Here is a 72089-nt window from a genome sequence, read left to right on the forward strand (position 1 = left end):
CTCTCCAGGTCCAGGAAGGTGAGCTTCCAAGCAGGCCAGGATCCTAAAAAGTCAGTCCATGCAGACAAAACAAGACCCAGTGCCATTGTCAATGGCTTCTCAGTCTTCATTTGGACCTTGGGGGCTCAGTCAGCCCCCATGTCAGCCACATTCAGAGAATCTGGTTTGATCAAATGCTCATTCAGTCCCAGTCCAGCTGGCCTTGGTGAGCTCTCATTCGATCAGTCCCCTTGTATCGGTGGGTGAATGCACCCTTCGCGGTCCTGACTTCCAGTGCTCCAATGTGGGTCTCTGTCTCTATCTCCATCCATCGTTGGATGAAGGCCCCCTCTGATTATGCTTTCCTTGCTCACGATCTCCCTCCCTCTGCTTCTCATTTGGACCTAGGGAGTTAAGTCCAGTGTTCCAATATGTGTCTCTGTCTCTATCTCCATCCATCACCATATGAAGGTTCTGTGGTGACATGCAAAATATTTGTCAGTATGGTTATGGGCCAAGGCCAGTTCAGGCACCCTCTCCTCTGCTGCCCAGAGTACAATCTGGGGACCTCTCCTTGGGCCTGGGAACCCCTCCAGAATCAAGTCTCTTGCAAACCCTAAAATGTCTCCCTTAATTGAGATATAAACTTCCCTGCTCCCAGAACCATCCTTCCTCCCTCCCCCTCCCATTTCCCCAAGCCATCCCCAATCCTCCCCCTCTCCCCTCTCCCTAACCATCTTCCCCTACTTCCACCCCTTCACCCCCCATGCACCCGAGTTTTCCTGGCAATCTTGCCTAGTTCTAATATCCAGGAGGATAACTATATGATTTTCTTTGGGTTCACCTTCTTATTTAGCTTCTCTAGGATCACGAATTATAGGCTCAAAGACCTTTAACTATGGCTAGGAGTTCTACCCAGAGAGGTGAGTGGGTGCTCGCCTGGGCGGCCGGCCTGTCCGGGAAGAGAGCACAGCCGCTCCCCCTCAGCTTCTGCAGCAGGGTCTTTGGTGTTCCACGGGACCCCTCCCTGTCCCCACCGCTATCGCCCTTTTGTCTCCTGGGTCCTGGGAAGACCAGCTAGCCCTGTTGCACTGCTGAGTAGTTCTACCCAGAGAGTGCTGAGGAGCTCTATCCAGAGAGTGCTGAGGAGTCCTACCCAGAGAGTGTTGAGGAGTTCTATCCAGAAAGTGCTGAGGAGCTTCATCCAGAGAGGAAGAGATGGGCAGGTGCCAATGAAAGAATTCCTCCAAAAACCTGAAAGGCAATATGACATCTCCAGAATCCAGGGAGCATGAAACTAGAAGAATTGAACACCGTACTCCAGAAGAAATAGAAAAAATCGACTCTAAGCGGATCTTTATGAAAATAATAGAGAAACTTAAACAGGAGGTGAAAATCTGCCATAAAGAAATGGAAGATAAGTATAACAAAAAGATTGAGGAAATGCGTAAAGAAATGGAAGAGAAATATACCAAAAAGTTTGAAGAAATGAGTAAATTCGTAAACGACATTCTGGGAAACCAAGAAAAAACAATCAAACATGTAATGGAAACAGTTCAAGATTTAACAAGCCCTTTTTACAACACCCATCTACTGTCTCCAAAACATCCAATAGATGTTTTATCATCTAATTATCCACCAACAGATGAAATTTTAGCCAAATTTATACCAGAAAACTGTTACCAGGGATATTTCAATTACAGAGCTGAAAATATGGAGAAACTACAGGTTAAAAAAAATCATTAACTGTAGTAGTCTTTTTGCTCTTTTAAAATTTCTATAAAATACACATACCAATTTGTGAAAGTAAAGAATATAATGACATGTTGGTGTCAACTCACCCAGATGAAAGCTGATGTCAGCTGTTTTTCTAACTAAAGTCCATGTCTCCAAACCTTATTATGTTATCTGGATATCCTAGTAAAGTATCTTTTAATTCAACACAAAGGAATGTAATATATGGTGATTTTATATTAAGAATGGTTAGCAGGAATGATTCCTCTTCCAATCACATTATTCATGTTTTTAAGACAATGGAATCTCTTGCCTTTACTTGATTCTTCAATTCACGTGACTATTTCCCAGAAAAGGAAAAGGTATGTTGACTTCCTTACTTAACTTTCCCACAAGAGAACAGTGGAACAGTCTCATTCACTCCCAGGCTGTCTTTCCTCCAGCTGTTTCCAGGACTACACAGACCCTTGGCTGATATGAAACTGGAAGAAGACACCACCAGATGTCACAGGATTTCTCTAGAGAGATGGACTTGGTTAGACCCTGCAGCAATTGCAAGGTGTGGGTAGAGCCACTCCCAGCAAGCCCTGCAGAGCTTCACCACAGTCACAGGAGCCAGTGGTCTCCTGGATAAACTCGCCCGGCACATCAGACTGCCTTTTAACAGTCAGGTGTGCTGGCTAATGTACAGCTTCAGAGACAGAGCAAGCACACTCAGGATATCTTGGTTAGTAATGGTGCTGGAGTAGAGAAGAGAATCCTGTTTATTATTTAAACCTCCTGTATCTATCAGTTCTGAGTAATAATGGCAATGGCATATTCATACCGTGCACCGTCCACATCACTGTGTAAATCCAGTAACACATACAAGATGGCAGGAGACTCACAGTGGATGAATGGGAACTTTCCCTTGGTTCTTACAGCCTTTGACTTCAACACGACTGCATCTCTTACCCCCACTGTCTATCCAATTTTTACTGTGTTGTGAGCATGCAGATCACTTGAGGGTAAAATGAGAATTGTGTTTCAAAGTCATTCACACACACAGCTACCACTTCAATTTCTCTTCTTTCTCAACCAATGCACTGAGCTGCTTGTGTTAGCAATGACATATTTTTAGTCAACGGTTGTGCTTAATTTTTCTTCTTACTTTACCCACTTCATTTTAGGAAAATGGAAAATCCACAATATGAAATCGAGGATTAGGTCTTTGGGTGGATTTCTGATCAAAACAGAAAGGTGGGGCCCACTGACTCCTCTCTCCAGGAGCCACTGTCTGGCTGCCCCAGATCCTTGTTGGTACCGATTCAGTTGTCTGGTTGGGAAACTGGTATTTTTGCCTAAAAGAAGCAAAATATAACCAAGGGAGGAGGGCAGCGAGCAGAGGAGAAGGAGCAGTTGATTCCCAAAAGAATCTCTTCACCTCAACAGGAGAAAATCTAACTTCTTCTTAGCCATCATTTCATAAATTAGTAATTTTTAAAATCATCATTCAAAGAATTTGATATTACAAGGAAGTTTAAGTTTTAAAAAGGCAAATAAATCAGTTAAGCCTTATAAACAATTGTCTGTTTTAGTTACACATCTTCAAAATATAGGCATTTCTCTGTATAGTTCATTAGACAGTACAAGGCACACTTGACACATCAGAATCCAGAGGGATGGAAACAACACAAGGTATCTTCTTCACTCAGCCCATGATAGTAATCAGGCCTGGATTCTGGAGTCAGTTGCACACCCTCTGCTCAGCTCCTGAAGATCTGGAAATCCACAGATGTGTTCTTCCTATGATGCGGCCCTGTGCTCTTTACTTACATGATGTGGTTACCCTTTCTTGACATGGAATCTTCTCATATGTTTTCTGCAAAGCTCCCCAGAAAAAGACCTGTCTTTCCAGTTCTTTGTAATGTGCCTTTGAAGCACCATACTCTCATTATTATGAAAAAAATACAGTAACTTCTTCTTTGAGTTCAAGCTCTGCCTCACTCTGAGGAGGATAGGAAACCACCACCCTGTGCCTTTCACAGATAACAGGTCTGGCCTCATTCATGACAGGAGCCAGGGAGTAGCAGTCCCACTGAAGTGCTGGAGCAGTGGGCACTGAGGAGTCCAGGGAGCTTGCCTTGCTATGAAAACATCTTGGGTTGAGGCTACTGAGACCACTGGGCCTGAGACCACTGGGCCATCTCCATCTGTGGGGTAGGAGCCTGCCCAGCCATGATTGCATACTCACAGCAACTCAGGACCCAGTGCTCCCTGCAGGACACCTGACCTGCACCCAGCTCCAAGTCCAGTTTAGGTGAGGCTGGCAGGGGTGCTCACATTTGGTGGAGGCACCAGAGATGAGCATCAGCAGGCCCTTCTCTTTTTCCTTAATGTTCTTGTCTGGTTTCACAGCTCAACTGTTCCCACATGCTGCTGCAGCCCTGTCAGGAGATGTATGGAGTCCATGGAGGATGGCCACAGTTCAACCACCTGTTGTGGTGGTTCTCTGGGCTTCTTGATCCATACACCATGAAGCACCCTGGGTTACCTTTCAGGAACTCTTTGCCTTTGGAGTCCTGAGTGTTCATCATCAGCTGTAGAAAATCCACTTGTGTCTTGAAGCAGAAAGAGAAAAGTCAATGGCAGACATTTAGAGGGTGGGCACAAATGATGTGTTCACAGCCTGACACATAATCAAACCATGAGTATTCTGACAGTAACACCACATTTTACCTTCTGATTTGACTCAAGGTGATTTGCTTCATCTGTATTACAACTTCATAGAAAAAGGCCATTAGCCAGTTTGGAAAAATAGGGATACTTAGCATCTCATATAGTGGAGTTAGGAATGAAATCATAACTTACAGAATAAAAAGAGAAAAAGTAATGAAAATCTTCACTGAATTTCTACTCTCCTATCAGATATCAAGTACAACTTCTACTAATCCCAGGATCCACTTGTATTTTTATTCAAATCAAAAGAAGGTACCAAAGCGATGTTAACAAATAGCTGTCTTTCTAATACATCAAAATGTAAACCACTCAAGAAATGGGCTAGAGCAATGGTCAAGTGGTGGAGAGCATTTGCTCCTTAAAGGAGACCCAAGTTCAGTGCCCAGTACTTGGCATTGAATGTTTCATAACTCCAACTCCCACCCTTAGGGATCCACCTCCCTCTGCTGGACTCTAGAGGCCCAGCACTCACATGGATACACACACATATGCATACATGATTAGAAGTAAAACAAAATTAAAAATACTTAAAATAAAAAGAAACATTTGTTATTCTTTGATTACTTCATAGATATATGCAATGAAATAACATTATCATCCCACTCCGGCTATTGGGTATGAATAATATTATAGTTGTTTTGTGCTGTCCAGTTTAATTGAAAAGCTGGCTCTGGGATTGGGTTATGGTCCATCCTTTTTCAGACCCAGGCTTGTTTTTAATGTTTCTATGTGTGGGTCAAATATTGGCAGGCAGAAAAGACAACAGCACAGCAGCTGAGAAATGATTGGCTTATAAATTACTGGGTATGGTTAAAAATCTGCAGTATTTCTGACAAAAAGTTAACTTAAAACTTAAACACGAAATTAATAACCAGAAGGTTACACAAGTAAATCTTTAAAAAACCCATAATTCATCATTATCTACAGATCTGGGCAATTATTCAAATGTGTTAACCTTTTTTAACCCCTTTAGTTCTGCTTATGACTAACCATACATGTAAAATCAAATATGTCAGCCCAAAACATGGTTTTTAGGCTTAAAAGCTCACACTGAGGAAGTCTCAAGACTATACTGGAATCCCAAAGACCCAGTGTAGTCACTGGCCAAGTAAAGTTAGGGGCACAACTAATAAGTAACAGTAACTGGGATGTTTCTATCTTATGATGCTATAAAAAGTTTACCTGAAACAGTCTGACGAAGAACTTGGTGTTATGGGTTAAGTAAAACTGCTGCAGGTCCCCGAATGGCTGCAGCTAGCAGATGCACTCGAGTCTATGCTGCATGTCCCAAAGTGACAGCAGGCAGTGGATTGTGGGTCCAAAGAGCCACCAGTACCATGGAGGGATGGGGCAGTTCCCCAAGTGGCTGTAGTGGGCCACGAGGGGTGGCAAGTCCCAGGAAGGGAGCCATGTGGTAGGTGAGAGAGCCTGATGGGGCAGCCAGTCCCACGAGGAAAGACAGAGAGATGGGCATACCATGAGACCACTCCGCAGGTCTCTGAAAATGACTGGTCCTGGGAAGGGAGCCATGTGGTAGGTGAGAGACAGATGGACAAGCACACCATGCATAATGAGGTTGGATATTTATTTAATGGCGATGGAGGAGAAAGGGGAGAAAAGGAGAAGAACAAAGAGAGAGGCTAAGAGAAAGAGAGGGGAGAAGGGGAGAAGTGGGGAGAAGTGGGAAGAAGGGAGAGACAGAACTTGCTTCTTCAAGAGGGAGAAAGGACCCTGGCTGGAAGCTGAAGATCAGCTTGCCTTGGAGGATGGGGAGAGTGGACATGGCTTGTCTCTTAAAGGGACAGAGCAGACCATTACACTTGGAACAGTTTCTCAACCTATGGGCCTTGGATCACCTGCATGTCAGACATTACATAACAATGCACCTAACAAAAGAAAGAAGTCTATTGGTTTAGAAAATGTCTCTCCTTACTTAAAGCCCATTCAAGTTAACAAAAACTGGTTTAAAGATATGTGTCTAACTTCCTTGTTTTTTTAACATTGTTAAGCTGTAACTATTTTGGTAAACTGAGTCATACAAGAAACTTATATCCTATAATTATACACTCTAGAAGGACCAGGAAAAAACATTCCCAGTCCCTTTGTAGACTAAGTTTATAAATTTAAAGTCTTATCTTGATACTGAAAGAGCTTTAATTCAGAAATTGTTATTTTAATTATAAACAGTTAAAGATGATTAAGCCTTGAGATGACCAAAACTATACTTATAAATCATGCTAAGTACTAATGTAATCAAGTATAGGAAAAATTTATCTAACCTCTCAAATGTTTTCAAGGTATAGCTTATAACAAATAACTAAGAATAAATGAAGGTGTTTTGACTCAGGTCCTCAAATTGTCAGAGATTTTCTGAATGTGGAATTCAGATATTTACATTTATATAACAGACAGACCCTCAGATCCTAGCAGTGACCCACAAGATCTCCAAAAAGACAATGGACACACAACTGGACAATTCTACTTGGATGATCGTAAACTAACCACTGGGAAAGACTGCTCCAATATCTGCCTTCAACCAGGGCTTGGACCAAACCACAGACAGGCATGGAATTGGAGAGCTGATGGCCCACTTTACCTAGACAATTTGAGACCCACTAGAAAACCTTTCATCCTCTGGGTCTGGCAGACAAGACTGTTGTCCTGGTCCTGCTAGGTCCTGGGGTTGCACAAATAATGGGGATCAGACTACTGAAGTCTATTAACCACAAGCAAGCTTCATTCAAACACTGTGGGTAGAAAACTTATAACTAGTTCGGGCCACAGGCAAAACTTAGGCTTGTGACCCAGGAAAGGGGCCATAAGCATCCTTCTATAGCAAAAGATTATGTGTGGGGTGCATGGGAGTGCATTCCTGGGATCAGGAGTTACTGCTCCTGATGTTGAGCTCCTACAGTAGGGATTCATGTCTCTTGGGGAGTGCATCTTCCTATAAGGACTTACAACCTACAATACAGAGTATTAGTTCAAGATGTTTACAGAGACATGAGCTTGTTTTAATTGTCTTTTACATATATGGGGAGAGTGTATGGCAAAGGGGTTCAGGTGGCTTATTTAAGCCCCCTTACCCTTAGAAATATGCATATAGACTATTGACATAAAAAATTTCATCTTCCTGGGCTTCTCAGTACCTCTGCCCTCAATGTCATGGAGACCACAGGAGCCTGGTATAACTGTCTGGAAAAAGGACCATGGACTAGTCTCTGTCATTTTGGTGAGTCCTTCTCAGATCTCTTACATTGACAGCTAAGCTAACTGTAGCTTTGTCAGCTGGGCAGCAACAGCAAATCAGCTCCTTCCCTTGTGCTACAGCCACCATGCTAGTTCATTAGTCAGTCATTAGTTAAAGATTTTAGGTATCTTGTTAAGAAAAGGAAAACAGATTTGCCTTGCTTCATATTACCAATGTCTCTGGTAAATGATTAAAAAATAGTTCAATGTCCATGCAAGGCCTACAGATGTAAAAACTTAAGTTCTAAGCGTCTCAGAAAAATAAACATAAAATATATAAATACAAGCTATAAAGTTATATTTTTATGCTAATATTTCAAAGAAACAGAATTTTAGCATTGACCAGCAGAGTTCTGATAATCTAGTAGAGCATTGACTACTTGTTTTTCAGTCATAAGCTCAAGATTTTAAATTTCCTTTGGATGTCTTTAAATGTAGAATTAAAGGTGGTTTTCATTAGGCTAATCTTTTGAGGTTTATCCTGGGGTTAAGTCCCATTAAACTTCTCAGGATTCAGCTAAGGTTTTTTCAAATTGGGCAATAACCTGGCTAATTGAATCGAAGGTAAATGAAATAAATCAACTCAGTACATTGCCTCTGCATGTTCTTTATTATTTTCAAAGCAGAAAAAAAAGAAGGGCAAATATCCTCCAAGTTTTACTTTTTATGGATGTGGTTAAGAAAAATTCCATATGCAAAAACAATGATATTGAAAGACCTGGATAAATCCCGATCCCCCTAACAGGAAAATAGAGCCAAAAATCTAGCAGGAAGAGAAGAATCAGAAATCTAAGGTTAACCAGTTCCAGGGTTCCAGGAACTAGCTGAAGATAAAGGTGGATTGTAATCTTGAGAGTAATCTTGAGGGACAAAAAGATTCTCCCTAGTAATTGTCACCCCCTAGTAATTATCACCGGAATAGGAACTAGCTGATTACGACCTTTGAGAATGATCTTGAGAGGCATTGAATTGCCCCTTTGTAATCATCACTGGAATTTTCGGACATCCTCCCTGCCCCCCCTTTCGGATTACTGGGCTATGTGGTTTCTTCCTGTAAAAACTACTTCTCCTGGTCACTGGAGGTCGAACTTTTCCCCTGCGTGGGTTATGAGTCTTGGCCCCAGTGCACTGGTCCCTGTCTTGTCGTCTTGTCATTAAACCTCGTGTAATTGCAGCAATGACGGTCTCTCGTGAGTTACTGGGGGGGGTTCACATCTTCCCGAAGCTAGAGTGAGAGTCTCCCCAAATCGGGGGTCTTTCAATATCAATATGCAATTCAGAATCACACACACACACACACACACACACACACACACACACACACACACACACACAATGGTAGAGCATGCCAAAGGAGTGCTCCTGAAAAAGGTGACACTATCCAGGATGAGCCAGTGTCCAAGGGGAAATACTTGGTGTTCAAAACCATTAGATAAAGTTACTAAAGGTCGCAAAGAAAGATGCATTTGTCTGGAAAGGGTATCTCCCTATCTTTTTGAAATCCCTACTTGGTCTTTTACCAGAGGTAACTGTGGAGAGACTGACTTTATGTAAATTTGACTATTGGAACAAAGAGTGAATGTTATCTCTCTATGGCCTCATGGAAGGTCATTCTGTTGCCTGTGCAGGAGGAAGTTACACTGCTGAGGTGTTTTGGGAATGAATCCCATCTTGAAGGAAGAAATGCCATGATTTCACAAGATTTTTTTCAGAAATGACAGTGACTTATCCAAAAGACAAGTGTTCCTGCAGCTCTGCAAACAAGTTCCTCATAAGTTGTACACTTGTGGGTCTATGTTTCTCTCAGCTGTACACTACTGTAAAATAAATGTGGCTCCAGCACTAACCCAAAGCCACACTCTTGCTATGTCTCCTGATAAACCAACTACCTTTTGCTATGTCCCTTGACAAACTTAAGGGTGTTTTGCATCAGGGTAACCCAAAGTCATACTTTTGTTATGTACCCAAATCTGTCCCAGGTGTTTACAGGCACCTGTTAACTGCTTTTTCTACAATGCGGATTTCAATGCAATGAAAAGGCTACTAGAACTTTTTGTCTCCTTTGATAAGCTAAAAATTTATGAGAGATTAGGGGAGTCCAGAAGGTCTCAAGGCTTGAATCCAGCTGTCACAGCTCAGAGCCTACAGATAAGTAAAAGTCCTGAAACATATAAGGTTCTCTTTTAACCTCCTAATTTTTTAACTTGTTCTTGGTCTGTTTTTGTCTTAGTAGATTTAAAAGACACCACCCAGGGAGCTCCTGCAGACTACTGAGCTCTGGACTTGCTGAAAGCTGACATGAACCAGTCCAGCTGATGTGATTGCTCTCTGTTCCTTCACCTGGAACAGCTAATCAGATGCATCTGATAAATGCCCCATTGCCCAGTCTTTGACTAGCCTTTCAGTATTCCTGGACCCTGACAACCATTACACTGATTTTAGTTTGCAGCAGTTACAGAAAACACTACATTGTCACTGCCCCCTCAATCACCTGAGAATACTAGATCATAGACAAGGTTCCTTTGGGGGACACCTGTTTCTTGCATGTCAATCATTCTGGAATACTCCAGCTGAAGGAGGATAGGGAGAAACAAAGGTGATCACTAAGTTAACCCTAGAGACTGATGAAGACTGGATCACACTCCTTCCCTTTGCCCTCCTCCAGGTCAGCAATGCCCCTTACATGGAGGGTCTATGCCGTGCCAGCATGGCAACTGTAGTTCTTCTAGGAGAGGGACATCGGGATTAACATAGAACACAACTTCAGGTTCTGCAGACAAGCCTTTATTCCACTTTCTCACACAGTATACATAGCTCATAGCAGGGGAGGCCAAGCCAGCAAAAGCAGGAATCTCATCACCATAACTCACATGGCTTAGGGGTAAACATCCTTAGAAACATTGCTGAAAACAACAGATTGTTCTGTTTTTGTTCCTGTTTTTGGAACAACCAACCACAAGAGTGCAAAACAGATCAAGTGGGGGTGCGAAGGCCTGTCCTCAATGGACCAAACAATTTCCCCCTTTGTATTTTAAAAGCACGTGAGACTCTGTCTTAGTACTCCCCCCCCCATAGAGACTCTTATCTGTCTACAGGATGCCTTAACTGAAGCCTCCTTAACAGGTGATGTCAACGTCTACAACAAGCCTGACCCCCAAGTCTACAGAAGGCCCACAGCGAGTGCACCTCCCTGGGGAAGGAAGGCAAGTTCTCAACCAGCTTCACAGAGCTCCAGAGTAACTTCCTGAAGAATTGTCCACCCAAGCTGAAGAATCTCAACTGCCTGGTCAAGCACTGGTACCAACTGGTATGGCATCTAGTCAAGCCACTGTGGGTCCTGTTTATACATGAGTGGAAACTTTGCCAGAGAAAAGCAGGGGTATTCTCGTTTGCTTTATATTGATAAATATTTTATCACATGACCAAACGTCTCTTGGTAAGGAAAGGTCTTATTAGGTTGCACAGCTCTGTCACAGTCCATCACTGAGGAAGTCAGGGCAGTAACTGAAGTAGAGACCATGGAGGAATTCTGCTCACTGGCTTGCTCTCCATGACTCACGCAGCTTGCATTTATGTACACTCCAGGGTCATCTCCCCAGACATGGCACCAGTCACAGTGGGTCGTCCCTCTCTCGTTAGTCATTAATCAATAAAATGCCCCACAGGGAAGTTTGACAGAAGCATTTTCTCATTTGTGAGTTCATCTTCTCAAGATGACTCTACCTTATGTCAGGTTCACAAAAAGAAAAAAAAAGAAACACAAGAGGTGAGGAAATAGAAAATGAGAAAGAAAAGAGGGGAAAGAGAAGCAGAAGGGGAGGATTTGAGAGAAGAGAAGGTAGCAGAAGACAGCAAGGAAAGGTGGATGCTGTAGGAGGGAGAAGGGAGGGGGAGGGGAGCTGGAGGAAGGAGGACTTTCCAAGCTTGTTCCAGTAAGTGTCTTCTAGTTCACTTTCCAGTTAGCCTACTCTCTTTTCAGCCATGTCTGGTTCACTGCTTCCTGGTTGCTACATCATTTATGTCTAGATTTTTGCTTCTTTCTGAGGCTAAGCCTGTCACATTCTCTGGTTTCTATTTTGTCTGCCATTTTAAGCTATGAGCTCCTTAAGTGGGCAATATCTTGTTTTTTTCTGGATCTTTTTAAATGTTTGTGTGGTGTTTCTGTCTATATATCTGTTCTAGGGAGCACATGCGTCTGTGTTTATATGTGTGTGCACATACATGTGGAGGCCAGGGAGTGAATCACTCTCCATTTTATAAATCTGCTCAGGGCCTCACACTTGAGCCCACAGAGTGCTAAATCAACTGTTCTAAACAGTCATAGAGTCCTGGGAACCCCATCTCCTCTGCCTAAAGCTGAGATTATGAGTCACTCCTCTCATCAGCCTGTGTGTGCTGGGATCTGAACTTCCTGACTTGACTGGGGGGCACTTTACTGACTGGGCCCTCTCCCTGTCTCCTCCCCTGTTATTTCAGAGCCTGTGAAAAAGCCATAAATAGTGAGCATCATTACTATCCTGCTCTGACCCTCCCTTCCTGTCTGTCAATGATTCCTCCTATGTCTGACAGTAAATGCTAAGTGTGGACCACACAGTCTCCCTCTCATCTTCTCACTCCTTGGCTATAGCACGGGAGCATCCATAGACTAAATCTACATGAACAGGTCCCCCCACAACAGCTGACAATCCTGTTTTTGTCATTGCCATTTTTTTTCACAGTGTAAGGAGAAGCTGGGTGAGCCGCTGCCCCCACAGTATGCCCTGGAGCTGCTGACAGTCTACGCCTGGGAACGTGGGAATGGAGTCACTGAGTTCAATACAGTCCAGTGCTTTGGCACAGTTTTGGAACTGATCACAAAATACAAGCAGCTCGAAATCCATTGGACAGTTTATTATGACTTTCAAGATCAGGAGATCTCAACCTACCTGCTGAGTCAGCTCACAAGAACCAGGTAGCCTGTCCCCTCATGACTCAACTTCCCCACCAGGGAGGACCATGCTGTAGCAGTGTGGTAATGGAAAGGTGGGAGCTCCGTATCAATGGAGCATTTCCTGTCCTGTCACTGTGTTGGAAACTGTACTCTTGTCACATGATTAACATGAATACCTGCAGCCCTGGGAGGCAGAGGTAGGCTTTCCTGTCTGCAGATGAGGAGACCAAGAATTTGACCTTGTCTACACCCAAGCAGCAGAGGGACACTGCTTGCTTTATAGTCATTCTTGGTCTCAGAGATTGTCACATCACCCCTGCAGAGTTCCTGTCACTCAGCCTCCTAAGAAATGATAGCCTCTGCTCTGAGTATCTGCTTTGTGTTCAGGCTCTGTCCTGCATTCTTTATCATACAGTAGCTCACAGGATCCACACATGCTTGTCTTGTGTTCTTTATCATACAGTAGCTCACTGGATCTACACCCATGCTTGTCTTGTGTTCTTTATCATACAGTAGCTCAGAAGATCCCCACTAGGGCTCTATAAGTTGTGCTTAATAGAATCCTTCTCTCTCTGATGATATGAAGAGGCTCGGTCAATAACACACTTGTCATGTAGGCAAGGATAAGGAGCCTAATATCATCGCCAGAACCACATAAATGAGTCAGACAAGGAAATGTGCACTTGCCATTCCCATGTGTGTACAATGAGGTCCCTGCACTGGCCAGCAAGGGAGCATAGTCTCCTTGGTGAGTTCCAATGCAATGCAACCCAAACGTCAAGGAGACAGCACTTGAGGAGTGTAGCATTCTCTGTTGATTGCACACACACACACACACACACACACACACACAAACATGCATACATACACAAACATATATGTGCATGCAAATACACATGTACACAGAAACACGTACACACACATACATGCACACACACACAAGAGGCCAGTAGGATGAGAGAGCTGAAGCCTCTGACTCAGGGAATACTGTCAGCTAAGGAGATGTGGCGCTGGGGTTCCCATGAACTCTGAAGTAAGTGCTCAGGTCCATGAAGCAGGTCATCTTTCCTGTCTCATTGTTATGTGACCCATGGGACTTAGCAGGCCTGTGTCACAGTCACAAGGTGCCACAGAGGGACCTACACTTGATCCTTTCCTCTCCTGGGGCAGGGCTTTTCTGATGCTAGGGAACAGATGATGTCATGCATGGCCTCAGGACTGAGCTTAGAATGGGTGCAGGGATGTGGGAAGCAAACCTCAGAAGGTCAGGAAGGAAAGGAGAATGGACCCAGGAGGGAGACACCTGTGACTGCTGTGACTTTTAGGACTGTCACACAGCAGAAAGGTGGCTTGGCTCTCTCCCATTTTGGCAGATCTGTTACCGAATGAGGAAAACTCAGGTAGGGCTATGTACACTTTCAACAGGCTAAGTTCCCACATCCCCAAAAGTCCTAACTGCCATCTTCACAACTTGGGGATATGCTGTTCCTTCTTCTGAGGGGCTCCAAGTGGCCAGTCATGGTGCCCATCCCCAGGCTCATTTGCATACTCTTCCAAGTACCAATGTGGGCTCATGAGATGATCGTGTGTTTTCTGTTGTAGACCGAAGTTTCTGTGCCACAATAACAGGTTAGCTATTTTTCTGTGTTGTTTTGGTTTGTCTTGATGTGGCCTTATGCTTGTGTAGTCCTAGGTGGCCTGGTCATTGCCATCCTCCTGCCTTAGTGCTGAGATAATTGTAGACCTGAAGTTCTCTGCCTTCCCTCCATCCTCAGGCAGACAAGAACTGGAATTGTGTCCTCCTGTGAGCACAGCAGCTTCTGACCATAAGGGTCCCAAGTCAGGGGATGTGCTCCTTTGCTGCAGGCCTTGACCAGAGAGGGCAGGATGCTGCCCAAGGCCCCAAAGGGGGAGTGTCCAAGCTGGGATCAGACTCCAGGCTTCTGACCCCTGCCCGCCCACCCTTCCATCAAGTCCCATCACAGACAGCCTTCCTCATGGCCTGCTTCATTTGCCTTATCCTCTACCAGTGTCCTCTGTGGGACAAGAGATTCAGAAGGGAAGGGAGAACTCAAGCTTGACTTCTGTCTGTATATGTAATGGGAATATCTGTCCAATGACTGATCAATGACAATAAACCACAGCAGATGCCATGAGACTGTGTGAGATGTACCAAAGTGGTGTAGGTATGTGTGTGTGTGTGTGTGTGTGTGTGTCTGTATAGATGTGTGGATGTGTGTGCATGTATGTATGCATGCATGTATATATGTGTATCTGTGTGTGTGTTTATAGTTAACTAGATGCATTTATTGAGCACTTGCTACATGCTACCCATGACTCCAGGCACTGAGCACTCATCCCTAGACAGAGCAGAATCAACCCACTACAGCTATGATGTCACACGAGGTGGGTTCTCCAGGTCACTTATACATCATCCCAAGACAGGAATCCTTGGTTCCTTCTGTCCATGTCCCCAAGACAAGACTCAAGACCTGCCCCATCTGACTGCTACATCTGACTCTGTAGCTGCACATGGCTACGGGGACCTGGGAGTGTGAACAGTGCACATGAAGATGCATGGTGGCTGCAACATGCAGGCTGGGATTTGAAGAGGTGCATGACAAAAATGAACTGAATTTGTGAGACTGGTGGTCACAAAAACAAACACATGATTATCTGTAGTGATGATGAACTTTTGATGCACTGAGTTAAATCACAGTGGGCATCTGCTTCCTTTTTCTTCCTGAGACAAGATCTCATTATGTGGCTTAGTCAGACCTGGAACTCATAAGCATCCTCCTGCCCGAGTCTCCCGAACTCTGGAATCACACACACACACACACACACACACACACACACACACACACACACACCACCCTCCACACAGAGACCTAATGAGGTCTCTCACAGAGACTAGTTCAGTGTTGTGAACTAGTGGCTCATTTGTCAGACACCAAAACACATATGTGACCTCAACTCTTGTACAGTGCTTACTTAAGAGTTCAGGGCATTGTACATGACATATGCTTCCAAAGTCTGCTCCTGTCCCCCGTGCCCAGTTTCTTAATAACTGGGTGAGTGTGTGTGTGTGTGTGTGAGAGAGAGAGAGAGAGAGACAGAGACAGAGACAGAGACAGACAGAGAGAGACCTTCCAGCCATCATTCATTCATTCAGTTCTTACTCTAATAGCCCTGAGAACCAGGAGCCACAGGGTCCTGGAGTGTGAGAAGATGCATACCCCCTACACCTAAGAACAAATCACACTCTACAGGGTCATCAAGGGCTCAGATAGAGCATACTGCATACCTTCAAAGACTACAGAATATGGCATTTAAAATGTTTTAAGAATTTAGGACTTTTCATGACAGTGAGACACATATGTTCCTGGCAGCACCAATTACTTCAAGAGGAAGATGGGCATTGAAGAGGCTCCTTATGGAGTTTGTGAGACCTTTGGGCAAGAAACTGCTCTTCCCTGGACTGCTTGATGAACTGGACACACAGGACCCACAGAGAAATGACTGCTGAACTCCCTAAAGGTGAGACATTCCTTCAAGGTTCCTGCTTCATGAGAGTCTGCCAGACATTCTGCAGGACACAGAAGAAAGTCACTGACCAATAGGTGGAACTGTCTTTGAAATTTCCTGCCTCATGGAAAAGTCTGCTGGATTCTATGGGCCTGTAGGCTGAAGATGGATGCTCTAATGATACAGAAGAATTTGTGGTGACTGTCCAGGCAGAGAGATGTCTCTGTCAATTCTAGAGTTTTGGAAGTTGCTTGCAGTGCACTCCATGTAAACTTAGGTAATATACTTCTGAAGACTTTGATGGAGTTGAAGGATAGGTAGTTATTATCATAGTTTTCCTTGGTTTTGATAAAAGATAAAGTAGATATAAATGTTGTTAACTATAATTCTCGCTTGATACCTGTTTTTGCTTTTAAAGATTCATTTATTAAGTATAAAGTCTTCTGCCTGTATGCATGCCTGTAGGCCAGAAGACAGCATCAGATCTCATGACAGATGGTTGTGAGCCACCATGTGGTTGCTGGGAACTGAACTCAGGACCTTTGGAAGAGTAGGTAGTACTCTTAAGCACTGAGCCATCTCTTCAGCCCGATATCTGCTTTTTATGTGTAAGTTTACTGTGTTTAAATTAAAACCTTCTTATTTATTTAAACAGAAAATGGAAGGTGATGCGGGATTCCCCTCTCTATGCTGTGAATACCATTGGTTAATAAAGAAACTGTCTTGGGCCTATACAGGGAATAGAGGTATGCAGGAAAAACAAAACTGAATGCTGGGAGAAAGAAAGGCAGAATTTAGAGAGAAGCCATGTAGCCCCTGCCAGAGACAGCTGCTGGCTGGAACTTTATCCGGTAAGCCACAGCCTTGTGGTGATACACAGATTAATGGAGATGGGTTAAATTAAGATGTTAAATTAAAATTAACCCAATAAGAAGCTAGAGTTAAGGGACCAAGCAATGATTTAAATAATAAGGTTTCTGTGTGATTATTTTGGGAGTCTGGGCATTCGAGAAACAAACAAGTGGTCTCCTACTACAGTGGCCCTATTTCCTTACTCCAGTTTGAGCTGACTCACGCTGGGCAAGCCTGTGACCAATACAGGCTTCTGGGGAGTCACCCTCCCAGCTCATTTCTGGGTCAACCCTCTAAGCCCCCCTCCATTCAGCAGGGATCTAAGGACCTTGCAGCTTCTCACAGCATGCTGCCCTGCTCCTACTCCCAGGCTGGTCTCTCATTCCCTGCTGCCTGAGACTCTGTGTTGTTTTCTTGGCTCTTCTAAAGTGCAAGTGGTCATGTCTATGAGTTAATAGTAGCAGTTCACACAGTGGCCATCAGGGGGAGCTGTGTCTCCCAAAATGTAAAGCCTCCACCATTCTCTAAGCCTCCCTGTGCATGGCTGGTGTGCAGCTGTGTGGTGAGTTCCTTCCATGTGACCTGCTTTGGCCTTTTTTTTGTGACTTTGTTGAATTGTTTACTAGCTCTAAAAACGTTCTGTCAATTCCTCCAAATTTTTCACCATATTGATTGATCATTATGGTGGTTTTGATAGAAAATGGCACCCACAGGGTGTGGCATTATTAGCAGTGGTGGCTTTCTTGGAATAGGTGTGGCCTTGTTGAAGATGTGTGTCAATGTGGAGGTGGATTTTAAGGACTTTGTTGCTAAAGTTACACAAATGTGTTACACACAGTTGTTTATGTCCCCTGCGTATCAAGATGTGGAACTCTCATCTCCTTCTCCAGCACAATGTTTAAATGAAGGAGGACTAGAAACACACACATACACACACACACCCTCCACACAGAGACCTAATGGTTTCATAGTTCAGTGTTGTGAACCAATAACTCATTTGCCAGACACAAAAAAACACATGTGATCTCAACTCTTGTACCCTGCTTACTTAAGAGTTCAAGGCATTGCATAGGGCACCTGCTCCCAAAGCCTGTTCCTGTCCTTGGTGCCCACTCTCTTAATAATTGGTTGTGTGTGTGTGTGTGTGTGTGTGTGTGTGTGTCCTTCCTGTCCTCATTCATTCAAGTATTACTCTAATAGCCCTGAGAACCAGGAGCCCCAGTGTCCCGGAGTGTGAGAAGGTGCATGTCCCGTAGACCTAAGAATATATAACACTCTGCATTGTGCTCTCGCTGAGCCCCTGGTGACCCAGATGATGCTGTCTGCTATTTCAGTCTTGCCTTTTCTGAAACACCCCTAGATACACAGAGAAGGTTTTAACAACCATTGCCCAGGGGTCCCTCACATATCCTGTCAACCTGAGGGGACCCATCATGTAGCTTACACTATAAAGCAAGTCTACATGTGATATATACTGGCCACATCCCATGTCTCTATGATGGAATGACCCTTCCCAATGATAAGGACCATGGAGGTTAACAGCAGGCAACAGGAATGAGTAATGAACTGCCTTTGGGCGGAGCCATAAGGTGGCTGGGTCAGGTTTCCAGGACAAAAGGATGACTGAAGATCATCTCTCAGATGGAGTAAGATGAGTACATCTGACACTTTCCTACCACTGTGACAGCCATGATTAGAAGTATCATACTGGATCCAGACTGGACTTGCCCAAGAGCCCTTTGACCCTAAGCACAGTGCTCATCCATATTCTTCTGTGGGTGCCATCTTGGTTCTGACTTAGCATTCACCCTGGCCAGGTGAAAGCCAAGGCTTGATGACAAACACTTTGGGTTGTCAAGTCAATCTTCAACTTTAATCTTCTACCTAAGGTTGGTAACTCCCTCCTTTCCAGGGCCCACTCACTGAGTAAGGAGTGTGTGTCCATTGGGGGAAGCATGGCTCTGTCTACCATTTGACCACAGGGTTCAGTTCTCCAGGAAGTCACTTCATCTACACTTAATGGGTTCAACTCTGAAACTCAATTCAGTTCAGTAACTGGGGGTTTGGGGAGGAAGCTGCTGTGACAGTCACTGACTTCACCTTCTAGCTGTCTCTTGTGGTTCCTTCTAATGGCCCACAATGGCTCATCTTCATGACCAACTTCACCAATCTTAGACCCTCTGTGAAAACACCTCTGGTCATGTAAAGGGTGTTTATAGAAATGTCTGCTGACCACTTCCTTCACTCCAGAGCCTGTTGTCAGCACTCCTCCCCATCTGTGGAGTTTCCTCTGGAGTCACATGGCCTGAACAATGTTTGAGAAGACCAACTACAAAAATGGTTAAGTGGCTTCTGACCAGGTAACCAAGAACACATAACTGGGAAGAAGGGCTCTTCTGCACAGGGAATTGAGAAAGCTGGATCTCCATTGAGAGGACTAAATCCCACCCTCACCTTGGGCATGAAAACAAAGAACAGCTCAGCCACAATGACCTCATCTGTTTTCTTGGTTCTGACATCAATACCGCAGACAACTCAGGATGATTCTTTTATTTCAGTCCTCATGCATACTGGGTAAACACTCTTCCCCTGAGCCACATCCACGGTCTCTCACTGGAATACTCTAGACAAGTCCTTCCCAGCTGAGACACACCCCTGCTACCTTTCTGCTCTCACACAAGGAAGCCATTCCTTCATGGAGACATGTCTTCTGTGGACTTGCTTTAGTGTGGAGTACATGAAGAGTGATAAGATGGGTGCTCTCAGCTTGGTAGGAGACATGGGAGACCCCTGGGGGTTGTTTATTCAAACATTTGTGTATCTGGGATGGTTAAGAAGGGGCAAGACTGGAATCATAGGCAGCATCATCTGATTGTGACCATGTCTTGGTTCTTCCATTTCTTCCATCTTTGAATAAAGAAGTATTTAACTTGTGTTTTTAATGTTATAGGAGCCCACAGTTGAGAGACTAATCTTTATAAGTGTTGAAATTAAAAAGAATAAAAGATTTTGGGACTTTTGAAGCTATGTTGTGTTTTATGATGTGATACTGACTTGTGATCTTAGGGATAAGCAAGAAAGGAAAGGTTATGTCTTAATAGTAATGTGTTTGAGTATCAAATTGAAAGGAGCTTATTTGGGAAGATTAATAGTTTTATGTTTGAGTCTCAAATTGAAAGGGGATTATTTGTGAGGGTGAGTTTTTTCAATTAAACATCTATTAGGAGGGAACCTTAATCAAGAAAATGTCTCTATTATACTTGGTATGGGTAGTCTGTGTGGGTATGTTCCTGATTAGTGATTGATGTGGCAAGTGCCATGCCTGGGCATGAGGCCATAGGTTGTATAAAAGAGCAAGCTCAGTGACCATGGAGAGCAAGCCAATGAGCAGAATTACTTCATGGTCTCTGCTTCAGGTACTGACCGTTGTTCCCTCAGTGAAGGACTGTGACTAAGATGTGGAATCTAATAAGACATTTTCTTCCCAAGAGATTTGAATTGGTGTGGATCTTAGTTTATTGATCAAAACTCAAGTTCAGTTTTGTTATATATGTATATTTTTGTTCTTGATTAAGGTATTGTGCTTCTGCATCTCATTAAAAAATGTAATGTATAACTGGGTGGTGGTGGCGCATAACTTTAATCCCAACACATGGGAGGCAGAGGCAGGCGGATCTTTATGAGGCCAGCCCATTCTACAAGAGCTAGTCTTCAGGATAGGCTATAAAGCTACAGAGAAAATCTGTCTCAACATCCACAAAAGATGTAATGTAATGTATAATTGAGAATTATAGGTTAATAGATAATCACATATAATAGTCATCTTGTAGTTATGCGGCTTTTGGGTATCTTAGAGTTTCTATTGTTGTGAAGAGACACCATGACCATAGCAAAATTTATAAAGGAAAATATTTGAGTAAGGCTGGCTTACAGTTTCAGAGGGTTTAGTCCATTATTATCATGACAGAAAGCATGGTGGATACAGGCAGACACAGTGCTGGAGAAAGAACTGAGAGTTCTACATCCAGATCAACAGGCAGCAGAAAGTGACTATGACATACTTCCTCCAACAAGGCCACACCTCCTAATAGTGCCACTCTCCATGGGACACTGGGGGTCATTTTGACTAAAACTATTACAGTATCAAAATCCTTGTAAGTAAGTATCTTTTTAACCACGCTCAGTAAGTAAGCTCAGTAACCTCCTTGGTTTCCCAGGATGGATGTTGGTGAAATTGTACTTTGCATCTTCTTTGGGACTTACAGTTGGGATAGATATTGCTTCCTCCCCTTCCACAGGGGAGAAAAATCTCATGACAGATCATAAACATATTTGTCAATGTTTCTATTTCTCATGATACTAGAAAAAGGAAGCAATACTAAAAGAACATGTTAGAAGAACATAAATGTGTAAATGCCCTTAATGAAAAAAAGACTTAGATATATGAAAATAATGATGATGCGGTGGCTCCAGAATAAACAAGAATGGAAAGGTTTTGCAAGCTATGAGGGTCTGAGTAAGTTGTTTAAGGTATATAAAGGATGAGATTTAGAGATCACATATTTATTGAAGTTGGCAAGGTGAGAGATAAACTATGTCAAGGACTGACTAAAATGTATGTCAAATAAAGTTTATTAAGTTATATTTGGTTATTGAACTATTATAAAGTAGTTAAAAGTACAAAACTGGTGTAAAACTGACATTCTACCTGTTTAATAATCATTCTGAGGAGGCTATTCCAATGTGGTTAGAGGGACTAAAAAGGGGAGTTTTTCTCCCCTATCCACACAAGGTCAATGAGGTCCGCAGGGACAAAGGCCATTGAACACTTATTGTCCAGTTCATGGAGGCCATGGAGAACCAACTCAATGAATCTGAAACATTATCCAGTCTAAAATGGAGACTCAATGTGGGAAATATTTCCTCAAGACTTCAAAGGAAGCCACAGTACATAAAGAAAACCATTGCATTATTCTCACATTGATGGACAGATGATAAAAGAGAGACTTGAAGAGTCTGAGATTCCTTCCAAGCCCAAGTGACCTCTGAGGACTAGTTGGTCAACTGGCCTTGACAACTCTGAAAAATGATTAATTTTGGCAACCTGCATTGTTCTTCAGTACTTAAGGAGAAAATTTAATCAAAGACCAAGAGAATTGGAAACAACACAAGAGATCTCACTCCACAGACATTAGATATGAGTCTACATGAGATGTTATTGGATAGCAAATCTCACTAATATTTTCTCCTTAATAAAAGATGTTGTCCAGATGTGAGACATCAGACCTTGGTTCCTGGAACACCTTCCTACAGCAAAGAAGGACAGCACATTTATTGTTTTAACATTCAAATTAAATGATGTTAAATACTTTTTTCTCTATTCAGAAGATATATGGGAAGGGAATCATGTTGACTTTGGACTGAAAAAACAGCTATAAAAGGGTGTGAAAGTTGGTTGTGGGTTCATCACTCTGGAGATCAATTGTAGAGGTTAAAGGAAATCAACTAATAGACAGGGACTATTGTGAGCTCATCAAGAATGTCTTATGAAACTTGGACATTTTAGTTCTTCTCAGACAAGAGTAAAGGAATTCCTTTTCTGTCTACATCTGAGAGTTTGGTCTTTACAAGAGTCTCTCTGGAAGGGTATCACAATACTGCCACCTCATACCCCAAATTCAGCTAGAAGAAACCAGATCAGTCAGATAACTACTAATCCAACAATGGTAGTTAGTGTTATCTCATCAGAGGGAGGTGGGATAAGAACTGCAGGTAGAAATTAGACAACTTAGGGTTACAAAAATCTCATGGTTCGCTATTGGCTCCATTGTGGCTCACAATCTACTTCCCACTGGGACTCCTGATTGCTAGGCTTGCCCAGAGTCCCTCCACCGATCTACATGAGCCTGGGTTTCAACCATATGTATAATAAAGACAGTACTGTGCTCTAGTCCCTTGATGAATTATAATACAAAGATAAAGAAAAACAATATTGCTCATAGTTGGAAGACAGTGAACGTTAAGACAGAAGGTTGCATTTCATGGGAGTCTTCTGTTACTGGAGTTAGGACCAGAGCCTGTGTCTTTGCTACTCCAACAAGTCAGGCTCAGTCACTCACTCTTTTTAAACCAATGAAAAGACCCAAATTACATTAGTACATCACCAATAGTGGTGGTACGTATCTTTAATCCTAACACTTGGGAAGCAGAGGCCTATGAATCTCTATAAATCCAAAGCCAGCCTGAACCAGAGAGCAAGTTCAAGGACAGCAAAGGCTACACAAAGAAACCTTTTCTTGAAAAAGCAAAAAAAAAAATATGTTAGATATCTGTGATGTATCCATCTGTAATTCAGGTAAACTGGAGACAACGTGGGCATCATGCAAAAGCAGTCTTTTGTCTTCTTCCTTCTGTTGTATGGAGTATAAAACTATATGAAAAATTGGTTTTGAGAGATGGCTCAGTGATTAAGAGCACTGCCTGCTCATCTAAAGGTTCTGAATTCAATTCCCAGGAACCACATGGTGTCTTACAACCATCTGTAATGAGAGCAGGTGCATTTTTTTCTGGTCTGCAGGCATGCATGTGGGCAGAAAAACATATACACAATAAAGAAATATTTTTTTAAAAAAGTATATGAAAAATTAAATACAGGCAGATATACAGTATTCACAGGAATTCCCTCCTGGTGCTGTCCTATGCTTCTGTTTTATTATTTTCACTTGTGTCTTCATTCTCTTTACTTATGTTCTAATCCCCATTCCCCTACCCTGGTAAGTGGTATACTTGTCAAAGATGGTCCCTGACATATACTGACTATTGGGAAGTCTGGCTATACTCGAAGCTGTGTTAAAGTGGGAGATGTTCCCCTAAAGTGTGTAGCAACACTGCTCCCCTACAAAATAGAGCCATCACCGCTGGACCCTGTTTCACTCTGTTAAGAGAGCTCCAAAGCAGAGATATCCATTTTTGTTCTGCTCCACTTTCCTAAGGGAGTTTCCTAAAAGAGATGTCAATTTCTTTCTCAGCTTCAGCCCAATTTCTTACTTCTCTGCCTCACTGGAGTTGATGGGAAAGTGTTGCAAAAATGTTGCAGTCTCTGGTGAAGTGTTGCTACTTCTACTCTGCTCCTTTAAGGGGATTTGCCAGCAGAGGTGACCAAAGCTTCTCTGTTCAAATACACTACAAAGCTTCTGATCACTCCAGTCAAAAGTCTTCACCAAAACACATTCACAAAATTTATTTGGAAGGGAAGAATCCAGGAGAAGGACTGCCTCTGCCAGGACATAAATAGGCAGATGCCAACAGAACATGTACAGAACTTATATAGGACTTTTTAGGGGCAGAGTTTTCCCAGGGAGAAGATTCTCAGAGTGGGAATTGATTAGATGTCAATCCCTGATCTTGAACAACTCAGAGACTGGCTGGATTTCATGCTCAGGTGTTGGTAGATCCGGAGCTTAAGGATTAGCTGGTTTTATGCTCAGGTTGTCAAGGGTAGAGTGTATTTTTGGCACTTGTTTCAGGGCCAAAGTGTGTTCTTTTACTGGCTCTTTATAAACTTTAGAGTCTGTTTTGAGAGTCAGGCATTTCTTTTATAGGCTCTGGATTCAGGAACAAAGTGTTTTTCTTTGTTTTGGTTTTAGAATCAGGATGTATTACTTTGGCTCCAGTTTCAGAGTCAAAATTATATATTTCACTGGCTCTGGTTTCAGGGTCAAGATGTGTTTCTTTAGCTGGCCCATTAACCCTACAGAAAGGGCTTCATAAATTCATTTTATCATAAGTTTGTAAGTACAAACAGTATAAAAAGGACATCATAATGCTTGAAAAGATTGTTAACACTCAAATTTATTTCTACAGAAGAAATACTCTTGTGTTAGAGGTAGAAGATTCTTGTTCATTCCTTCATGTCCAGACCCAAAATAATCACACAGAAACTATACTAATTAACACTGCTTGGCCTACTGGTTCAGGATTCTTGTTAACTAACACTGACATCTTAAATCACCCCATTCCTATTATTTTGTATTTTGTCACAAGACTTGTGATTTATTAGTAAGGTTCCAGGGCATCTGTCTCCTTCAGCAGATACATGGAGTCTGACTCCACTTTCTTTTCTCCTCTATCTCTTGATGTAGATGGGCCTCCTGTCTATGAGTTATTTCCATTGGTTAATAAAGAAACTGCCTTGGCCCTTTGATAGGACAGAAAATTAGGTAGGGGGAGTAAACAGAAAAGAATGCTGGGAAGAGGGCAGTGAGGCAGACGCCATGGTGCTACACAGATTATTAGAAATGGGTTAATCAAGATGTGAGAGTTATCCAGTAACTAACTCTCTAGAGATAATGGGCCAGGCGGTGTTTAAATGAATACAACTTATGTGTTATTATTTCTGGGGCTAAGCTAGCTGTGTGGGAGCTGGGCAGGATGAAAAGCAGGCCTGCCCGCAGCTCTTTATGACAGATGGCGCCCAATGATGTAGATGGACCTTCTGTCTATGTGTTATTTCCATTGGTTAATAAAGAGACTGCCTTGGTCCTTTGATAGGACAGAAAATTAGGTAGGCGGAGTAAACAGAACAGAATGCTGGGAAGAAGGCAATGAGGCAGACGCCATGGAGCCACCTACCAGGTCAGACATGCTGAATCTTTTCTGGTAAGCCACCACTTTGTGGTGCTACACGAATTATTAGAAATGGGTTAATCAAGATGTGAGAGTTAGTCAGTAACTAACTCTCTAGAGATAATGGGCCAGACAGCATTTAAATGAATACAATTTGTGTGTTGTTATTTCTGGGGCTAAGCTAGCCATACGGGAGCCATGTGGGACGAAAAGCAGGCCTGTCCGCAGCCCTCACTACAATCTCTGCTTGAAATTCCTGCCTTGCTCTATTCTGCCCTGCCATAGGACCAAAGCAGCTTCTTTATTAAACAATGGTAACAAAATACACTCACAGCATACAGAAGGGAAACCCAAATCATTGAGTAGCTGATTGTAACTGTTTTGGCTAAAGATCTTACCAAATACTTTATAATAAGAAGTCCTCAGTATCTTTTTCAGGTAGTCAATGTCTATTGTAATATACAAAGATTTTAACAGATTGTTGCACATAAAAAGTTTTACTCCTATATAAAGTACAAAACTTTATCACACTAAAGCATTTACAGGGTTTCTATGCAGTATGATATTTCTCATGATTTAGATTATGCATACATGCAAATGCTTTACCACACTGATTACATTTATAGAGTTTATCTCCAGTGTGTGATTTTTTTATGCATTTGAAGAGTACTGTGAAGTGCAAAGGCTTTACCACACTCGATAAATTGATAGAGTTTATATCTAGCATTTGTTAGTTTGTGTCTTTAAAGATGACTATGATAAAACCTTTAGCATACTAATTACATACGTAATGTTTCTTTCCAGTATGGGTTCTATTATGTTTTCAGAGATCACTATACATGCAAAGGCTTTACCACATTGATTATATTCAAAGGATTTCTCTCCAATATGTGTTCTTTCATGTATTTGGAGACTACTGTGACATACAAAGGCTTTACCACACTTATTAAATTAATAGGGTATTAACTCCAGCATGGCTTCTTTCATGACTTTGTAGATGAATGTGCTGTGCAAAGGGTTCACCACACTGATTCCATTCATAGGGTTTTGCTCCAGTATGGCTTCTTTTATGAATTTGAAGATAACCTAGCTGTGCGAAAGCTTTACCACACTGAATACATTCATAGGGTTTCTCCCCAGTATGGGTTCTTTTATGTTTTCGGAGAGTACTGAGAAGTGCAAAGGATTTACCACACTGATTACATTCATAGGGTTTCTCTCCAGTATGGGTTCTTTTATGTTTTTGGAAACTACTGGGATATGCAAAGGCTTTACCACACTGATTACATTCATAGGGTTTCTCTCCCGTATGCATTCTTTCATGAATTTGGAGACGACTGTGCCACACAAAGGCTTTACCACACTGATTACATTCATAGGGCTTCTCTCCAGTATGGGTTATTTCATGACTTTGTAGTTGAAAGTGCTGTGCAAAGGCTTTACCACACTGATTACATTCATAGGGTTTCTCTCCAGTATGCGTTCTTTCATGAATTCGGAGAAGACTGTCCCACACAAAGGCTTTATCACACTGATTACATTCATAGGGTTTCTCTCCAGTATGGGTTCTTTTATGCTTTCGGAGAGAACTGGGACACGCAAAGGCTTTACCACACTGATTGCATTCATAGGGTTTCTCTCCAGTATGGCTTCTTTTATGAATTTGAAGATAACCTTGCTGTGCGAAAGCTTTACCACATTGATTACATTCATAGGGTTTCTCTCCAGTATGCATTCTTTCATGAATTCGGAGATGACTGTGCCACACAAAGGCTTTACCACACTGATTACATTCATAGGGTTTCTGTCCAGTATGGGTTATTTTATGACTTTGTAGTTGAAAGTGCTGTGCAAAGGCTTTACCACACTGATTACATTCATAGGGTTTCTCTCCAGTATGGATTCTTTTATGTTTTTGGAAACTACTGGGATATGCAAAGGCTTTACCACACTGATTACATTCATAGGGTTTCTCTCCAGTATGGGTTCTTTTATGCTTTTGGAGAGAACTGGGATATGCAAAGACTTTACTACACTGATTACATTCATTGGGTTTCTCTACAGTATGGGTTCGTTCATGATTTTGAAGTTGAATATGCTGTGCAAAGGCTTTACTACACTGATTACATTCATATGGTTGCTTTCCAGTATGTGTTCTTTTATACATTTGAAGAGTACGGTGACATGCAAAGATTTTACAACATTGATTATATTCATAGGGTTTCTCTCCAGTGCATGATCTATTATGCATTTGAAGATGATTGTGATGTAAAAAGGCTTTACCACACTCATTTTCTTCACAGGGTTTCAATCTAGTATATGTTCTTTCATGCCTGTGAAGATGACACACAAAGGCTATAACACATTGAGTATATACAGAAGCTTTCTTTCTAGTTTGACTTTTTTCGTACCTATAATGACAGTGGTACATGTGAAAAATTACTACATTTAATACATTGTTGAATAATTTATAAAAAATTATAAATTAATTTTACAATTTAGTCATATTTTAAAGAAGAATTATATGTTAAGGTTTTATCACCATGTTTACAATCTTGTTTTTCCCCTTCATTAATGCTTGTTTTTCATCTTTGCAGATAACTGATAACAGCCTTTATTACACGGTTCACATTTACAGAATCCTTTTTCTGTATGAGAATTTTCATGTATTTGAAGAGAACTGAAAAAACTCAGAGCTTTACCCCTTTTATTGCATTCATAACATTTCCTACACTGTGACTGATACTACATTTGTTAAGTGAACTAGGACAAACAGAAGTTTTTACACAGTCCTAGTAGTCATAGTGATTTTTTGAATTGTGAACTTGTTGATATATTATGAATGAGACTAGAAAAACAATTACTTGTATAATTCTACAACAAATTCAACAAGTATATTCAACATGGGGACTGTTACATATCTTCTATTTATTCTGAGAGAGGGGTATGTTATATTTCTTCACATCTCTAGGCTCATGTGGCCTGTATCCAGAGGAACATATGATATACTTACTAAAGGAAGAATAACAAATATAAGGCTTCCACATTGAGTTCACAGTTTGACTTTCTGTCCTAATAGACTTGTGGTATCTGGATTAAGGCCTCTCTGCAACAGCTGCCCCTTGATTTGTGACTCTAACTGCCCCCTCACTAAACTTAACACAGTCACAAGTATATGGGTTAAACTACCTTATCTATGGATAACTAGTGTAATAGAGAGTTTCAGAGATATACTTATAACCTTTTCAAAATGTATATCTTTTATAATATGAATAATATGAAACAAATGCATTGACAATTTTATAGAATAGCTCACTGTATTATAAATCAAATGGAAATATAGGTTAAGGCATTGTTTCCTTGACTTCTTTCTTAAAAGAATGACTTTCAAATGCAATTCACTAATCTGAAATTTTGGTATATGATTTTGTGATAATTTAATAAGCACCAATGAACTTTATTATGTACATTGTTGTTCTGGTTTAAAACATATAGGATACATTACAAATTCTTCAGGGGTACATCTGTATCAGCTTATACATGGAAATTACCTTTCATGTCTTCTAGAACTTTGACAATGTTCTTCAATATTATGGTCTTCCCAATTATATCCTAAAATACAGTGCCAGAAAAATGTATGTTATATATTAAAAATTGTAAAACATTTAGTTACCATTTGAAGCAAAACTTAAAAACATGTCTAATCTCTTTACCCATTCTTCTTTCTCAATCATATTACAAAAGAGCATTATTAACCAATGAACAGTTGTCCCCTTATTTGAAACATAAAAGATAATTCAGTCTTACCTATAGCAGTGAGGTTTCTGTAGGTCTCCACCATCACTTCTTTGTAGAGACTTTTCTGGGAAGGATTCAGCAAAGTCCATTCTTCCCAAGTAAAGTCAACATGCACGTCATCATAGGTCACTGCATTCTAAAATCCCATACATGTGTACAACAGAAAGTATGATTTTGACAACACTGTAAATGTATACTTCTTTGACAGTATAGTCATAGAATTCTGGTGCTCCCCATACTTATTCCATGACATAGACATCATAATCTAATCACCAAGTCATGTTAGAAGCAAAATGAATATGAAGTTCACCATTGTCATTTCTGAACCCTTTGAATAGGATATCACCTTGCAAGAGAAATGCATACTAACCAACAATGAAAGATATATAAACAGATCAACAGTACAGAGTACAGATAAGAGAGATTGTACAAATGGTTAATTTCTAACTACAAAAAAGAAAAATAAGATGAAAAAGCTGGATGCACTGAGTCCTCTAATCCAAGGACTCAGAAGACAGAGGCACGTATGTCTATCTGCCTCTGAGTTGAATATGAGCCTAGTCCACAGAATCACTTTAATGGCAGCCAGAAATACATGTTAAATAGCTTCCACATGATAAAGGAGCAGGTACTCACATGGTGCATATCCATGCATAGAGGTTAAATACTCTTTTTAAAATAAAAATTCAAAACAAACAAAACAGGCAGAAAGAAGGTTATACACCTGCATACCAATGACTCAAAAGACACGGGCAATATTAGTGTCATGAGTACATGACATCCTGGGAAAAATAATGAGACCCTCTGTAAAATTTAAAATTTATGATATGGGTGAAGTTCACTACAACAGCATATGCTTGATAAAAACAAAACCATCATACAACAATAGCATAAAAAAGCTCCACCATTTTGAAATGCCGACTTTCTGGGCTGTGCTGTCAGCACCAACTCTGACTCCATCTGGAAGACCGGCCATGGGGTCTGTGAGAAGATTGATAATGGCAACTTAGACCCCTTGTATGCCTGACAATGGGGCAATGTACATGGCTCTCAGAGGCAGCAAATGTGCCTCTGCCATGTTGGACTGTGCTGAGCAAGCAGGCACAGCTGAAGTTCACAAGAAGTGCTTAGCATTTTAAGAAGCGCTCCGGAACAGGAAAGAATTACAGATACACAATAGTACAGATTCATACATAAAAGACCTCTAAATGAGACACAGTGTATTTAAAAAATGTACATAGGCCTGGGAGAAAGAGAAAAAAAGAATACAGAGAGTTATAAAGAAGTAAATGGTTTATAAAAAAATCAAATGAAGACTTTAAAAAGACAGTACAGACTGTCATAAATTAAAGAAGTAAAGATAATAAAACAAATAGTAGAAAGTAATAGAATAAAAATAAGACACGTAAAGATGGACTATATACAGAGGTTCTGGATTACATATAGTATTGTGCTTTTCTTTGAATTTTTTGACTGTAAATGAGCTAAGTAACAAACATATTTGCTTTAAAAGTATCATGTCTTCAGAATTTGGGTCTAAGAATTTGTTGCTTTAGAAAAGAGGTTCTTCTTTTGTTTCCACAGAGGATAGAACTGGTAGAATCCGTCCAGAATAATGTGGCTTGATGAATCAAGACCACCCCAAAAAATTACTGTGAATGTCTCAAAAATTACTTCACAAAATTAAAAGCAGGAAGCAGTTTGGAGAGAACTATACCCATATTCCCAAATACAATTCATAAATGTTTCTTTACATTTAAAAGGGGGATATGCTATAGAGATTCGTATTGGTATGGATCTTGGTTTATTGATACAAATTTTAGGTCAATTGCATTATATGTATTTCTGCTCTTGATAAAGTTATTGTATTTGTGCAGCTCATTTAAACATGAAATGTATAATTAAAATAGAGGTAGAGAGTCATCTATGATAGTAATACTCAAGTTTGTACTAATGTTAGTTAGGTTTTCTAGATGTACAGAGATGTATTTCTAATAGGGATTCTTCAAATCTTTCAGAGACTTTCAGAATATGGCACTTAAAATGTTTTAAGACATTAAGACTTTTCATGACAATGAAATACATCTGCTCTTGGTGGCACCAGTCTACTTTAAGAGGATGATGGACATTAAAGAGGCTCCTTATGGAGTTTGTTAGGCATTTTGGCAAGAAACTGCTCTTGCTGGGACTGCTTGATGAATTGGACATGCAGGACCCACAGAGAAATAACTGATGAGCTTGCCTAAAGGTGACATGAATCTTCAGGGTTCCTGATTCATGATAGAGTCTGCCAGACATTCTACAGGACACAGAAGACAGCAACTGATGGACTTTTCCATTGCAAGGCAGAACAGGTCTTCAAATTTCCTGCTTCATGGAAAAGTCTGCCAGATACTATGGGTCTGTGGGCTGAGGACTGGATGCCCCAACAACACAGAAGAGCTTTGGGTGACTGTCTGGGCAATGAGATGTCTCTGTCATTTCTAGAGTTTTGGAAGGTGCTTACAATATACTTCCTGTTTACTTAGGTAACAGTATATCCTTCTGGGGTCTTTGATGGATTTGAAGAATTTATACTTATAGTTTTCTTTAGTTATGATTAAAAGATAAAGTAGGTATAAATATTGTAACTGTAATTCTTGCATGATACCTGTTTTGTAATTTGTAATTTTACTATGTTAAAACTAAAACCTTCCTTTCCATTTAAACAAAGAAAAAAAAGGGAAAGTGATATGGGACTCCCCTCTATATGTTGTGATTATCATTATTTAATAAAAAACTGCTTTGGGGCTATAGCAGAGCTATAGGACTGAACTTAGGTAGGCGGAAAAAAACTAAACTGAATGCTGGGAGGAAGAAGGTGGAGTCAGAGAGAAGTTATGTAGACCCACCAGAGACAGATGCTGGGAACTTTACCCAGTAAGCCACAGTCACGTAGTGATATACAGATTAATAGAATTGGATTAAATTAAATTAAATTAAAACATAAGAGTTAGCCTATAAGAAGCTAGAGCTAATGGGACAAGACGTGATTTAATTAATACAGTTTCTGTGTGATTATTTTGGGGCTGAGCATCTGGGAACAAACAAGCATCCCTACTTACTATATTATTTTACATCCCAATGAGAAATTTCATCCAGAAAGGCTCCCCCTACTAATGGTTTCAGAAGCAATCAAATGACACTTACCAAGAAGAGGCACATGTTAAAATACATCTTCATATCTGGGAGGTTTTTCATTCATACAATTACATTCTAAGCCGGTCACTATGAACTCTCACAATCTCTTATTTACTGGGGCTCTGACTCTGCCAAACATAGATGGGCAAAATAGTGATGACCTGATCACAAAAGAAGAATCCATGACCTTTATATTTTGCATCATTCTTGTTTTCTGAATAAGTATGACAAATGTAATCCTGCCAAGATTTGATGGACCCTACCAAGCTTGGACCAAATTTGCTCAAGTTCTATATGATGTTGCTCCTGGGACAAGGCATTACTTTGTGTACTCCTTCAAAGAGTTAAGGGTTTAGTTAGATGCATTCTTTCACTTGGATCATGTTCCCAGGCTTCAAATGTACAGCCAGGCTCTTCCCTTAAATGGTGCTAAAATCCTTGACAAACTAACTCTGCATCCTTTTAACCATTGGACTGCCATCTGAAACTACCTAGTACTGTTGTTTTTATCAAAACACACTTTTCTGATGTGCCACGTCCCTCTGAATGCTGCAAATATGTGTTGCTTTTATTGGTTGATGAATAAAACTGCTTTAGCCTATGACAGGGCAGAATATAGCTAGCTAGGATATCCAAACAGATACAGAGAGAAAGCAGGTGAAGTCAAGGAGACTCCAAGAGCTGAAGGAGGAACAAGATGGGAGGTAACAAGTCATGAATCAGGTAGCAAAGCAGATATATACAAAATATTGGTTAATTTAATTGTAAGAGTTAGCTAGTAATAGTCTGAATCATTGGCCAAATATTTCTAACTAATATAAGTCTCTGTATGGTTATTTGGAAGCTGGCAGATGGGAGGGAAACTTGCAGCTACACTTGTCATCTCTTTCTTCTTGTTTTTTTCACTGTAGACCAGAATGAGTTATCAGTAACAACCATCCAATTGAAGCAGTATTTTGTACAGGAAATCAGTTTATTCCTTTGTAATTCTGCTATGCACTTTTTCAGGCCAAGGAAAGAATAAGAAAGATTTGGACATAAATATCGCACAAATGATCTCTAGATAATTTTTTCATGAAGTCTTCTAAGCACCTGTGCTTGTTTACCAAGCTAAGATTACCTGATGGTGACACAGGGAATGAAGCCAGACTTGGGCTAGAAAGGCCACAACAAGACAAGGCTGTGAGTCAGGCAGAGGACATGTAGCCACTGAAGGAGACTGATGCTGTACCTTAATGGTAGGTCACTGCCATGTAGTGATACATAGATTAATAGAAATAGGTTAATTTCAGATGTGTTAATTAATAAAAGCCAAAGCTATGGGCAAGCAGTGTTGTAATCTTGCAATCAATGTAGTTTCTGTGTCATTATGTCTGGGCAGTCAGGTAACAAACTAACAGCCTCTGTAAACAAAATGGTGACAAAATGAGGCAACTACATCAACATAAAATCTGAGAGTTTTTTAAAAATCTAGATACAAAAGAATAGGGTTAAGCAAGATTTCTTGGTAGCCACATATTTTTCCAGATGGGTTTTGTTAACTGGCAGCAAGCAAGGGTGCCACACCTCCTATAAGAGAGGTCTCCTAACCCAGCCTTAGTAACAAAGGATGCACAGCTTCTTTAGGGAAGTGCTTCCTGGAACTAAACATCAATGAATCACACCATTGCAGCTGGTGGTAGCAGAAACTTAGAAACATTTAAATCATGCATTGCTAAATCAATATCACTGTAGTTCTACCAGCTTTTAAACTACTTGAAACATATATAAGACAAACTTGAAAGTAGACTGCAATATTCAGAACTTCTAGAAACCAGATTATCAGTTTTCAAAACTGTCTTCCCACTGCACACCAAAAGCATGATTCTGTGTGTACATGAGATAGTGAGATTACAAGCATAATGTCCTACCATGCCAGGGATGCAGAGTCTCCCTCTCCCCAGGAAATCCATACACAGGGAGGCTCAGAGTACAAGGAGCACTGTCAAAGTCATTATATAGAGCAACAGAACCATAGTCTGGCACATGGTCCATCCAAATCCAAGCAGAAATGACTGATCAACAGACCTTTTCTGCACACCCTACACTCACTATGGCATAGCTTGTGGTCTTCCTTACAACTCATTACAACAAAAGTAGAGAAGAAATCTGGAAAGAACCTGCCAGCTACCTGCCACTTTTATTTCTTCTTGCTAAGATTTTCCAGAGTCCCTCACTGGCTAAGGCCACCATGATGGGCCTCAGAATATTATCAGCTCCCCTGAAAAGTGATCAGAAATCAAATGACTCAAACAGCACAGTACTTCATGCTCTGCCTTCCCAGCCCAACAGACAGGGTCTTAGTCCAGAAAGTTTGTATTTTTGTACACATTCATCCAATTTCCTAGAGCATACCCTGTTCCTCATCCAAAGTACATGGTCCTCTGTATGCACATTCCATTACACACTCAATGTGCAATGGAGCAAACCTAATGCCTCATACCTGGGAAATCCTGCAGCCAAACACAAGTCACAATTACAACTGTTGTTAAAGAAAACCAGGGCATGAATTAGAAGATATTAATGGGTCATGATAAGGCTTGAGGACAGGAAAGAGAATATGGATATGATATAGTTATAATCTCAAAAAATAATTTTGAAAAGTTGAAACAGGATATATGGCCAAGTGCTTCAGAAACAAGGGATTTATATTAGAGCACATCAAAGATTTCTCAAACCTTTTATCTCAGGGTGTATATTTAAAACCAGTAAAAAAAACAGTCCTGTTAGGCAAGGCCACATTTTACTCAGATCTATTTTGGTTGAACTACTGTAACTATAGCAATTTGTTTTAATGATAAGTTCGGTTCTTTATGCAGATTCTTTATTGCTCGGTCTGTGGACATCAAAAAATGACCATCAGGACATTTGTGGAGCACCTAAAATTGATTACCTGTTTCTGCAATGCTAATCTCAACTACTGTTGATGTAGGAAAGTTCTCAGCCACTGTCCTTTCTCTCCCTTTCTGCATTGTGAATCTACCAGCTTCAAGCTTGATCTATGTACTCACCCTCTTCATCTATAATCATACACTGAAAGTCATAGAGACTGGAGGTCACTCATCACCTGGTTTATTTTTCCTTCTCACTGACCAGAAAAGCCCAGTCCTGAAAAAGTTGAAGGAGTCTCTACACAGCACTAGGCAGCAGAGACAGGATTAGGTTTTCAAAGCAATTCTCAATTACATAGTGTGACGCAACAATATTACAATCTCATAGTCTCCTTCACTCTCAACAAAGATCAGAGGCCATGCGCCATTACCCAAAACACCACGAAGAACAATAGAACCTGTCTGGATCATGGCTCATCCCTGTCCAAGCAGCTCTGACAGCTCAGCCAACCTGCTCTTCTTGGTCTGGGGACTTTCGCTCCTACATTCACCATGGCATGGCTTGTGGTCCTCCTTACAGCTCCCAAGAGCAGAACATGAGAATTCTGGAAAGTACCTGTAAACTACCTCAGGTGCTCCTAATTACCAACCAGAGTCCCTCTAGGACCACCCAGTTGGGCTTCAATACATTAGCAGTTACCCTACTGGGTGAGTAGAAATAGAATGTCTCAAAAAGCAAACATCCTCCAGGTTTGTCCTTCCACATATAGTCAGACAAGACCCTAATCTGGGAAATTTGTAGTTTAATAAAATCTTCCATTCTCCCAGAGTACTTCCTGTTCTTCCTCTAAGGCACTGGGTCCTGTGTGTGGTCTGTGGACCCATGAAATGGCCAGAGAGGGTATTTATGGAACATCTAAAATTGATCACCTCACTAATCACAGCTAATGTCAACTACAGTTACAGCAGGAAAGCTTTTACCCTCCTCCTGGCCCATCCTTTGTCGGTTGTGACTACACTGGCTTTACAGTTGGTCAGTGAACTCAATTCTAACTTGAGTCACACTTCACTTGTAAATTTACAATAAAATCTACAGAAATTGGAGGATGCTCATTCACTGATCTATTTCTCCTTCACACAGACCAGTCAAGGTCCAGCCTGGTAGGAGTTGCAGGACTGACTTTCCAGGACTAGGTGGCAGAGGCAGGATTAGGTGTTCACAGCAATTCTCAGATACATAGTATGATGGAAACCTGAGCTACAGGAGACATTAACCTAAAGACGTTGTTCTCAATCTTCCTAGTGTTGTGACCCTTTATACAGTTACTCATGATGCAGTGATCTCCAGACCTATAAAGTTATTTTTAATGCTAATTCATAACTATATTTTTGCTACTGTTATGAATGATAAAATAAATATCTGTACTTTCTGGTGGTCTTAGGCCAGTCCTGTGATAGGTTCAATTGATCTCCCAAAAGGAGTCATGGCTCACCAGGTTGAGAATCACTGCTCTAAATTGATATAAATAAATAGATGAATAAATAAACAGCACTAAAAAGTAGAATAAAATTCAAAAACTGGGAAACATTGGAAAATAGAAACAAAGAGATTATAGCAGTCATGTCATTGAAGAAAATGAAATCTGAAAAATGATAACCAATAATTGACTTCTTAAAATGATAAAAATAATTGAACACTTAGTTACACAGACTTTGAAACAGAGTAAGCAATTCCCTGGTAGGGAGAATGCCATTAATAAGAGAATGCATGACTTTTTCCCAAATAAAATGTTAGCTGCTTAGTGCTGTAAGCTGACATATGGAATTACAGCCAATGGCCTGTGTTGCAAACATCTGAACTGACTTCACTGTGTCAACCAGGATTGAACACATCCGCATGGGAGAGTTCACTATTTGGAAATTAAATACTTAGAAGTTCAAGCTCTCCTCCCTAAATTGTACACCCATCAGTGTCTGTCTTCATTCACAAGGAAGGAATTAATGTATGATGGGAATTACACATTAAGTCACTCACTGTGCTCCATCAGGTCCTTCTTTGCAATGGACTCCCCTGCAGCCCATGGCCTTAAACTTCAGTCTAAGATCTAGCTATTGTCCAGAGTGTTTACCCCCTCCAGCGTACACATTACAGCCTTTCTACTTTTCTGGTCAAAAGGGAGAAGCCATGCTCCACACGCAAATCCTTTTATTGTTACTGCAATGGACAGTCACACTGTATGACTCAAACTGGTAATTTTAGAGCTCAGTGGAGCAGTATACTTGTAATCTAAGAATGTATGATGGTTAGCCAAGAGGATAGCAAGGGCAATGCCCTGTGGGGTTGCAGACAGGATTCAAGTCCACCTCAATCAGCACAGGGGACACTGAGTCACAACTGCTTTCCCCAGAGCTGAAAAATACAGCTGTTCTGGAATTGCTATACTTTCTAGGCACACAAGGTTGTGACCCCATTACAGTGCCTGAGTAACAGGTCAGAGGCCTTTGATGGGGAAGTGGGTCTTCTGGCTGGTTGTATATCATGGTTGTCTCATTTGTTATAGGAATGTTGCTTAATGGCTGATTAATCCTGGTGAACAAACAATTGTAACTCATGATACTAATCTCTAACAGGCACGGTGTGCATGCTACTCATCTTTGGATATTTGGGATGCAGCCCTCCCTCACTTAGATTTTACTTTGTGTGACTCAATGTCTCCTAAGAACCGCTAAATCCTTTTAACATTAATTCGATTATCAACTATACTCATTTACATCACAGTTTAGTAGTGGAACGCTACTCTAAACAGGAGAAACCGTTTACAAGCCGCACGAAGTTAACTACAGCCGGATCCCGAACCTAAATGTTAAAAGTACAGAACTTCTGAAGACCCGGGAGAGACCAGGAGTCTCCGCGTTTGGCAAATGTGCTGATCTCACTCCACATGCGACAATATAAGCACGACAGACACCGCCATCTGCGGTTCCTGATGCTCTGCTCTGTGCAGACACAGCCCGGGCAGTGAAGGGATTCAGAGGCTGCCAGCATAGACCGCAGGTTTAGGAATACTGAGGCAGGAAGACGCTAAACTCTGTGTCTGTCTGCTGACTCCCACCCGGCCACTACACTGGCTGGGAGCCACAGCGGCCGCTCCACCTAGTTTAGGTACAGCGGCCCCTCTCTCGCCAAGCCCGGCCACTCCATCGTCTGGGGAGAGCAACCCCTCACTCACCATGGTGCAGATGCCAAGCCTACGTGCTATCCGCCCAGGAGAGATCCTGAGCTGCAGTGCTGAGAGAGTTGAACCTCTGAAAGGAAGTTGACTCCCGGAAGAGCCCTCCCATCTGACTGGCGGGTCTGTTCGAGGCTCTGATTGGCTGGTGAGTTATGAGTGACAGGACCAGGTGAACAGAAGGGACTCAGCAGGGAGATACAGGGCTGGCTTCTAATCTAAAGACAGACCTGTACCAGATTGGCTGGAAATTTATGCCAAATTCAACAGCAAGTCACTTGCTAATGTAAATCAGTGGGTTCGGTTTTAAAAGGAAGTATACAATTTCAGAAAATTAACTAAAATTAAGCTAAATAAACTGGCATTAAAAAAGAGAAATGAACTGATTGTTGAAGGCACAAGGCTATAACCCCGAAACTCCATATAGAAGGCAGGCAGGTCTCTGCGTGTTCAAGGTCAGACATCTAGAAAAACCCTGTCTCAGAGAAACCCTGTCTCGAGAAAAAAAAATCATAACAGTACAGATCGAAGATGGGGAGATGGCCATCCATGTGCTCTCTGCTAAGAAAGCACATGGACATAAAATGAAAACCTAGCATTCATATTTTTGAAAAATGGCATGGTTGAGTGAATCTGTTACCCTATATGCTAGAAGTTTCTATCTTTCTTTCTTCCTTCCTCCTTTCTTTCTTTCTTTCATTGTCTTCAACTCAATACAAAGTAAGGTCAGCTGGGAAGAGGGTACCTTAGTTGAGAAAATGCCTCCATCAGAGTGGCCTGAAGGGAAATATGTGGTGTGTTTTCTTGATCAGTGCTTGGTTTGGGAAGGAGAGCCCTCTGTGGGTGGTGCCACCCTGCACTGGTCATTTTGGGTGGTATAAGAAAGTAAGCTGGGCAAGCCATGAGGGGCAATTCAGTATGCAGTGTTCCTCCATGACCTCTGCTTCTGTTCCTGCCTCCAGGTTTCTTTCTGAGCTTCTGTCCTGGCTTCCCTTCATGGTAGACATTTATCTGCAATTTGAAAGGAATGTCTGCTTTTCTGAAGTTATTTTTGGTCAGTATTCTATCACAGCAAGAAGAAAGCAGGCAAAGACACCTGACGAGACAGCAGGGTACCAGAGTTCACTGGTCAGACAGTTTTCCCAATTGGTGAGCTGTTCACTGGTTCATTGAAACCTAAGAGCAGACAAAGCAGCCAATTTTAGTCAGTGCTCACCAAGGAACAGAGCTACTGGAAGTAATACCCATGCATACAGACACAGACACACATACAGACACACACACAGGCACGCATGTTTACATATCTCCTACATCCACAAATGCAGAAACATATATATTAAGGGCTGTTTATATTAGTGGTTCACAAGCAGAGATACAGCTAGTCCTACACATGTGGTCTCTTGATGGAAAGAACAAGCACATGGCAGTTCTTCAGTCTAGGAACCTGAATGTCTCAGCAGTCCCTGTCAGTTGCAGGATTCCCAAGTGAGTCCCAGAGAGCTACTGGACTTCAGTGTGCATTGAAATCCCAAACCAGGGTCTAACACCAGTGAAGGAATGCCTCAGGAGAGATGGATTTGCTGAAAAGAGCAAGGACAAATAGACAAAAATACAGAAGCTTCCCTCTTCCATGTTCTTTTCTGTGGGCTGACTCCAGAAGGTGTGTGCAAGATTTCGGGTGGGTCTTGCCACCTCAAGTTACCCAATCAATAAAATCCCACATCAGTGCCCGAATGCATGCATTAGAGATGTAATGGAAATGACAACCAAGATTAGCTTCCACAAACCCATACATATGAAATAAGAAGGAAAAATTTAAAAACAACTTCAAGGTTAAGCAAGGACTTTCCATCGAGGTGGGAGACTTGCCCTATCTCTGCCATTAAGGATTGCTCCAGGGTGGCAGGTCAGGGAGTCAGCTAGGAGATCGCCTGTAGGAATGTGGGTTCACCTGCTGATCATGCACTTTTCTCTTTCAGGAGGCCACTAGCCCCCTCCCTACCTCTATCCATACCGAGTATGGTCCCTACAAGCCAGCCTGTCACCATGAGGTTCTGCTGGGTCTGCTGCCTTTCTGAGTGTTGACTTTGTAAGGCACAGCTGTCTTCTCCTCCCATCTTCTTCTTCTTCAGGTTCTTGGCCAGAGCTCGGTGAGTTTTAAAGTCCCCCAACTGTTTGGGCTTCCTCTTTTTCTAAAGTTCAATTCACCACCAAACAAACCCCACCCTAGACAGGATGACAAGGATGTGGGAACTTGTCAAGCTCTTCTTTCCCTGCACTTCAGCCATGAGATGCTCCCCACAACACAACTGGACCCATGGCTGTATCCCACCAGCAGGTGACCAATACTTAGGAATTCACGAAAGCACAAAGGCAGGCACCCCTCTAGTGCATATCTAGGTGCTATCCAAACCAGCTGAAGCTGGAACATTAGCCACCTCACAGGTTTTGATTTGAATACTTCCTGAGAGAACCTGTCCAGCACACTGACTGTAATGCATATTATGGTCAGCAGAGGGCACTGACACTCAAAGACCTTCTGAAAGTCATGCTAACTGCAAGACAGAAAGGAGTCTAATACACCATCAAAAGCACAGGAAAAAAAGAATTCCTAGTTGACTCACACACCCACACACACAAATGCCATACTAATGGACTGGACAGAGGAGCCATTGAGAGGAGTGTCAGGCCAGCCTGCCAAGACAAGTGAAAGACAGCCTACCACCATATAGTGGGGACAGCACCCTGTGGACATCAGCAGAGATAAATATCCAGACACCTGGGGACTGTTGCTTATTTTCAAGGGTCACCCAGGTTTTCTGTGTGTCTCTTACTTAGTATTATTGCAATAACAGAAAAAGATACATCAGAGCCAGCACTGTATTAAAGATTGTATTTCTATGGGTTGTGTTCATCTCCTTTGTCCCTCCCCTATTTATCTTAGACTCTTGTTGGGTGGAAGAACAAATGCATGGCCTGCTGTAAAAATTCTTATTGAGACTGATGAGTCATGCTCTTGCTAATTCTTTTTCTATGAGCACCTTCTCTGGGTACCATCCACTCACCATACTGGGCAGAGCTCTGTCAATCTCATCCTGAAGTTTCTTCTGCACATCATGGTGGGTTGCCAGTGTAACATAATAAAGGAAATAGACGTTCTGATGGGCTTACAGCCAGGGAAAATACACACAACTGATTGGGCTGTGGTCTCAATATCAGATTGAGATTAAAGGAAAAGATCATTGTAGATAATGAAGATCAAAGCAGAACATCCCAGTGGAGATGAGAAGAAATTCAAATGGTGCTCTCAGCTGTCTAGGGAAGAACAGAGGAAGGAGGTCCAGAGTCACTGGGACTGAATTCCACTCTGGTGCCCACCTGTGGCCCATCTGTCCTGTTAGGTCAGACTCAACCACCACAAATGTGTAGCTCTACCCACCACACCCTGTCTTTATACATACTTATAAACATAAAGAAATGCAGTGGTTAATACTGACTGACAACTTGACTGGATCTCGGATGGCCTAGGAGTCAAGACTGGACATTACCATGTGGGATTATATTCATTGATGTGGGGAGACCCACACCACTAGAAATGAATGAATATATTTTTGAATGACTTTTTTAAAATGTCATTTTTTAAAAAAGCAAATAAGTAAGGCTTGAAAAACTTTCCCATACTGGATAATAACTAGAAATATGGAATAAATAGGAAAACTTTAAAATCCTTCTGTAGTTATACTACTAATAATAGTTGGGTCACAGACCTAGCATGGATGATGTTATAAAACCAGGGGCCTGAAAAATAGAGAAAAGCAGGGCATATAGTTTCCCAGATGCTATTTACACAGAGCAGAATAAATTGCAGACTAAACTGTTAATCACAGTTCAATCACTCACTCCCAGAGATCACCCCCACTGCTGGAGAGTGCTCTTCCTGTTTGGAGCCCAGATGCAAATTTCCAGGTAGAAATCCAGAATCAGGGGGATTGGAAGGGACTGAGAATCAGACAGATGACCTAACACCACTGAAGATTCTGAGCATGAAATTGTCTCTGTGACTGTTCTAGAAGCTCTCGTCCATTTACACCAGTGGACATCTAGAAAGCTCCAGGGGACACCAAAGATATATCCTTGTTCACATCTCTCTGGAATTTGGCAGAAATGCTTCCATCCTTAAACCCACCCCATACATATCTCCTGACAATCTCTTCTTTCTGGGCTCTTTTATGGCTTGAAAATCAATTTTTAATAATGAAAACTTTCAGCCAGTCCTCAAAATTAACATAAAAGAAATGATAAATTCTAATTTCATGATTACCACCACTGTGTAACAAGCCCTTTTTGCAATATCCACCTACTGTCTCCAAAACATCTAATAGATGCTTTGTCATCTAATTATCTACCAACAGATGAAATTTTAGCCAGATTTATACCAGAAAACTGTTACCAGGGATATTTCAATCACAAAGCTGAAAATATGGAGAATGGACAGGTAAAAACAATAGTTACTTGGTAGTAGTCTTTTTGCTCTTTTAAAATTTCTATAAAATACACCAATTTCTGAAAGTAAAGGATATAATGACATGTTGGTGTCAACTCACCCAGATGAAAGCTGATGTCAGCTGTTTTTCTAACTAAAGTCCATGTCTCCAAACCTTATTATGTTATCTGGATATCCTAGTAAAGTATCTTTTAATTCAACACAAAGGAATGTAATATATGGTGATTTTATATTAAGAATGGTTAGCAGGAATGATTCCTCTTTTAATCACATTACTCATGTTTTTAAGACAATGGAATCTCTTGCCTTTACTTGATTCTTCAATTCACGTGACTATTTCCCAGGAAAGGAAAAGGTATGTTGACTTCCTTACTTAACTTTCCCACAAGAGAACAGTGGAACAGTCTCATTCACTCCCAGGCTGTCTTTCCTCCAGCTGTTTCTAGGACTACACAGACCCTTGGCTGATATGAAATTGGAAGAAGACACCACCAGATGTCACAGGATTTCTCTAAAGAGATGGACTTGGTTAGACCCTGCAGCAATTGCAAGGTGTGGGTAGAGCCACTCCCAGCAAGCCCTGCAGAGCTTCACCACAGTCACAGGAGCCAGTGGTCTCCTGGATAAACTCGCCCGGCACATCAGACTGCCTTTTAACAGTCAGGTGTGCTGGCTAATGTACAGCTTCAGAGACAGAGCAAGCACACTCAGGATATCTTGGTCAGTAATGGTGCTGGAGTAGAGAAGAGAATCCTGTTTATTATTTAAACCTCCTGTATCTATCAGTTCTGAGTAATAATGGCAATGGCACTAATTAGTGTCACTAATGTCATTGTGTGACACTGTGCACAATACACATCACTGTGTAAATCTAGTAACACATGCAAGATGGCAGGGGACTCACAGTGGATGAGTGGGAACTTCCCCTTGGTTCTTACAGTCTTTGACTTCAACACGACTGCATCTCTTACCCCCCACTGTCTCTTCAATTTTTACTGTGTTGTGAGCATGCAGATAACTTGAGGGTAAAGTGGGAATTGTGTTTCAAAGTCATTCACACACACAGCTACCACTTCAATTTCTCTTCCTTCCCAACCAATGCACTGAGCTGCTTGTGTTAGCAAGGACGTATTTTTAGTCAATGGTTGTGCTTAATTTTTCTTCTTACTTTACCCACTTCATTTTAGGAAAATGGAAAATCCACAATATGAAATCAAGGATTAGGTCTTTAGGTGGATTTCTGATCAAAACAGAAAGGTGGGGCCCACTGACTCCTCTCTCCAGGAGCCACTGTCTCCCTGCCCCAGATCCTTATTGGTACCAATTCAGTTGTCTGGTTGGGAAACTGGCATTTTTGCCTAAAAGAAGCAAAATATAACCAAGGGAGGAGGGCAGCGAGCAGAGGAGAAGGAGCAGTTGATTCCCAAAAGAATCTCTTCACCTCAACAGGAGAAAATCTAACTTCTTCTTAGCCATCATTTCATAAATTAGTAATTTTTAAAATCATCATTCAAAGAATTTGATATTACAAGGAAGTTTAAGTTTTAAAAAGACAAATAAATCAGTTAAGCCTTATAAACAATTGTCCGTTTTAGTTACACATCTTCAAAATATAGGCATTTCTCTGTATAGTTCATTAGACAGTACAAGGCACACTTGACACATCAGAATCCAGAGGGATGGAAACAACACAAGGTATCTTCTTCACTCAGCCAATGAGGGCAATCAGGCCTGGGTTCTGGAGTCAAGTGCACACCCTCTGCTCAGCTCCTGAAGATCTGGAAATCCACAAATGTGCTCTTCCTATGACCCAGCCCTGTACTCTTTACTTACATGATGTGGTTACCCTTTCTTGACATGGAATCTTCTCATATGTTTTCTGCAAAGCTCCCCAGAAAAAGACTGGTCTTTCCAATTCTTTGTAATGTGCCTTTGAAGCACCATACTCTCATTTTTATGAAAAAAAATACAGTAACTTCTTCTTTGAGTTCAAGCTCTGCCTCACTCTGAGGAGGATAGTAAACCACCACCCTGTGCCTTTCACAGATAACAGGTCTGGCCTCATTCATGACAGGAGCCAGGGAGTAGCAGTTCCACTGAGGTGCTGGAGCAGTGGGCACTGAGGAGTCCAGGGAGCTTGCCTTGCTATGAAAGCATCTTGGGTTGAGGCTACTGAGACCACTGGGCCTGAGACCACTGGGCCATCTCCATCTGTGGGGTAGGAGCCTGCCCAGCCATGATTGCATACTCGCAGCAACTCAGGACCCAGTGCTCCCTGCAGGACACCTGACCTGCACCCAACTCCAAGTCCAGTTTAGGTGAGGCTGGCAGGGGTGCTCACATTTGCTGGAGGCACCAGAGATGAGCTTCAGCAGGCCCTTCTTTTCTTTCTTAATGTTCTTGTCTGGTTTCACAGCTCAACTGTTCCCACATGCTGCTGCAGCCCTGTCAGGAGATGTATGGAGTTCACGGAGGATGGCCACTGTTCAACCACCTGTTATGGTGGTTCTCTGGGCTTCTTGATCCATACACCATGAAGCACCCTGGGTTACCTTTCAGGAACTCTTTGCCTTTGGAGTCCTGAGTGTTCATCATCAGCTGTAGAAAATCCACTTGTGTCTTGAAGCAGAAAGAGAAAAGTCAATGGCAGACATTTAGAGAATGGGCACAAATGACGTGTTCACAGCCTGACACATAGTCAAACCATGAGCATTCTGACGGTAACACCACATTTTACCTTCTGATTTGACTCAAGGTGATTTGCTTCACCTGTTTTACAACTTCATAGAAAGGGCCATTAGTCAGTTTGTAAAAATAGGGATACTTAGCATCTCATATAATAGAGTTAGGAAAGAAACTTACAGAATAAAAAGAGAAAAAGTAATGAAAATCTTCACTAAATTTCTACTCTCCTATTAGATATCAAGTACAACTTCTGCTAAGCCCAGGATCCACTTGTATTTTTATTCAAATCAAAAGAAGGTACCAAAGCGATGTTAACAAATAGCTGTCTTTCTAATACATCAAAATGTAAACCACTCAAGATATGGGCTGGAGCAATGGTCAAGTGGTGGAGAGCATTTGCTCCTTAAAGGAGACCCAAGTTCCGTGCCCAGTACTTGGCATTGAATGCTTCATAACTCCAACTCCCACCCTTAGGGATCCACCTCCCTCTGCTGGACTCTAGAGGCCCAGCATTCACATAGATACACACACATATGCATACATGATTAGAAATAAAACAAAATTAAAAATACTTAAAATAGGAAGAAACATTTGTTATTCTTTGATTACTTCATAGATACATGCAGTGAAATAACATTATCATCCCACTCCGGCTATTCCCTCTGCAGCTTCTCCTGCATTCCCCTCAGACTTCCCTTTCACAACGTCATGTTGTATAATAACACTCTTATGTCTTCAGTGCCACCCTCGTGTGCATGGGTGTGGGACCATACACTGCAGCATGGGAAACTGAACAGTGACTCTCTTCCCTAAGTCCCTCAGAGAGGGCTGGGACCCAGAGACCATCTCTCGCATCAATAGTGGGAATATTGATCGGCTTGATCTAGAGTAGCTTATGTGAGATTCAGGGTGTGATAGCCATTCAAGTCCAGAAGATGATGTTCCACCTCACTTTCCAGCACTTACATTCTCTGCATTCCTCTAAAGATAAAAATAAATTTGATAACAGTGCATACTAATTAAGTAAAAGGGGGTCAAAGTTTTATGTCTAAAACGGGCATGATGAGCACATGCCTTCAATCCCAATATTCTGGCTATAGAGGTAGGTGGATCTCAGTGAACAATTTCTAGAACAGCCAGGGTAATATGGGCCCTGTGTCCCCCAAAATAAACAAATAAATAAAAGTTTTCAGGAATATAGTGCCCAAATAAAATGAAACCGGGGGAACGTTATATGTTCATAACCTCAGCTCTCATCATGTGATTTAGAGATTAAGTCACAGTACTTCATAAAATTGTACATTATAAAACTTTAAAACATTTATAAATACCAAATTTATTTTAAAAATAAAAAATTTTAAAAGTGTACTTCAAAGGATCCCATCAAGAACAGTAAAAGCCATCTAAAAAAAGAGAAAGTATACCAATTATATGCCTGGAAAGTGACTGCTACTCATGATACACACGCCAATCTTACAGCTCAATGACAAGCTTGTACACAATTCAGCTACGCAGGAGCAAAGGGTGCACAGATGTTTATCTAAGAAAGACAAGAATGTCTCTGAGTGTGATTACCACTTGGAAAAAACACAGCCCAGCACTCATGGTGCTGTACTACTTATTGTCCACTTGGGGGAAGGAATGAACATCATGAAACTACAATATCCCAAGGTGTCAATGGGAGGCCTCATGAACTCCTAACCAGAACATAAAATGATGCGTCTATCAAAGAAAAAACTTCTCAGTTGCTCGATAAGTCAAACATGTAATTCCTATGTAATTTGCTAATTACACCCCAAGTGCATACCCAGAAAACATGAAAACAAGTGTTCAAGCATGTCAGATGCCAATGTTCAGGACAGCTTATTTACAACACTCTGAATCTGAAAATAAGTTGAATGACTATCAGATGCTACAGAATCTGATTTGTCTACAGAACATGAGAGTGGCAACAAATGGTTTTGCTTAATATATTCTGTTAAGTGAAAGAAGCTAGTCACTAAAATCTATACATTCTATGACATATTTATAACATATTTTTATGGCATACCAGAAATATGCAGATCTACTGGAGCAGTGAACTGGTGTTTTTATTGCAAGGAGGAATGGAAGACAGGAATGGAAAGGTGTGGCTTTTCTTGGATAAAATGTTCCCTAGTTTGATGATGGTGATAGATACACATTGCCTTGTAAGAGCAAAAGGTGAATTACAAATTATAAGTGACTAAATTATTTTTATATATGAATTGTATCTCAGTAATGATGGATGATAATTTTTGATGGGAGGAAGAAAAGGACAGGAAGTAGCTACTTACATACACAGAAAAGAAATGGGCCAAGAAAGTTCAAACTTGTTAAGATTTATTTGACTTTCTGCACAAAGGAATCCTCTTGGTGAGGAAATTAAGTTCACTCCGGATGATGTGCCAGTGATCACATCTATGCTATAAATTCCAGGATTCTGAGCAGAGAGAGACATGGGAAGCAACATCTGCATCCAAGGCTGTTCTTATTTCTGAGCTACCCAGGCAGGGAGTCACACAGTCAGAACCACCTGCAGGACCATTAGGGGTTCTCGGTGAATCAAACCACAAGAATCTGGAAATGATTACACAGGTTTTCATTCTCTGTGGAGACTAAAATAGAACCTCTTTTAAAGCATCAAATCCTTAGGCCAGTATTTTAAAGCCAAAATACCTTTCTTAGAAGTTCCCAGAATCAAGTGTCTTTCTCAATTCCAGAACACTAAAGACAACACAATCAACATAAGAACATACATCTGTATATATTCTATCTTTTTGAGGCCCTCAATTCACCTTCCTCCATCCTCTTTATTACTTTCCCACTGGCCAGTCTTCCAGAGGGCATCCTTCAGAGCATCTCTGGGGATGAAAAAACACATACATAATCTAAATTCTCGGCATACATTCCATCATTTCATGGCTTATTATTTCTTTACTCCTTTCAATCTGACTGTCAGTACTATGTCTCTTTTAAACTTACTCTTTCTCTTTCATTCTTTTTGAGGCCTTCAATTCACACTCCCACTTCCTGTTTATTACTTTCCTGCTGGCCAGCTTTCATCTCATAGCACCCATGACAGGTGGCACACAACCACATGTAACTCCAATGACCTCTTCTGCCTTCTACAGGAAGGTGCATACACAGGCATATCTTTTTAAAATAAGTAAATGCCAGGCATAGCAGCATTCACTCTTAATTCTAATACTCAGGAGGTAGAGGTAGGCAGATCTCTGTGAGGCGGCCTGGTTTCCCTAACAAGTTCCAGGCCAGTCAACATTACATAACAAGACACTGGCTCAAAAATCAATCAATCCTTTTATACAGGGTTTCTTTGTGTAGCTGTGTCTGCTGTCCTGGAACTCATTTAGTAGATCAGGTTGCCTCAAATCACAAACAGCCACCTTCCTCTGCCTCCCAAGTGCTGGGATTAAAGGCATGAGCCACCATCTCCTGGCTCATCCAGTCCTCTTAGTCATCCTACTAACATAAATTGGAGTGGCAAGAAACTGGCTGGGGCTACTCTGAAGAGCTCTGAACATCTCTTCCTGACTCAATACCAAGGGACAACACCTTCATTCATCAGGTCATGGTGGTCAATGCCCACAAAATAGCCCTCTGGAGATTAAGGATCTTGAGATGAATGCCAGCCTGAGCTACGTAGTGAGACTGTAATCTAAATTGGTTTTTATTTTAAAACAATTGCTAAACCCTTACAGACTTCCATGCCAGCTGAGACCCTGTCTCCAAAAACAAAGAGCCTGATAAACAAAAAAATTCCATTAAAAGAGATCAGATTAACATTTCCTTCATATTTTAAAACAATTGTTAATTGCATACAGAAAAAATTTATTTAAAAACTACATAGCTTGCTGGATGGTGGTGGTGCATGCCTTTAATCCCAGGACTCAGGAGCCAGAGGCAGGAAGATGGTGGAAATTTTTGTCCAACCTGGTACTGCAATGGTTCAATCCCAAAGAAACAAACAGAAACTTATATTAATGATAAAATGTTTGGCCTATTATCTCAGACTTATTATTAACTAGCTCTTTACAATTTAAACTAGCCCATAATTCTTATTTATGATTATCCATGTGTCTTGGTACCTTTTCTCATTAAGGCACTCTCATCTTGTTTCCTCTGCATCTGGCTGGTGACTGACTCTCTGTCTTTCCTCTTCCCAGAATTCTTCTAGTCCAGTCACTCCACCTATTCTTCAAGGCTATTGGCCAATCAGCATATCATTAAAGCAATGCAAGTGACAAATCTTTAAAGTACACAAGGTGGAACTCTCTGAATTCCAAGAGAGTCTAGTCTACAAAACAAGTTGCAGGAGAACCAGGGCTACACAGAGAAACCCTGTCTTGAAAAACTAAAACCATGACAAACAAACAAAAATAAATCATACAGCTTAAGCCAGGTCCGATGGTTAAAAGCTTGTAATTTTACCCCTTGAGAGACAGAGGCAGGCGGATCACTGCAAATTGGAGACTAGCCTGTTACTATAGTAAATCATGGCAACCAGGCTCAGAAGGGAGACCACATCTAAAGAAGGAAAAAGATGGGGTTGGGGAATAAGATGGCTCAGGAGAAAACAGTACTCACCATGTAAGCCTGGTGACCTGAGTTAGGTCCTGGAACCCCATAAAGGAGGAAGCAGAGAACCAACTACACACATATACACAATAAAATTTTTTAAAAGAAAGACAAAAATGCAGTCTACTGACAGAATCAGGTCCTCTTTCCCTTTCTTATTGACTTCAGAGAAGAAGTTCACTAATGACTCTCAGCACTCCTGCCTAGTGAAAGACAACAGAGGCAAGTACAGACACCACCCTGGAGAATACGACTCCATTTAGAGAACAAGGAAGGCAAATCTATGGGGACAAAAAACCCAGATCAAGTTTTTCCATGTACTAATGACCCAAGGAAAAAACCAACTACAAATGGACATGGAGCTTTAGGGGCACAGAAACCATCTATAAATTAATGGGGGACTGGAAGCAATGGTCAGCTCAAGAACCACATGCACAGAAGATACATTTGTTTCTATTTAATAGGAAAAACGGGGTGGGGAGAGAACTCAGTGGCTAAAGTGCTTGCCATGCAAGGCAATCAGGTCAGATTGCCAGAACCTACATAAACTCTGGTTGAACATGGCAGCAGTAATCTGCCCGTGGAAGTTAGAGAGAGGACCCTGAGCAGGGTGCTGACAGGACTCACCATACAATGAACTCTAGGTTTGACTTTAGAAAACTCCCCTCAAGGAGAAGAAGGCAGAGAGTGATCTCGGAAGATTCCCGACACCAACACTTATTCTTACACACAAACACACACACACACTCACACACACAGACACACACATGGACATGAATTTATAAACACACATATACATACATGTATTACATACTCACAAATATGCACTTACTCAAAGCACACACATACACATGAATAAAAAAGAAGAAAATCAAGTCCAGGAAGTTACCTGGTAAATTCTGATGATATAAGATAAAAATGACAACATTTTGATCTGAGCAGCAATGAAGTCAGCAAAGTGTATGCTGCCTGGGGAGGAACTGAGTAAACGTCCAACATCAGTCCTTTAGTGACTTGAAATTAAACACCTTCAGAGACTACCAAGCCTTGAAGTTCCTTCATTTCCAAACAGACCAAAGCACCACCCCAACATAAATGCATCTACTTTTATGCAGTTTCTGGTCACGAGAAGGGGACTGGAGAAACGGCTCAATGGTTAAGAGCAGGTGCTGTTTACAGAGAACCTAGGTTCTGTGCCCAGATTCCGTGATGGACAGCTAAGAACCTCCTGAAACCATAGCTCCAGGGGAACCTGATACAGTTTTCTGGCCTCCATGGGCACTGATCTCCTATGCATATACCCACACATAAACACACTTTCTAAAAATGAACTAAAAATCACATAGCATAGAAGTTCTATAGGCCCCAATATACCACATCACAGCACTCCTAATGTGGACTATCTATCACCCATGCTGCATGATCTATGTTCCTTGGGGCGCTGGTGTGCTTAACACAAGCCCTGGAAGTGACTGAAGAGGGTCACTCCTCAGATTCTCCTCAAGGACCTCACAACCACAAAGGGTGCTTATCAATAGAGGGTGTTCTTTAGGGATGCTATTTGGTTTAAGACAAGGATGGATCAGTAGCCCTGTTCCTCCTCAGCAGGGAGCCCTGGAGGCCAAGCACACTGCCAGTATTCTCAAGGAACAGTAGAATAAGCAATGCCTAGGGACACTGGGAAACTTCTAAGATGGGAGAAAACAACCTACCAGAGGTCCATGGCATGGCTCAGCAGCTAAAGGTACATGCTGCCAAGACTGACAAGCTGAGGTCAATGGCTGTGACTCACGAGATAGAAGAGGAGAACTGACTACTGCAAGTTATCCTCTGACCTCCACAGCACAGCACGGGCATGCACACACTACATCCACAGAACTCAGATGGATAAAAACTTCACAAAAAATTGTAAAAAGAAACTAGAAAAATCATAGCCTCCATTATATCAATAGGAGTTTAAAATAAGTCAAAGTGCACAGAGTTTGTCTAAGCACACTATAACACTCACAATTGTCACATCTCAAAAACGAGGCAATGGCAATCACTGGTTGGAGAAAGCCCTGTGCCATCAGCTCTGTCTCTGCCTGAGGAATGCTTCCATGACTTGTGCAGAGACCTGGGTGGCAATGGTGTTTGTGATCAAGGGCAGAAACATGACTTGGTCTCTGAATACAATGAGCAAGCGTTAGAATTAGAAGAAGAGATCAACAACATCATGTAGGTGAATGTGAAGAACTTAAGGCTTTACTCAGAGACTCTGAGCGGGAGAGAATTCTCTTAAGGAAATAATTAGAAGAAGCCACATCTACAAAGGGGCCCCGCAAGTTGATCCTCGAGAAATGTACCCTGCTACTGAAAAAGCAAGCCTTGAAAATCAGACTCTTTTAGCTCCAGTTGGAGAATGATCTCAGATATTACAGAGCAAAAATGAAGTCCACAATGAAAAACCTTCTTGTATTAGAACATAAAGACCTAGAGCTGTTGCTTGAACAAAGAGGATCTGAGCTACAAGATGTGAGGGCAGAGTTGACGCTGCTAAAGGTGGCACTGCTTTGAGTTTTATTTGATTTGGTTTGATAGCTCTGGTTTGATGGCTTGGTTGTAGTGGGCTTCTAGAAAATCATGGAGAAGAGAAGTAAGAGATTGTATGCAGGCAACTCTTTGAAGGGTTTTACTGTGTAAGAAGAGCACTGTGGTTTTTGTTCTTTTGCTTTAATGGGAAAACAAGCATATTTGCAATATTTAACCTCCCATTATGGTCTCTCCCCTGCCCTCTTTAGATTCTATTATTTATTCCTGATATACTGATGATATGTTCCTTATTCTCTTTTTCTTTGTTTTCTCAAGACAGAGTTTCTCTGTAGCTTTGGAGCCTGTCCTGGAACTAGCTCTTTGTAGACCAGGCTGGCCTTGAACTCACAGAGATCCACCTACCTCTGCCTCCCAAGTGCTGGGATTAAAGGTGTGCACCACCACTACCCGGCTTATTTTATTATTACTGTGTGTATATAACGTATACGATTGAGCCAGCAACACCATGTGTGGAGGTCAGAGGTCAATTTTCAGGAGTCAACTCTGAGTGCCAGTGATAAAACCCAGGACCTCAGGCTTGCATGAAAAGTAGTTTTACCTGCTAAGTCATTTCCTCACCGTGATGATATATTCTTGTTGCATTTTTAAACTGGTGCGAAAAACATTAGAAGCAATTCCATTAGAAAGGAGGAGTTGTTATTCTGATGCTTGAACAGCAGCAGAGACATGTGACATACATGAAACGTGAAAGTGTGACAGTGGCCTTTGCTACACAGTTCCTGATACATGGGTGCCCCCAGACTAATAGGTATGAGCAGAACTCTTAACTGTAGTTAAAAAAAGTAACAAAAGTAAAGTCCTGAAGTCGAGTTTAACTAGAAGCAGTAGTTCACTAGGGTAAAAGGTGGGAGGTTTACAGGCTTGATCTAGAGGAGGACTACACGTGGTTACTTCTGTGTGTCTTACATCTTCCCTACTACTCCTGAATCACAACCCATCTAAAACCTTCTCATACTCAGCATTAAGAGTCTTAAGAACTCCATTTCCTAGGTGCTTGAGAAATGTCTGTGTAAAGCTGAACTATGCACAGAGACTTAAAGTTCAAAATAATTAAACTCTTGGCCAATGAATAATTAATCTTTATAAAAGTAAAGTTTTTGCTTCTTAACAAATAAGATAAGTTATTTCAGTATTTTTTTTCTTTTGATTTCATAGATAGTCCTTTCGTTTTCTATTTTAGAATGTCTGGAAAAAGAATCCAATGACAAGGATGAGAAAATAAGTAAGATAAAAACTAGCTGCTGTGAAAGCAAAGAAAGAACTGATTCTCACAGGAAAAAGGTAATCCAATGTAATACACAAGGTTTTAAAATCCTGTACTGAGGAAAATCGAGTGTTTCTGTGCATGAAAACCCCTCTCCATGTTTATAGCAGGCCCAGAGAATAAGGGGAAAACTTGAACATTTGGTCAGAAAAGGATGCCTGTCTGCCTCTGTGAAGGGGTTCATCCAAGGAACAGAAAACTATAAGGTGTCTTGGGAACAAAGGTTCATGGTTTGTGTGTTTGTTCATCCACCCCGCTTCTGCTCCTGCTCAGGGCTGTCAGGATAATCAAGGCTCCTGTGTCTGTGTCCTGAAGCCCTGATCGATCAGTGACCCATTTATGTGGTGATATTAAGATCTTTGGACTCTGAAGTGTCTCCTTTCTTTCTGTGGCATATAACTGGCTAGGTTAACAGTTGGAAGCTGCACCAAGATGCCCCATTGAGGATCAGAATCAAGATGTACTATAGTCAAAATCAGAGTTCTCTGGAGGCTGTTAAGGTTTAGGTGCCAGGGTTTGGACTCAATAAGGAGGCCAGAGAGTAGCGCTCCTTGAGTCCAGTGAAAAGGAGAGAAACCTCTCTTGCCCCAGGGGGTCCTAGTTGTGGTTGTGTGAGAGGCTACATCTGTCCCAGGAGATGCAGTGTCCAGGGATCAGTGTCCCAGGTGGAGCAGGATCTCAGGGTTCCCTGGCTTAGACCTGGATCCCAGGTCACAAGAACAGGGATCCTGTCTTTGTTGAATGATGTCTTATTTGTCAGTCTTTTCTCTTTGTCTTATTGTTGTCTCATCTGTCTTTTTCATTCATTTGCATCTCTGTTGTCTGCATTCAGTTTCTCTTTCTCATTGTTCTGTTGATGTTGCTTTTCTCTGTTGGACTCTGTCTTGTATTATAGTTTGTGATTATGGGGTAAACTACCTCAACTTCTCTTATGCCCTAGATCTCATACTGCTGCACTTCAAAAATTTAAAAAAGAAAGGAAGACAGAGAGTGTGTGTGTGTGTGTGTGTGTGTGTGTGTGTGTGTGTGTGAGAGAGAGAGAGAGAGAGAGAGAGAGAGAGAGAGAGAGAGAATGTGCTTCTCTTGGAGGACTATACCTTGACTTCTGTAAACTGAGACTTGAGTCCACAATTTGGGGTCCATGGGCAGCTTTAAAACCCACAGTTTTCAGCAGGGAAGTAGGCAGCCACTTCTACTACAGCACCATGGGAATTAGATTCTGTGCTGCCCCCTTGAAATTTAGCTGGAAGAAGTAAGAAATGGTTTGTCTGTCTGTCTTGAATGCATGAATTTGGCCACTGCATGTTTGTGTCTAATTGGTCTTGAATATATAAGTTGGCTGTGTTCTGTATCTTGGTTACAGCTCAACTGTTTCTTTCTCAACTGTCAGAGCCTATAGGCCGCAACATAGAAACTATCTTTCCCTATCTTGACTGGTACGGAGGCGTGAGAATTAGCGAGACACAGTTTACACAGTCATCAGGAAGGGCATCTCAGGCTTCCTCCATCCTGAAGATCTACCCGCATTTATTTTACAAAACACCTTTTATCCCCCAGGTAAACCAAGGTGGAAGCTCATTAATATTTTCTTTCCAGGAGATGCAGGGCTAGGGAAACACCTGCAACTTAGTCACCAGCTTTGGCAAACACCTCTCCCCAGGAGATCTACATTTCTAACAAAGGAGAAAGGAACAATACATCCCGGCCTTTGTTAGGTGACTGTCTTACTATTTTGGCAGGGTTGCATCTGCCTAGTGGCCAGTGAACCTGCCTGTAAATCATTTTATGTGAAATATGGGTCCACAGCACCCAGATGCCCAGGCTCGGAATTTATATCTGGATACTCTGGCCACTGAAACTAATGTAATAGGAACTTAAATGTCAATTGGGTATGAGTAATATTATAGTTGTTTTGTGCTGTCCAGTTTAATTGAAAAGCTGGCTCTGGGATTGGGTTATGATCCACCCGTTTTCAGACCCAGGCTTGTTTTTAATGTTTCTATGTGTGGGTCAAATATTGGCAGGCAGAAGAGACAACAGCACAGCAGCTGAGAAATGATTGGCTTATAAATTACTGGGTATGGTTAAAAATCTGCAGTATTTCTGACAAAAAGTTAACTTAAAACTTAAACACGAAATTAATAACCAGAAGGTTACACAAGTACATCTTAAAAAAAACCATAATTCATCATTGTCTACAGATCTGGGCAATTATTCAAATGGGTTAACCTTTTTTAACCCCTTTAGTTCTGCTTATGACTAACCATACATGTTAAATCAAATACGTCAACCCAAAACATGGTTTTTAGGCTTAAAAGCTCACACTGAGGAAGGCTCAAGACTATACTGCAATCCCAAAGACCCAGTGTAGTCACTGGCCAAGTAAAGTTAGGGGCACAACTAATAAGTAACAGTAACTGGGATGTTTCTATATTATGATGCTATAAAAAGTTGACCCGAAACAGTCTGATGAAGAACTTGGTGTTATGGGTTAAGTAAAACTGCTGCAGGTCCCCGAATGGCTGCAGCTAGCAGCTGCACTTGAGTCTATGCTGCATGTCCCAAAGTGACAGCAGGCAGTGGATTGTGGGTCCAAAGAGCCACCAGTACCAGGGAGGGATGGGGCAGTTCCCCAAGTGGCTGTAGTGGGCCACGAGGGGTGGCAAGTCCCAGGAAGGGAGCCATGTGGTAGGTGAGAGAGCCTGATTGGGCAGCCGGTTCCACGAGGAAAGACAGAGAGATGGGCATGCCATGAGACCACTCCGCAGGTCTCTGAAAATGACTGGTCCTGGGCAGGGAGCTACGAGGCAGGTGAGAGACAGATGGATAGGCACACCATGCATAATGAGGTTGGATATTTATTTAATGGCTATGGAGGAGAAAGGGGAGAAAAGGAGAAGAACAAAGAGAGAGGCTAAGAGAAAGAGAGGGGAGAAGGGGAGAAGTAAGGAGAAGTGGGGAGAAGGGAGAGACAGAACTTGCTTCTTCAAGAGGGAGAAAGGACCCTGTCTGGAAGCTGAAGATCAGATTGCCTTGGAGGATGGGAAGAGTGGACATGGCTTGTCTCTTAAAGGGACAGAGCAGACCATTACACTTGGAACAGTTTCTCATCCTATGGGCCTTGGATCACCTGCATGTCAGACATTACATAACCATGCACCTAACAAAAGAAAGAAATCTATTGGTTTAGAAAATGTCTCTCCTTACTTAAAGCCCATTCAAGTTAACAAAAACTGGTTTAAAGATATGTGTCTAACTTCCTTGTTTTTTTTAACATTGTTAAGCTGTAACTATTTTGGTAAACTGAGTCATACAAGAAACTTATATCCTATAATTATACACTCTCGGAGGACCAGGAAAAAACATTCCCAGTATCTTTGTAGACTAAGTTTATAAATTCAAAGTCTTATCTTGATACTGAAAGAGCTTTAATTCAGAAATTGTTATTTTAATTATAAACAGTTAAAGATGATTAAGCCTTGAGATGACCAAAACTATACTTATAAATCATGCTAAGTACTAATGTAATCAAGTATAGGAAAAATTTATCTAACCTCTCAAATGTTTTCAAGGTATAGCTTATAACAAATAACTAAGAATAAATGAAGGTGTTTTGACTCAGGTCCTCAAACTGTCAGAGATTTGCTGAATGTGGAATTCAGATATTTACATTTATATAACAGACAGACCCTCAGATCCTAGCAGTGACCCACAAGATCTCCAAAAAGACAATGGACACACAACTGGACAATTCTACCTGGATGATCGTAAACTAACCACTGGGAAAGACTGCTCCAATCTCTGCCTTCAACCAGGGCTTGGACCAAACCACAGACAGGCATGGAATTGGAGAGCTGATGGCCCACTTTACCTAGACAATTTGAGACCCACTAGAAAACCTGTCATCCTCTGGGGCTGGCAGACAAGACTGTTGTCCTGGTCCTGCTAGGTCCTGGGGTTGCACAAATAATGGGGATCAGACTACTGAAGTCTATTAACCAGAAGCAAGCTTCATTCAAACACTGTGGGTAGAAAACTTATAACTAGTTCGGGCCACAGGCAAAACTCAGGCTTGTGACCCAGGAAAGGGGCCATAAGCATCCTTTTATAGCAAAAGATTATGTGTGGGGTGGGTGGGAGTGCATTCCTGGGATCAGGAGTTACTGCCCCTGATGTTGAGCTCCTACAGTAGGGATTCATGTCTCTTGGGGAGTGCATCTTCCTATAAGGACTTACAACCTACAATACAGAGTATTTGTTCAAGATGTTTACAGAGACATGAGCTTGTTTTAATTGTCTTTTACATATCTGGGGAGAGTGTATGGCAAAGGGGGTCAGGTGGCTTATTTAAGCCCCCTTACCCTTAGAAATATGCATATAGACTATTGACATAAAAAATTTCATCTTCCTGGGCTTCTCAGTACCTCTGCCCTCAATGTCATGGAGACCACAGGAGCCTGGTACAACTGTCTGGAAAAAGGACCATGGACTAGTCTCTGTCATTTTGGTGAGTCCTTCTCAGATCTCTTACATTGACAGTTAAGCTAACTGTAACTTTGTCAGCTGGGCAGTAACAGCAAATCAGCTCCTTCCCTTGTGCTACAGCCACCATGCTAGTTCATTAGTCAGTTATTAGTTAAAGATTTTAGGTATCTTGTTAAGAAAAGGAAAACAGATTTGCCTTGCTTCATATTACCCATGTCTCTGGTAAATGATTAAAAAATAGTTCAAAGTCCATGCAAGGTCTACAGATGTAAAAACTTAAGTTCTAAGGGTCTCAGAAAAATAAACATAAAATATATAAATACAAGCTATAAAGTTATATTGTTATGCTAATATTTCAAATATACAAAATTTTAGCATTGACCAGCAGAGTTCTGATAACCTAGTAGAGCATTGACTACTTGTTTTTCACTCATAAGCTCAAGATTTTAAATTTCCTTTGGATGTCTTTATATGTAGAATTAAAGGTGGTTTTCATTAGGCTAACCTTTTGAGGTTTATCCTGGGGTTAAGTCCCATTAATCTTCTCAGGATTCAGCTAAGATTTTTCAAATTGGGCAATAACCTGGCTAATTGAATCGAAGGTAAATGAAATAAATCAATTCAGTACATTGCCTCTGCCTGTTCTTTATTCTTTTCAAAGCAGAAAAAAAGAGAAGGGCAAATATCCTCTAAGTTTTACTTTTTATGGATGTGGTTAAGAAAATTCCATATGCAAAAACAATGATATCAATATGCAATTCATAATCACACACACATACACACATACAAGGGGAGAGCATGCCAAAGGAGTGTTCCTGAAAAAGGTGACACTATCCAGGATGAACCAGTGTCTAAGGAAATACTTGGTGTTCAAAACCATTAGATAAAGTTACTAAAGGTCCCAAAGAAAGATGCATTTGTCTAGAAAGGGTGTCTCCCTATCTTTTTGAAATCCCTACTTGGTTTATTACCAGTAGGTCTTGGTGCAATCACACGAGGTTTAATGACAAGATGACAAGACAGGGACCAGTGCACTGGGCCCGAGACTCATAACCCCCGCAGGGGAAGAGTTCGACCACGGGTGTCCGGGAGAAGTAGTTTTTATAGGAAGAAACCACACAGCCCAGTAATCCTAAAGGGGGGCAGGGAGGGTGTCACAGAAAATTCCGAAAATTCCAGTGATGATTACAAAGAGGAAACTCCCTGCCTTTCAAGATCATTAATCAGCTAGTTCCTGTTCCAGTGATCATTACTAGTGGGTGATAATTACTAGGGGGAATCTCTTTGTCTCTCAAGATTACAATCTACTTTTGTCTTCAGCTAGTTCCTGGAACCCTGGAACTGGCTAATCTTAGATTTCTGATTCTTCTCTTCCTGCTAGATTTTTTGGCTCTATTTTCCTGTTAGGAGGATCGGATGTATCCAGGTCTTTCACTCTCAGCTGTACACTACTATATAATAAATGTGGCTCTAACACTAACACAAAGCCACACTCTTGCTATGTCTCCTGATAAAACAACTACCTTTTGCTATGTCCCTTGACAAACTTAAGGGTGTTTTGCATCAGGGAAACCCAAAGCCATACTTTTGTTATGTCCCCAAATCTGTCCCAGCTCTTTACAGGCACCTGTTAACTGCTTTTTCTACAATGCAGATTTCAGTGCAATGAAAAGGCTACTAGAACTTTTTGTCTCCTTTGATAAACTAAAAATTCATGAGAGATTAGGGGAGTCCAGAAGGTCTCAAGGCTTGAATCCAGCTGTCACAGCTCAGAGCATACAGATAAGTAAAAGTCCTGAAACATATAAGGTTCTCTTTTAACCTCCTAAATTTTTAACTTGTCTTTGGTCTGTGTTTGTCTTACCAGATTTAAAAGACACCACCCAGGGAGCTCCTGCAGACTACTGAGTTCTGGACTTGCTGAAAGCTGACATGAACCAGTCCAGCTGATGTGATTGCTCTCTGTCCCTTCACCTGGAACAGCTAATCAGATGCATCTGATAATGCCCCATTGCCCAGTCTTTGACTAGCCTTTCAGTATTCCTGGACCCTGACAACCATTACACTGATTTTAGTTTGCAGCAGTTACAGAAAACAGTACATTGTCCCTGCCCCCTCAATCGCCTGAGAATGCTAGATCATAGACAAGTTTCCTTTGGGGGACACTTGTTGCTTGCATGTCAATCATTATGGAATACTCCAGCTGAAGGAGGACAGGGAGAAACAAAGGTGAGCTTCACTAAGTTAACCCTAGAGACTGATGAGGACTGGATCACACTCCTTCCCTTTGCCCTCCTCCAGGTCAGCAATGCCCCTTACATGGAGGGTCTATGCCGTGCCAGCATGGCAACTGTAGTTCTTCTGGGAGAGGGAAATCGGGATTAACATAGAACACAACTTCAGGTTCTGCAGACAAGCCTTTATTCCACCTTCTCACACAGTATACATAGCTCATAGCAGGGGAGGCCAAGCCAGCAAAAGCAGGAATCTCATCACCATAACTCACATGGCTTAGGGGTAAACATCCTTAGAAACATTGCTGAAAACAACAGATTGTTCTGTTTTTGTTCCTGTTTTTGGAACAACCAACCACAAGAGTGCAAAACAGGTCCAGTGGCGGTGTGAAAGCCTGTCCTCAACGGACCAAACAATTTCCCCCTTTGTATTTTAAAAGCACGAGAGACTCTGTCTCAGTACTCCCCCAGATAGAGACTCTTATCTGTCTACAGGAGGCCTTAATCCCTGTCTTAGGCAAGCTCTCTATACCAGGACAATTGCCCATTGTAGGGATCCCTCACGACTTCTGCAGAATCTGCAGCCAGACTTGGGCACTTCCTGATTACGGGAAGACAGCCCGAGCAACACTTGTTTTTTTTTTTTTTTAAAGTAATTTTATTAAATTATGAAAGTTTCCATTTCTGCCCCTCTTCCCAACACCCTCCCACTCCCCCCACTCCCTCTCCTCCTCCCTCTTCATCCCTTAGGGCAGTCAGGGTTTCCTGCCCTGTGGGAAGTTCAAGTTCCTCCCCCCTCCCTCCAGGTCCAGGAAGGTGAGTATCCAAACAGACTGGATCCCCAAAATCCAGTATATGCAGAGGAAACAAGTCCCAGTGTCATAGTCAATGGCTTTTCAGAAAGACTTCGGGCCAGCCACATTCAGTGAATCCGGCCAAATTCCGAGAATCTGGTTAGATCACGTCCTCGTTCAGTCCCAGTCCAACTGGCCTTGGTAAACTCTCATTAGATCCCTTCCCTTGTATCAGTGGGTGATAGCATCCCTCGCAGTCCTGATTTCCATTTTCATGTTCTTCCTCCTTCTGCTCCTCATTTGGACCTTGGGGGGCTCAGTCCGGTACTCCAATGTGGGTCTCCATCTGTATCGCCATCCATCGTCGGATGAAGGTTCCCTCTGATCTTGCCTTCCTTGCTCACGTTCTCTTTCCTTCTGCTCCTCATTTGGACCTTGGGGGGCTCAGTCCTGTGCTCCAATGTGGGTCTTCGTCTGTATCGCCGTCCTTCGCCAGATGAAGGATCTATGGTGATAAGCAAAATATTCATCAGTATGGTTATGGGCCAAGGCCGGTTCAGGCACCCTCTCCTCTGTCCAGAGAACAATCTGGGGATCTCTCCTTGTACCTGGGATCCCATATATAATCAAGTCTCCTGTAAACCCTAAAATGACTCCCTTAGTTGAAATATATTCTTCCCTGATCCCATATTCATCCTTCTTCCCTCCCCCCATCCCAGGCCACCTAGCTTTACCCATTTCTCCCCTACTCCCTTCTCTCTAACCCTCTCCCCTTCCAACAACCCTCCCACCCCACCCCACCCCCGTGCACCCGAGGTTACCTGGGACTCTTGTCTATTTCCTACCTCCTGGCGGATAGCTAAATAATCTTCATCAGGTTCATCTTCTTACTTAGCTTCTCTAGGATCATGAATAATAGGCTCAAAGACCTTTAATTATGGTTAGAATCCACTTATGAGTGAATACATACCGTGTTCCTCTTTTTGGGTCTGGCTTACCTCACTCAGTAAAGCGTTTTCTATTTCCATCCATTTGCATGCAAAATTCAAGATGTCATTGTTTTTTACCGCTGAGTAAAACTCTAATGTGTATATGTTCCACACCTTTTTTTAAACATTCAGGGTCACCTAGGTTGTTTCCAGGTTCTGGCTATTACAAATAGTGCTGCTATGAACATAGTAGAACAAATGCTTTTGTAGTATGTTAGGGAATCTCTAGGGTATATTTCCAAGAGTGGAATTGCTGGGTCCTGAGGGAGGTTGACTCCCAGTTTCCTGAGAAACCGCCACACTGATTTCCACAGTGGCTGTACAAGTTTGCATTCCCACCAACAATGGATGAGTGTTCCCCTCACCCCACATCCTCTCCAGCATAGGCTATCGTTGGTGTTTTTGACTTTAGCTATTCTGACAGGTGTAAGATGGTATCTCAAAGTGGTTTTAATTTGCATTTCCCTGATCGCTAAGGAGGTTGAGCATGACCTTAAGTGTCTTCTGGCCATTCCAAGTTCATCTGTTGTGAATTCTCTGTTCAGTTCAGTACCCCATTTTTTAATTGGGTTAATTAGAGTTTTAGTGTCTAGTTTCTTGAGTTCTTTTTATATTTTGGAGATCAGACCTTTGTCTGATGAGGGGTTTGTGAAGATCTTCTCCCAGTCAGAAGGCAGCCTTTTTGTCTTACTGACAGTGTCCTTTGCTTTACAGAAGCTTCTCAGTTTCAGTAGATCCCATTTATTCATTGTTTCTCTTATTGTCTGTGCTACTGGGGTCCTACTTAGGAAGAGGCCTCCTGTGCCTATATCTTGTAGACTACTTCCCACTTTCTCTTCTATCAGGTTCAAAGTGGTCAGATTAATGTTGATGTCTTTAATCCATTTGGACTTGATTTTTGTGCATGATGATAGATATGGATCTACTTTCATTCTTTTACAGGTTGACATCCAGTTATGCCAGCACCATTTGTTAAAGATGTTTTCCTTCTTCCATTGTATAACTTTAGCTCCCTTGTCGAAAATTAGGTGTTCATAGGTTTGTGGGTTAATATCTGGGTCTTCTATTCGATTTCATAGGTCGACTTCTCTGTTCTTATGCCAATACCAAGCTGTTTTCAATACTGTAGCTCTGTAATAGAGTTTGAAGTCAGAAATGGTAATGCCTCCAGAAGTTCTTTTATTGTATAAGATTGTTTTGGCTATCCTGGGTTTTTTGTTTTGCCATATAAACTTGATTATTGTTCTCTCAAGGTCTGTGAAGAAGTTTGATGGGATTTTGATGGGGATTGCATTGAATCTATAGATTGCTTTTGGTATAATTGCCATTTTTACTATGTTGATTCTCCCAATCCAAGAGCAGGGGAGGTCTTTCCATTTTCTGGTAACCTCCTCAATTTCTTTCTTCAAAGACTTAAAGTTCTTGTCAAATAGGTCTTTCACTTCCTTGGTTAGAGTAACCCCAAGATATTTTATGCTATTTGTGGCTATCATGAAAGATGATGTTTCTCTGATTTCCCTCTCTGCTTCTTTATCCTTTGTGTATAGGAGGGACACTGATTTTTTGGAGTTGATCTTGTATCCTGCCACGTTACTAAAGGTGTTTATCAGCTGTAGGAGTTCTTTGGTAGAGTTTTTGTGGTCACTTATGTATACTATCATATCGTCAGCAAATAACGAAAGTTTAACTTCATCCTTCCCAATACAAATCCCCTTGATCTCCTTATGTTGTCTTATTGCTATTGCTAGAACTTCGAGCACTATATTGAAGAGGTATGGAGAGAGTGGACAGCCTTGTCGCGTTCCTGATTTTAGAGGAAAGGCTTTGAGTTTCTCTCCATTCAGTTTGATGTTAGCTGTCGGCTTGCTGTATATTGCTTTTATTATATTTAGGTATGATCCTTGTATCCCCAGTCTCTCCAACACCTTTATCATAAATGGGTGTTGAATTTTGTCAAATGCTTTTTCAGCATCTAGTGAGATGATCATATGGTTTTTTTCTTTCAGTTTATTTATATGATGGATTACATTGATAGATTTGCGTATGTTGAACCAGTCCTGCATCTCTGGAATGAAGCCGACTTGATCATAATGGATAATTTTTCTAATGTGTTCTTGAATTCGGTTTGCCAGTATTTTACTGAGAATTTTCGCGTCGATGTTCATGAGTGAGATTGGCCTGTAATTCTCTTTCTTGGTTGTGTCTTTGTGTGGTTTTGGTATTAGGGTAACTATAGCTTCATAAAAGGAGTTAGGCAATGACTCTTCTGTTTCTATATTGTGGAATACGTTAAGGAGTATAGGTATTAGCTCTTCCTGGAAGTTCTGGTAGAATTCTGCATTGAAACCATCTGGTCCTGGGCTTTTTTTGGTAGGGAGATTTTTGATAACAGCTTCTAATTCTTCGCGACTAACAGGTCTATTTAGATTGTTCACCTGTTCTTGGTTCAACTTTGGTATATGGTACTTATCTAAAAAATGTCCATTTCTTTTACATTTTCCAACTTTGTGGCATATAAACTTTCATAGTAAGATCTAATGATTCTCTGAATTTCCTCTGTGTCTGTGGTTATGTCCCCCTTTTCATTTCTGATCTTATTAATTTGCATGTTCTCTCTCTGCCGCTTGATTAATTTGGATAGGGGTTTGTCAATCTTGTTGATTTTCTCCAAGAACCAGCTTTTTGATTCATTGATTCTTTGGATTGTTTTCTCTGTTTCTATTTTGTTGATTTCAGCCCTCAGTTTGATTATTTCCAGTCTTCTAGACCTCCTGGGTGAATCAGCATCTTTTTTTTCTAGAGCTTTCAAATGTGCTGTTAAGTCTCCAATGTGTGCTTTCTCTGTTTTCTTTAATTGGGCACTTAGTGCTATGAACTTTCCTCTTAGCACTGCTTTCATAGTGTCCCAAAGGTTTGAGTATGTTGTGTCTTTGTTTTCATTAAATTCAAGGAAGAGATTAATTTCTCTCTTTATTTCTTCCTTGACCCAGGGGTGATTTAGTAGTTGACTGTTCAACTTCCATGAGTTTGTTGGCTTCCTGGGGGAAGCATTGTTGTTGAATTCTAATTTTAGTCCATGGTGATCTGACAAGACACAGGTGGTTATTAATATTTTTTTGTATCTGTGGAAGTTTGCTTTGTTACCGAGTATGTGGTCAATTTTCGAGAAGGTTCCATGAGCTGCAGAGAAAAAGGTATATTCTTTCCTATTTGGGTGGAGTGTTCTATAGATGTCTGTTAAGTCCATTTGATTCAATACCTCCAATAAATCTCTTAATTCTCTGTTTGGTTTCTGTCTGATTGACCTGTCCATTGGTGAGAGAGGAGTGTTGAAGTCTCCTACTATTAGTGTGTGTGGTTTGATGACTGCCTTGAGTTCTAGAAGAGTTTCTTTTACATATGTGGGTGCCTTTATATTAGGAGCATAGATATTCAGGATTGAGATTTCCTCCTGATGAATTGTTCCAGTTATGAGTATGAAATGTCCATCTCCATTTCTTCTGATTGATTTTAGTTTGAAGTCGATTTTGTTAGATATTAGAATGGCCACACCCGCTTGTTTCTTAGGTCCATTTGCTTGGAAAACCTTTTCCCAACCCTTTACTCTGAGTAGGTGTCTGTCTTTGTGGTTGAGGTGTGTTTCTTGTAAACAGCAGAATGTTGGATCCTGTTTTCGTATCCAATCTCTAAGTCTGTGCCTCTTTATAGGTGAATTGAATCCATTGATATTAAGTGATATTAATGACCAGTGGTTGTTGACTCCGGTCTTTTCTTTTTTTTAGGTAGTAGAGTGTACGTGTTTTCCTTCTTTGATTTGTGCTTGTGAATGGTCGCTAGATGTTTGAGTTATTGTAGGCAGTGTTGGGAATATTGGATTCCTTTGGTAGTGATTTTCCTTCTAATATTCTCTGTAAGGCTGGATTAGTAGCTACGTATTGTTTAAATTTGTTTTTATCCTGGAATATTTTGTTTTCTCCATTGATAGTGAATGATAGCTTGGCTGGGTATAGTAGTCTGGGTTTGCATCCATGGTCTCTTAGTTTCTGCAGTACTTCTATCCAGGATCTTCTGGCTTTCATGGTTTCCATAGAGAAATCCGGTGTAAGCCTGATAGGTTTACCTTTATAAGTTACTTGACCTTTTTCCTTTGCAGCTCTTAAAATTTTTTCTTTAATCTGTATGTTTTGTGTTTTGATTATTATATGGCGAGGGGATGTTTTTTTCTGATCCAGTCTATTCGGTGTTCTGTATGCTTCTTGAACCTTCATAGGAATATCGTTCTTTAGGTTTGGAAAATTTTCTTCTATAATTTTGTTGAATATATTTTCTGGGCCTTTGATCTGCAGTTCTTCTCCTTCTTCAATCCCTATTATTCTTAGATTTGGTTTTTTTTATTGTGTCCCAGATTTCCTGAATGTTTTGTGAAGAGAATTTGTTGGATTTGCCGTTTTCTTTGACCAGAGCATTTATTTTCTCTATGGTATCTTCAGAATCTGAGATTCGTTCTTCTATCTCTTGTATTCTATTGGTTATGCTTGATTCTGTAGTCTCCGTTCGTTTACCTAGGTTTTCCCTATCCAGCCGGTTCTCAGTTTGTGTTTTCTTCATTGCCTCCATTTCAGTTTTCAATTCTTGAACTGTTTCCTTTACTTGTTTGATTGTTTTTTCTTGGTTTCTCAGGGTCTCATTCACGGATTTACTTATTTCTTCAAACTTTTTGCTATATTTCTCATCTATTTCTATACTCATTTCTTCAAACTTTTTGTTATATTTCTCATCCAATTCTTTAAGGGAGTTATTCATATCCTGTTTAAGGGACTCTATTGCTTTCGTAATGGCACTTTTTTCCACTTCTTCTGGGTTAAGGTGTTTAAGTCCTTCTATTGTAGGGTCCTTGGGATCTGGTGTTTTCATGTTGTTTTTCAGATTGTTGGATGAGGTCTTGCCTTGGCGTCTGCCCATCTCTTACTTCAAATGTTCTCTATTGGAAGTTCTGTTACCGGGTCAGGTTCCCTTCTTGGGCAGGGACTTCACTGACAGAATGCCCACCTTTCCTCAGGCAGGCTATTGAAGCACAGGCACTCCCTCTTTCCGGGATGCGCTTACAATGCAGGCTCAGCTCACAAGGCAGCTGAGCTGGGGAAATTTTATGGCCCGAGGGGGAAGGGAGAAATATAGGAATTCGTACCTGGATGGGAGCTGGGATGGCAGGCGGGAGGGGATAGCCAGCACTGCAGGGCGACCTGGGCATCTGTGGGGTCGGGGAACACCCAAGCTCCTCCTCACCAGGACCCTGTCAAGGCCCGAAGCAAACTCACCCCTCTGATGGCCCTCTGCTAGAAGTCAGGGCCCCTGCTGGTCAGGAATGTGGCTGAGCTGGCACCTGGTCCACCTGTCCTCAGGGAGGCCTTTAAGACCCAGGAACTGCCTCCAGCCAGAATGCTCCTACAGCCCAGGCCCAGCTCACAAGGCAGCTGAGCTGGGGAAATTTTATGGCCCGAAGGGGACGGGAGAAATATAGGAATTCGTACCTGGATGGGAGCTGGGATGGCAGGCGGGAGGGGGTAGCCAGCACTGCAGGGCGACCTGGGCGTCTATGGGGTCGGGGAACACCCAAGTTCCTCTTCACCGGGACCCTGCCACGGCCCGAAGCAAACTGACCCCTCCGATGGCCCTCTGCTAGAAGTCAGGGCCCCTGCTGGATGGGAGCTGGGATGGCAGGCGGGAGGGGGTAGCCAGCACTGCAGGGTGACCTGGGCGTCTATGCTGAGCAACACTTGTTGAGTGACAATAAGCTATACGTGGGGTTGCAACATAAAGCGGCAGAGAATACAAAAACACATAACACCAATAGCAATATCAGCACAAGTGAGAGCATTCCAGATAATCACTGGACCCAGCCCCCAAGCTGGGCCCTGGCATTCCACCAACTGGATCCAGAAACGGCAGGGACCTGCGTGCTATTAATACTAACAATAGGATGAGCTGTCTGCTGAGTAAATTTCAAAAAGGAGGAATTCCAATGGCCATCTAAACATGCATTCAATTGTTCAACCACATCAGAAGCACCCACAACATCAGCAGGTAAAACGCAAGCTGTACAATAAGAATGAGAACAAGACACCTGCCACAAGAGCCAAAGGAAATCCACCCGCTCCTGCAAAAGCGCAGTCCATTGATCCAAATTCAAAAGTCCAAATCCAATGTGAGAGTCCAGAGCACTCCTTGTCCGCAGGGCCCGACCAACCTCCCCAGACAGCACAGTCTCTGCAGTCACAGCCGTCTGTGAAATGGTAACTCCAGCAACCTTAGCTGCAGGGCCAGCGAGAGCAATAGCAGCAACAATTGCAGCTGTTATCCCAAAGTCTCGCCACTGTCCATAAAGGATGACATTCTGAAGTTCTTGAGACACCAGCACTGGAAGAGGAATCACAGCAGGCACTCGAACAACAGAAGCTCCATCAGAACCGTCCCAGCAACTACTCAGCTTGCAGATCATGGAAGGACAATTAAGAATATCACCCTCCACAGTGCCATTCCACAATACAAAGAAAAATGGGGCAAGAACCCAAACAAAGGATCGAATAGTCATATTGGATCCAGCAATACAATTTATCTTTAGCGAGGTTTCAACAAGTTCTGTTTGGTTAAAACTGGCAGTGGCATTAAAAACAATTACTCATACCTGGGAAAGGTGGAATTTTTCAATGTGGGCCTATGGCCATACCACCACATGTCTTTCCTACCTTTTACCAAATCAGGCTCTTGAGAGATACATTCTCCCCACATAACTGTAGAGTGGAGATTAAAATCTCTATCAAATCCTTTTTCAGGATGAGATGCAGTATATCTATCTCTACAGCCTATCATCCTACCATGAGTATGATTTGCAGTCCTGAGGTGTGCTGAGGCACATGGATGTATGGGGAGTGATGCTTGCAGTGGTTAATCTCTGCTCCATTCACAGAATCCCAGCCTGTGAGTTTGTCACCCAAGATAAACCAAAGAACCTCAGAAAAGGGCTGTAGTGTTAACTAAATGAAGCCTCCTTAACAGGTGATGTCAACGTCTACAACAAGCCTGACCCCCAAGTCTACAGAAGGCCCACAGCGAGTGCACCTCCCTGGGGAAGGAAGGCAAGTTCTCAACCAGCTTCACAGAGCTCCAGAGTAACTTCCTGAAGGATTGTCCACCCAAGCTGAAGAATCTCATTTTCCTGGTCAAGCATGGGTACCGACTGGTATGGCGTCTAGTCAAACCACTGTGGGTCCTGTTTATACATGAGTGGAAACTTTGACAGAGAAAAGCAGGGATATTCTAGTTTTCTTTCTATTGGCATGATATTTTATCACATGACCAAACGTCTCTTGGTAAGAAACAGTTTTATTAGGTTGCACATCCCAGTCACAGTCCATCACTGAGGAAGTCAGGGCAGTAACTGAAGTAGAGACCATGGAGGAATTCTGCTCACTGGCTTGCTCTCCATGACTCAGGCAGCTTGCATTTATGTACACTCCAAGGTCATCTGCCCAGACATGGCACCAGTCACAGGGTGTTGTCTTTCTCTCGTTAATCATTAATCAATAAAATGCCCCCACAGGGCAGTTTGATAGAAGCATTTTCTCATTTGTGAGTCCATCTTCTCAAGATGACTCTACCTTATGTTAGGTTCACAAAAAGAAAAAAAAAGAAACACAAGGGGTGAGGAAATAGAAAATGAGAAGGAAAAGAGGGGAAAGAGAAGCAGAAGGGGAGGATTTGAGAGAAGAGAAGGTAACAGAAGACAGCAAGGAAAGGTGATGCTGTAGGAGGGAGAAGAGAGGGGGAGGGGAGCTGGAGGAAGGAGGACTTTGTACTCTTGTTCCAGTAGGTGTCTTCTAGTCCACTTTCCAGTTAGCCTAGACTCTCTTCAGCCATGTCTGGCTCACTGCTTCCTGGTTGCTACATCATTTATGTCTAGATTTTGGCTTCTTTCTGAGACTAAGCCTGTCACATTCTCTGGTTTCTATTTTCCTGCCATTTTAAGCTATTAGCTCTTTAAACAGGCAATCTCTTGTTTTTTTCTAGATCTTTTAAAATGTTTGTGTGGTGTTTCTTTCTATATACCAGCTTCACATGGCTACGGGGACCTGGGAGTGTGAGCAGTGCACTTGAAGATGCATGGTAGCTGCAACATTCAGGCTGGGATTTGAAGATGTGCATGACAAATTGAACTGAATTTGTGAGCCTGGTGATCACAAAAACGGACACATGGTTATCTGTAGTCATGATGAACTTTTGATGCACTGAGTTAAATTGCAGTGGGGGTCTGCTTCCTTTTTCTCTTTCTGAGACAAAATCTCATTATGTGGCATAGTCAGACCTGGAACTCATAAGCATCCTCCTGCCCAAGTCTCCCGAGCTCTGGAATCACACACACACAAACACACACGCACACACACACACACACACACACACAAACACACAGACACAGCACCCTCTACACAGAGACCTAATGGTTCCATAGTTCAATGTTGTGAATCAGTGGCTCATTTGTCATACACCAAAACACACATGTGACCTCAACTCTTGTATAATGCTTACTTAAGAGTTCAGGGCATTGCACATGGCGCATGATCCCAAAGTCTGCACCTGTCCCTAGTGCCCAGTTTCTTAATAACTGTGTGTGAGTTTGAGTGTGTGTGTGTGTGTGTGTGTGTGTGTGTGAGAGAGAGAGAGAGAGAGAGAGAGAGAGAGAGAGACACCTTCCAGCCATCATTCATTCATTTAGTTCTTACTCTAATAGCCCTGAGAACCAGGAGCCCTAGGGTCCTGGAGTGTGAGAAGATGCATATCCCCTACACCTCAGAACAAATCACACTCTACAGGGTCATCAAGGACACAGATAGAGCATACTGCATACCGTCAAAGACTACAGAATATGGCATTTAAAATGCTTTAAGAATTTAGGACTTTTCATGACAGTGAGACACATATGCTCCTGGCAGCACCAATTACTTCAAGAGGAAGATGGGCATTGAAGAGGCTCCTTATGGAGTTTGTGAGACCTTTGGGCAAGAAACTGCTCTTCCCTGGACTGCTTGATGAACTGGACACACAGGACCCACAGAGAAATGACTGCTGAACTCCCTACTGGTGAGACATTCCTTCAAGGTTCCTGCTTCATGAAAGAGTCTGCCAGACATTCTGCAGGACACAGAAGAAAGTCACTGACCAATATAGGTGGAACTGT

General features: G+C 41.7%; 1 protein-coding gene across 3 annotated transcripts; it reads right to left on the reverse strand.

Annotated features, from left to right (window-relative positions):
* Positions 1–1318: 1318 nt before the first annotated feature.
* On the reverse strand, positions 1319–42009 carry LOC148123184 (zinc finger protein 431-like). Of its 3 annotated transcripts, none has more exons than XM_087903779.1 (5): positions 38694–38793; positions 32603–32721; positions 29423–29549; positions 29167–29227; positions 1319–4313 (listed from the first exon to the last, which is right to left on the reverse strand). In XM_087903779.1, exons 2-5 carry the CDS (start codon positions 32651–32653, stop codon positions 4289–4291), a joined length of 264 nt encoding a protein of 87 aa, XP_087759905.1. In that variant the 5' UTR covers positions 32654–32721; positions 38694–38793; the 3' UTR covers positions 1319–4288. The 3 variants fall into 3 exon arrangements, with proteins under 3 accessions (XP_087759905.1, XP_087759904.1, XP_087759903.1); XM_087903778.1 differs by lacking the exons at positions 1319–4313; positions 38694–38793 and adding exons at positions 24822–27948; positions 41759–42009; XM_087903777.1 differs by lacking the exon at positions 1319–4313 and adding an exon at positions 24822–27948.
* Positions 42010–72089: the final 30080 nt, after the last annotated feature.

This window comes from Myodes glareolus, chromosome 2 (genome assembly GCF_982192425.1).
Source record: "Myodes glareolus chromosome 2, mMyoGla1.1, whole genome shotgun sequence".
Taxonomy (NCBI): Eukaryota; Metazoa; Chordata; class Mammalia; order Rodentia; family Cricetidae; genus Myodes; species Myodes glareolus.

Bases quoted from the DNA above. Each gene is read 5' to 3' on its own strand.
- LOC148123184 (XM_087903778.1), bottom strand. From the start codon at position 32,653: ATGAAAAACCTCCCAGATATGAAGATGTATTTTAACATGTGCCTCTTC. The intron at 29,550-32,602 runs GTAAGTGTCATT...ATGGGATTTTAG, and splicing joins TTAACATGTGCCTCTTCTTG to AATGCAGTGACCTATGATGA. The intron at 27,949-29,166 runs GTAATTTCCATG...TCATCTTCACAG, and splicing joins AGTTCTAGAAGACATGAAAG to GCATGAAAGAACATATACTA.